This window comes from Schistocerca piceifrons, chromosome 5 (assembly GCF_021461385.2).
Source record: "Schistocerca piceifrons isolate TAMUIC-IGC-003096 chromosome 5, iqSchPice1.1, whole genome shotgun sequence".
Lineage (NCBI taxonomy): Eukaryota > Metazoa > Arthropoda > Insecta > Orthoptera > Acrididae > Schistocerca > Schistocerca piceifrons.
Window position 1 is genome coordinate 93,723,450 of NC_060142.1, and position 72,089 is coordinate 93,795,538.

Consider the following 72,089-nt stretch of genomic DNA (forward strand, 5'->3'; position numbering starts at 1 on the left):
TTCAGGTCAATAATCCGTTTTTGTATTTTTTCCAGGAGAAGTTTTTCATGATACTTACTAAACCTGTTACTTATTATACCTGTTCTAGTACTTGCATTTTTATATTTTTACCCATTTGTGTCTATCGTTTATAAATGTGATCACATGTACTGCCTTGTTACATAATCTTGCTACAGCTGACTCATGACGAATGACGTTACCTATCCTCATTTGCTGCAATAGGTCAAAAGCAAATAGTGTTATGTTTCAGCAATTAATTATCGATCCCAACGCAATGCATTGCTACCAAAAAAAAAAAATGTATTACCAGTCCCACATAATGTCACTAGTTTATGATAATTCTGAATAATACTGATCAACTCTGAATAGCATGTCACTTGAGTAATGACCTCTTAATGAGACTATATTCAAAATAATGCTTTGTCACTAGCTAATAACTGCCACTGTCTATTATAATGATACTACGTATAATGCCTGTGATTATTAATGATTTGCCTGTAATTAACTGATTTTAATAATGACTTTGTAATGGTCTGAATACTACTGAAGGAGGAACACTGTTTATTGTAATGTTACCACTTATAATGCTTGTGATTACTAATGATTTGACTGTAATTAACTGATTTTAATAATGCCTTTGTAATGATCTGAATACTACTGAATGAGGAACACTGTTTATTGTAATGAGTACTTGTAATGCCCATGATTATTAATGCTATGACTGTAATTAACTGATTTTTAATAATGACTTCGTAATAATCTGAATAATACTGAATGATGATTTTATTCAATACTTGCTGGCCACTGAGTGCCAATAATTAATGTCACTCCACGAATTGTTATTAATTATGCCATTGATTAGCTCTTGTTTCCAATGTTGATACTTTGTTGTTGGAAATGAATGTGACTGTTTCATAATGCTTTGTAATTAGGAAAAGACTAATGATTCTTAATAGATTGGAATGACACATAATTAATTAACTATGGTACTGTTTAATAATGCTTTGTAATTAATTAAGGCTAATAATTCTTACTATATTGAAATGACAAATGATTAATTAATTAACTGTAATTAGACAAATGATTAATTAACGACAAATGATTAATTAACTGTAATTAGACAAATGATTAATTAACGACAAATGATTAATTAACTGTAATTATACAAATGATTAATTAACTGTAATTAGACAAATGATTAATTAATGACAGATGATTAATTAACTGTAATTAGGAAAAGGCTAATGATTCTTAATTATACTCTGTAACTGGAAAAGAATGCGATTATTTAATAATGCTTTGTAACTAGGAAAAGAAGATTACTGATTCTATGTAAAACAATTAATGAACATTTTTCTGTAATACTACATACATGGTACAGAAATGTTCAATAACTGGGCTATGAATGCCGCACACTACTACTGTAATTGACAATATTATGTGACTTAATGTCCTTCACCTTATGAGCTAACTACCCTGAATTACTGCAATGTCCATTTGTCCTGTTTATCCTAGTGATCATGGAGCACTATCTTTGGTTTTGCACTAATTCTACGTTGGTGTGCCTTGTAAGAGTGTGGTGTTGACACGACATGCTGTCCACCACCGTGAGCAATGAAGACGTTATTATGGTCCCACTGTTTGGTGTACCTAATGTACTGCCAAAATGAAAACATGGAACATTACTACGACAGTTCAGTGTCTTTGCTACACTGATAAATTCTGATGGGAAAAGATCTTCAAGTTGTGTCACTTGGTGTTGTACTTCTGTGGAAAGATATGGACTTTCAGAGCAGCTGTGTGCAATCTAAAGTGCTACAACCATGATGCAATCCTTCCCTTTCCTATCCTGATTCTTGTCACATAAAGAAAAATTTTTTTGGTAACATCATTTATGTTCATAGGTTATACATTTTTCGATTCGCTGAACTCCAATGCGAGTACACTTATGTCACTTGTCAACATAATATTTTTTGCCAGTCTGTTTATTTGTTCTGAATATGCTAAAGAATTTTTTTCAGTGCCTGTGCACTTTATTATCTGTCAAATAATTTGTATATACTTTTCTGATTTGCTACTATGTTTTGTACTCACATTTTGTCTTTGTCTGATATATTTTGTACTTAGTGCGTGTGCACAACATATACTTTATGTACTACATCTAATTATTCTTGCCAGTCTGTTTATTTGTTCTGAATATGCTAAAGAATTTTTTCAGTGCCTGTGCACTTTATCTGTCAAATAATTTGTATATACTTTTCTGATTTGCTACTATGTTTTGTACTCACATTTTGTCTTTGTCTGATATATTTTGTACTTAGTGCGTGTGCACAACATTTAAATACTCTGTAAGTTGTAGAATTTTGTTAATTAAAGAAAAATTTTGCCGCGCTTGGCAAGTCCAAATGACTCACCATCGCTGCCAAATTTTTGCCCCCCCAGTGGAGGGTTATGAAACACGTATGTAACATAGCAGCGATGGCGAGGCATTGTAGCATCTGTGACCAGAGAGTATGCGCTTGACCGCGCGAGTGTTGCGAGCGGTTCTCAGCAGTAGCAGTCAGTCAGTCTGTCGTTGCGAGTCTGTCAGTAGCAGTCGTTGCGAGTCTGTAGCTCTGTCTAGTTGAGAGCAGTACTCAGTCTGTAGTCGTCATGCAGAGCGGTCGGTCAGTAGTAGCAGCCCAGTGCGGTTGTGTGATGTAGGCGGTCGGCAACACTGGTCAAGATGAGGAATAAGGTATACTATTAATTAATATAATCATTAGATAATGAAAAATTTTATTTATTGTAATTATTCTCCAACAAGTCTCTCAATAATAATTTTTTTATTTCAAAAGCATTTTCTCAAAAATTTAATTTTTTATTGAACTCAAGATTTCGTTGCACTTCCCATTTCATTCCACTTCTTTTGAAGAAAAATTCCACTAAAATCACAAAAAAAGAGAATAGTATTATTTGCAATGCAGTTCCTCCAAGCGGTGCGCTACAACAAGAGCAGATATGTGACATCCATTTATTCTGAGGTAAGACTTTAATTCTGATTGTTTTACACAGGGCCAAAGACCAATATTTCGGTCTAGTTGAATTTTCTTGTCACTGAATGGACTTTAATTTTTTGAAGGATTTATATTTGAGTCAGATTGCGTATTTCACATTTTTGTTGCCATTGTCAGTACATTTCATTGTGGGCAGGTTACGCATCGAGCCATGTCCATCAGCATTTCTAATTAGTATCGTCTTTTCTTTAAAAATTTTGTGGGGAGGTTATACTTGGCTCCCATTTGTATTAAGTTTTGTCCTTTTTTTTCTTTTCCTTTTTAAATTACGGTGGGGAGGTTACAACCTTCTGGCGTGCATTCAACTTCCGCGCCTCCCGACACCCGAAACCTGTGCGTAGGGGCGGTAACGCTCCGGACGGTGTCATGGCGGGCGGAAGTCGGGAATAGAGGGAGATCCTGTGTCGTAGATAGCCAGCGGTGGGTTGGGAGGGCAGTAGCTAAGTGGAATTCATCAAAACGTCACTGGAGGGCAGGCATCCCACGGCGCTTCCGATTGTCGTGGTTGCAGAAAGGTGTATCAGCGTACCTGCGGGACGCCCAGAGGCGGTAGGCAGTGGGACCGATTCGAGGGCCTCGTGCACCCCAGAAGGAGGAGGGGGGTTGGAGGGCGTGAGGTGCCACGAAGGGGTACGGGGCCGGAGTTGGTTATGGTGGCGGCGCGCGAGCCCCTTCTGTGTCTAAATAGACGTCACAAGCCGACCTTGGGTCGCAACTACTGTGGCGGAAGTCCAAGCAGCCTTGCCCCCATACGAGCGGGCCCACACGGCCGTGCCCGGGGTGTAGTGCTGAGAAAGTCGGAAGCGACGGCGTGAGCAGATGGAGCAGGGTCCGTGGTTGCCACCCACGGAGGAGTTCGGCCGGACTATGACCAACAATCGGCGTGGTGCGATAAGTGCTCAGGAATAAAGGTGAGGACCGACGTGGTGACAGAGGATTCGACCGGTTTCGCCAGCTATTGTTTAAACGTCCTGGCCAGTTGTTCTACTGGGCCACTGGAGGACGGATGGAACAGAGGGGTGCACATGTCTCTGATACCAATGGCCTCACAGAATGCGTGGAAGGAGGTTACAGTGAATTGAGGACCATTATCATAGACCATGGTATGAGGCAGGCCTTCGATGGCGAGAACCTGAGCTAAGGCCGTGAGTTGGCATCAGTGGTGGTGGACGCCATGCGCACTCACTGTACACTCCACAATGAGTAACCACATCAATCCCAGGAACAGGCACGCAAAATCGAGATGGATGCGGTGCCAGGGCTGGCAAGGCATGGCCAGGGTGGAAATGATTGCCTGGCCTGGTGACGCGCACACGCCTAGCACCCACGGACCAATCATTCAATGTTGCCATCAATGCCGGGCCAATACACATGCCGGCGAGCCAATGCCTTCATACCAGACATCCCTCAGCTCAATATCCTCACTGTAGCAAGCATAGGATGCGGGGGGGGGGGGGGGAGGGGGTAAATCGGATGGGAGGATCACCCGGTAGGCGTCAGTCTCAGCGGCCAACAGAAGGACACCCGCCACAACCGAGAGCCTGTGTGAAAGGTTGTAATGTTGTCGCATTAATTTGAGGTGTAAGCGGTGCTGATATTCAAGACCATAAAAGTGGGTTGAAAGCTGTGAGCTATCTGAGGAAGTTAACCTTGCATTACTGCACAACTGTTTCACCAGGTATCCAGTCTAGCTTACCAAATTCCCAACCAGACTAACATTAATTATAATCTTTTAGTACTCATCTTACAATAACCGGTGATATATATACATAAAAAGACAATTTAAATAAAAAGAAATAAATCAGTTTATATTTGGACATTTATTTTAACATTGATCATTGTTCCGTTAAAATTTCAGCATATCAAACTTGATTCATAACTAAACTGGTGCCTTATTTAGGATTGTGTAAATGTGGGTTTGTAATCTTACGGAACACATCAAATATGGAGCCAAGATTGGGAGACTGCATACAACACTGCATTCCTAGAATAACACACGAAGAGCGTTGAAACATATGCAAGAGGAAATTAATCACAACCAACCGATTCAATTTTCACCCAAAGAAGTTACGTTCGTAGCGCAATCGTGTCCGTCATGTAATTACCACACACTGGTATACTAAATTCATACTAACTCTCTGTGAAATCTTCCCGAAAAGAATAGCTGAGGGCTACTTTGATGATTACACCACATGCTTCACGTCGTCAACTTGATTTACACAAAGAGTGTAACTCCACAATAATTTTGATAATTAAAATAAATTAGATCGAAAAGCAATTTACAAAAGAAAAACCTTGAACTGGTTACTATCATCTTACTATTAACCTGATGGGTCAAACAATTGTATAAGCACATGGTACTGGTCTCACAAAGGACACCCCACGTGGGTTGAACATAAAGAAAAGTTGCTATATTGAAAAATATTGTCAAGACGAGACGTTATAATCTCACGCTCATTCGCATTTAAGATTGATGATCTTAGTTACAGTTACTGATCAACACGTAGTTCCACTTTACTCACAAAGTAGTGACAAAGTAACTACTGGAAGATATTCTGAACTTCACACTCGAAATACACTGCATTGCAATTTAAGATAACATTAGATATTTTAGATCCAAACCTGAAATAAAGGTGATTAAATTTTCAGTTGCGCTGAACTTAAGAAATCCGTTGTCCTACGGACTTAGCAGACACCCGCTTAGCCGGAGATCTTACCACTTCAGACGCTCGCCGCGGACAGACTGACCTGGGCTCCTACCGAGTGTGCTTAACAGATACAAACGGAAGTGACCAGAGAGGCAGCTTCCTATACCAACATGACAAGGGACGGACAGGACCATACTAAGAATAGAAACCTCTCTGCTTTTAGAAAGCGTAGCTACCAGTTCCTACGTTGGTCCTACTGTTCTCTAGCAGACAGGCTTCTCTGCTACCATCCAGCATGCAACTACAAATATATTTGCTCATTCATCCTCTCACACAGAAGGGAAGGGGGATGACAGTATCTTATCATATACAGTATATAAAAGAAAGCGGATGTAGGCTTCGTATGAGACTGTCTGACATGATTACATATAAACTGTGTTTTAAAGTGTAGTAGTGTGACACATCGTTCTTGTTTATGTGTAAAAGTAACACGTTCCACTGCTCAGTCTCCTCCCAGATAGTTAGAAACACCACAGTAAATTTAGAAGAGGAATTTATGCCGTAAATGACAACACATTTAAGAAATTAACATGAAAGGAATCCAACAGAGATCTTTCAAGGTGCCGCCAGAGGCTGAATTCTGTTTTCAACCGCCGAGTCAGATAGATGGGCCAACTATGCGTCACGTAGCGGAGAACCTGCCACAGAGTGGGGACCTGACGTGTGGCAGAGGCGACCTGTGGAGCCGTGACGGGAAAGCAGTGCGGTGTATGTTGGAGGGCCGTATCTATGTAAAAGCAGAGGGCATCCTACTGGTCGATCTCGGGATCACGGCCCGAGGGGAGACGTGACAAGGCATCTGCATTGGACGATTGAGAGGTGGGCTTATATCGGATAACGCTTGGGGCGATTAGGGTAACCAAAGGCTTGTGATCAGTGAGGAGAGTGAACTTCGCCACAAGCACATAGATGTGAAACTTTTGAATGGGAAACACAATTGCCAGAGCGTCGGTCTCAATCTAAGAATAGTTCCTCTGTGCCGGGGATAGCGTCTTGGGTGCATACGCAATGGGCTGTTCTGAGTCATACTCATTCCTGTGAGCCAGAACTGCCCCAATACCACAGGCCAAAGCATCGGCCGCCACAACCGCGGGGCGGTCCGGAGAGAAGGGAGTCAGGCAAGGGGCGGACTTGAGCATAGTTTTCAAGCGGAGAAATGCTTGATCACAGGCAGGAGTCCAGTTGAAAGGCACCCCTTTTCGACACAAGCGATTGAGGGGCTGTGCAACATCAGCAGCATGGGGTAAAAACTTTAAGTAGCAGGTAACATTGCCCAAATCTTTGGGGCGGGGAAGAGAGTTGATGGCCGCGACGTTGCGATCCGACCTAATTCCGTCTTTACTGAGCTAGTGCCCCAGGTATTCGATTTCCATTTCCATCCGACAGCTTAAGCCTGCCGCCTGCAGGACGTAAAATAAAGCACCGAGGTTCTGCAAATGCTCGTGGCGTGTACGGCCTGACCAAGACGTCATCTAGATAAATGACACAAGCCGGGGTGAGCTGTGTGACCTGCTCCAGGTACTGAACAAAACAGTCACCTGTACATGACAATTATCAACGTACAGATTAAAGAGTGCCAAGAACAAAATTATTTTTGTTAATAATAGATTTCAGTTATCAGTCGTCTTTTTGAAATTGTGTTGGCGGATCTAGATTTCAGCTAGAAACTAGTCATTCTCAATGCACTATCGTTTTTGATCAATTCATGTAATGCCTGTTGGTCGGGCTTCATCCACAGTTCATTGAAATTTCAATGAACTGTAGACAGGCATTACCTGCATTGATCAAAAACGATAGTGCATTGAGAATGGCTAGTTTCTAGCTGAAATCTAGATCTGCCAGTCAATATAACAGTCGCTGGGTGCAACAGCCTTCTGAATGGAAGGTAACCAGACAAAATTATTTATTCAGAAGCAAACTAGAAAGCGATATTAATTGAACAGTTCGTATACTTATTGGTTTTGCTGTAGTACCGATGTTTAAAACCTAACAATCATAGTTTACATCGTGCGCGATACCTAGAAGCTAGCGAAACGGTTAAGGACAAAAAATATTTTCCAACCAATATTGTACTAGTTAACGGTTATCCATATTATAGTTTTAGTTAGCAGAAACTATCAAATTTTGTAAAGTATACAAGAGTCCAATATTGTGTACATGAATTATGTGAATTACATTTGCGTTTTGAATGCTATTTTGACATCGAAGTACAGTTCAACAATGAGAGAAAATTATTCAGCGAGTAAAGTAAGAAGAATGCATGGACTTAACAGGATATTTTACAGCACGAGCAGATGAAAAGAGTCTAAATGTTACTTTAACATCGCAATGAGCATTAGTTGTACTGACCACTGCGGAGTGCATGAGTGAAGCCGCAATCAGATGAGGCTAAACTGGCAACGCAACCCTCGCAGTCCAACTCACTGTCTACTGTTGATTAAGTTCTGAAACGGAATCGTCACTCTGATATGACATCACAACATCAGTGCACACGGCCAACGAAATTCATATGAAATGATGACCAAACACTAGATAGAATTACTCAGTTTCACTTCTTGTGGTTTACAGAAGATTTACAAAAGTGCCGTCGGCCGCTGGGGTCGAGCAGTTCTCGGCGCTTCAGTCCGGAACCACGCGGCTGCTACGGTCGCAGATTCGAATCCTGTGTCGGGCATGGATGTGTGTGTTGTCCTTAGGTTACTTAGGTTTAAGTAGTTCTAAGTCTAGGGAACTGATGACCTCAGATGTTAAGCCCCATAATGCTTAGAGCCATTTGAACCACCTTTTTACAAAATTGCCTCGCCTAAGAATCCACATACCACGACGTTGCACACATTGATGAAAACAGTTTTTAAAGGTGTTCGAAGTTACATCAAATAGCGATATTTTTTGTCCACGTGTTCAGTATCTCGAAAACCGTTCCCTTTTACGTCCTGTATCATTCTAGGGAATAGGAAAAACTGATCGGTGATCAAGTCCGATGAGTACAGTGGATGCAAAAGTATGTCACTTTGTTTTTAGGCACACTGTGTGACTGAGAATGTTGTCATGGAGGCCGACGTGTAATACCATGTGGAAGTCACAGAAAAGCGGACAACGGCACCACAAACGAGCAGCCACTTCACTACGTAATCCACATACGACTGTTTCAAAATTAAAATATGAGTAAAGCCAAAAGTAGCTTCGATTACAACTTCACTATTAAAAAAGTCAGGTGTTAGTAATTCACCAAATCACTACCGCCTTACTACCAGGTCATATGTTTTTCTGAAGAAATTCAGTTTTTCTTACATGTTTTCATTTATCAGCCAAAAGAAGTTCATGTATAATTCAAAGTATTACGGCCAGCATTGCACACCGCTGAGTAGTATATTTTATTCTTCTTCATGAGAGAGCAGAATATAATGCGATCCAGCGTTGCTGCTTTAGAGGTAAGGCAAATTCATTTCTTTGCTATGTTGACAGGGACCAGAGGTATCAGTTATGAACAGGGCCAGGACCAGAGGATTCAGTAACTAATGGGCGGAATGTATTTTGCAGTGACTGTATTTCTTTATTGGTATTGGGAGATGCATTGCCCAGTCAGTTCGTATAGAGTTTTGCTAACAATAACACTCTGTAAGCACACCACTTGCAGTTGAAACACGCTGCACAATAGCTCCGGTTTTGTATGCATTCCCAGTTCAGGCATTCATTTAAGTAATTCAATGAATATAAAGAAGGTTACATTGCAACGTTATAAAAACTGATTAAGTAGAATCGAATTAAGGGGATGAAGGTAAAAGAACTGTTTGCGACAGCGAAATAATCAGTCCCTATCATAATAAGAGGAAAGGCCACAACATTTTACAACTTTGGGAAGAGGACGCCCTTCTCCCCTTGCAGTTTGCTGGCCGTATCGGCACAAATATTGACGTAGGCCTGGAACAGGTACCAAAGGCGGCGGCGTGGCTGCAGGTCAGGTATTTCCGGGGCGGCGTGGGTCGCGCACAGGATCCGTCCGGTCTGATGTTTTGGATACGCCAGCGATGAGGAAAAAACGCAGTCTTTCGGAGCCGACTAGAATTCTCCCTGCAAACAAGAGGATCTCCTGACGAATTCTCCCCGAACTGTCACTGAAAACAGTTTTTTACGAAAAGCGTCTTGTCGGTAAGTTAAGAGTAATTGACTATTTTACTTCATTTATCGTACGGAAGTTGGTAAGTAAATAATATTTGTGGGAAGCACCATTTCTCTTAATTAAGCAAAGGTCTTGCATTATTAACAATTCCAATTTTATTTCTGTGTTCCCTTAGTTGCCTGCAGTCCGCAGCTCGTGGTCGTGCGGTAGCGTTCTCGCTTCCCGCGCCCGGGTTCCGGGGTTCGATTCCCGGCGGGGTCAGGGATTTTCTCTGCCTCGTGATGACTGGGTGTTGTGTGATGTCCTTAGGTTAGTTAGGTTTAAGTAGTTCTAAGTACTAGGGGACTGAATACCATAGATGTTAAGTCCCATAGTGCTCAGAGCCATTTGAACCATTTTTTTTAGTTGCCTGCATGTTTCTTTAGTCTTCGTGATGGTGCAAAAACATTTACTTAGCACACGTTCTGCAAGACTTCCCGTTTTGTACAACAGAACTCTTCCAAGATTCTAGTATGATTTACTATCATGTTACTAATTATTGTCTTCTTGGAGATTTTAGTTGTCTCGACTCACAACGAACAAATCTTCCAGCCGATACCGTTAGTTATCGCCATAACATCAACGTTAGTGTGGTAGACAGGCGGCAGTTGTCAGCATTAAATTTATTCGTAATATTTCCCTTTATTCTTTATCTTCACGCTCCATGTCTCCGATTAGAGTCAGCCTTGTTGATATTAATATGGGAAAGAAAAGAAGCATTGCTCGGTACTTTATGGCCGGACCACACTGACGGTTTCCTTCCTCATCGCAGTGAATCACAGTGTCTTACGTACACTGCTGGCCATTCAAATTGCAACACCAGGAAGGACAAAAACCAAAAAATCAAAAATGTTAATCTTGTGCGAATGCACTACTGGCCATTAAAATTGTTACACCAAGAAGAAATGCAGATGATAAAAGGGTATTGATTGGAGAAATATATTCCACTAGAACTGACATGTGATTACATTTTCACGCAATTTCGGTGCATAGATCCTGAGAAATCAATACCCAGAACAACCACCTCTGGCCGTAATAACAGCCTTGATACGCCTCGGCATTGAGTCAAACAGAGCTTGGATAGCGTGGACAGGTACAGCTGCCCATGCAGCTTCAACACGATACCACAGTTCATCAAGAGTAGTGACTGGCGTATTGTGACGAGCCAGATGCTCGGCCACCACTGACCAGACGTTTTCAATTGGTGAGAGATCTGGAGAATGTGCTGGCCAGGGCAGCATTCGAACTTTTTCTGCATCCAGAAAGGCCCGTACAGGACCTGCAACATGCGGTCGTGTATTATCCTGCTGAAATGCAGGGATTCGCAGGGATCGAATGAAGAGTAGAGCCACGGGTCGTAACACATCTGAAATGTAACGTCTTCTGTTCAAAGTGTCGTCAATGCGAACGAGAGGTGACCGAGACGTGTAACCAATGGCACCCCATACCATCACTCCGGGTGATACACCAGTATGGCGATGACGAATACACGCTTCCAACGTGCGTTCATCGCAATGTCGCCAGACACGCGTGCTACCATCATGATGCTGTAAACAGAACCTGGATTCATCCGAAAAAATGAGGTTTTGCCATTCGTGCATCCAGGTTCGTTGTTGAGTACACCATCGCAGGCGCTCCTGTCTGTGATGCAGCGTCAAAGGTAACCGCAGCCATGGTCTCCGAGCTAATAGTCCATGCTGCTGCAAACGTCGTCGAACTGTTCGTGCAGATGGTTGTTGTCTTGCAAACTTCCCCATCTGTGGACTCAGGGATCGAGACGTGGCTGCACGATCCGTTACAGCCATGCGGATAAGATGCGTGTCATCTCGACTGCTAGTGATACACGGCCATTTAGATCCAGCACGGCGTTCCGTATTACCCTCCTGAACCCACCGATTCCATATTCTGCTAACAGTCATTGGATCTCGACCAAAGCGAGCAGCAATGTTGCGATGCGATAAACCGCAATCGCGACAGGCTACAATCCGACCTTTATCAAAGTCGGAAACGTGATGGTACGCATTCCTCCTCCTTACACGAGGCATCACAACAACGTTTCACCAGGCAACGCCGGTCAACTGCTGTTTGTGTATGAGAAATCGGTTGGAAACTTTCGTCATGTCAGCACGTTGTAGGTGTCGCCACCGGCGCCAACCTTGTGTGAATGCTCTGAAAAGCAAATCATTTGCCTATAACAGCATCTTCTTCCTGTCGGTTAAATTTTGCGTCTGTAGCACATCATCTTCGCGGTGTAGAAATTTCAATGTCCAGTAGTGTACATTATAGCAGGAAGAATACATGATTAAATGTATACGTAATTTTGGAGAGACAGCATGGGAAATGTATTACTTTTGTATGTAATTAAGCAACTACAGCAAGACGTTGATAACTGGTTTTGGAACACTAATGAGTTTAACTCTGCTTAGCACGTCAAAACAAAGTGGGGACCCCTATTAAGATTATTTTATAAATATAGCAGTATATTTGATCTTGTCCTGACAGTAAATGATGACGGCAGAAGTTGGAAGGTGCCAGCATATCGACCACTACCAACAGCTTTAATTATCACCACTAAAAGGGAAGTTATGTAATTCATTTTTTGTTTGTTAACAGGAACATGTTAGCAGCTCTGGAACACATTGAAATCTCTGCGTCGCAGCACTGCGCCTCACCGGTAGAGGAGGCAAAACGGAATCTCACAGCCCGCTGACAAAGCACGGTAATTCGTGTTACGAGGGAGTACGACGCTGCAGCAGTTCGTACTGAGTTGATGGCGGTGCACAGCAGTGCGCCATCATAAGGCGCAGTGGGTAGGTGGGGCTCATGCTTCCAGTGTGGGCGAGCAAATACGAACGACGACGAACGAAGTGGCACGTTATCTCTCTGTGAACAACCGCAAACCGCTAGAGAAGAGAATACCTTGCTGGTGCAACAAAGGCGATCACAATCGAGGCGATAGTGGAAAAGGTGAGAATCAGTTACTGATCAGTTTTAAGAATCTTGCACGGCGTATTAAACACGAAAGTGGTCGTCGCCTACTGGGATTTTGCGACTGTTCACATCGACTGAAAAATCTCACGGAACCGGGGTTTGGGTAGCTGTGTCCTACAACGCTCCAACTCCTTCTGCATAGGACGCAATGCAGAGTACACGTGCGGCTTCTTTGAGCTATAAAATTTTATCTGAGCGACTATATTCTCAGATATGGCACCCAGTAACTTTTTCCTATTTCTTCGGAAGAAAAAACTGTTATGTTATTGTGTCACAGGCATTTCCATAAGATGATTTCCTTGCAGAGCGTTTCCTGTATAAGGCGGTCACGTCATTTTGGTTTTTTTATGTTGTCCATGTACACGTCTGAGAGCGAGAGAGAGAGAGAGAGAGAGAGCAAATTACGTTACTGTAAACAATATTTGGCCTCGTCGTGCCACAGTCTTTGAATCTTGGCAGTCTGATACATTCTTAGTTGTAGGTGATGGACGTATTCTGTAGCACTGTGTTGACTTATGATTGTATCTGTTAGTTGAAGAAAGATTTTTTGTAAAGGACAGCAAGGAAGAATAAGACATATACTTTGGGAAGGGAACGGATTATAAATTTTGAACAATTTTTTTTTTCTAGGAGAAGTTTGAGATAAGACTGCAACACTGTGAAGCTAGAAATGATAATTGTCAGCTAGTTTACTTGCTCAGAGTCACATCAGTGAGTCATGCATTAACATATTAATTGATTAAGCATTGTCATTTTCATAGAAATTCTCTGTTAACATTGTAACATCTTTAACTCTTTGTTCACTTTTTTAAGCATCGTATTGTTCAGAGGCATGTTATGTGTGAAGATCTGTCTTTTTGAGTATATACTTCATTCTAAAATCATTGTCTTGGAATACCATTTCATAGGAATAGTCACTCTCCCCACTCCACAGTTTATCATTACGCACTACCACAGGTGGTGTGCAACAGCTGGGAATTTTATTTAGAGAAAAAAAATTTAGCTTAGCCACGGCCTGCTTGCTGTTTTCGAGCTTTCGAGAAACCTGCCACAATATTATCAAGACGCGAGTTAGGTGGCAATTTTGATTACGGCCAGCTAATTGTTTTACTTCCGTTGCTCATTCAATATAAAGACAAGTTGCATTCAGAACAGTTATAGTTCAGTTCAAATTACGTTCTGTTTAGTCAGCGGTTAGGATAACGGTTTAAATTGGATAACAGTTTGTCGATATATAGTTCTGGTAATACGTAGAATTTGCATAGTGGGACTTAAAGTTGGGCTTGATTCCATATGGAAACAATACGTAGTATGGAGGTTACATCTGCATCTACGTGGATACCCTGCAAATCACATTTAAGTGCCTGGCAGAGGGTTCATCGAACCACCTTCACAATAATTCTCTATTATTCCAATCTCGTACAGCGCGCGGAATAAACGAATCTTTCCGTGTGAGCTCTGATTTTCCTTATTTTCTTATCATGATCGTTTCTCCCTATGTAGGTCGGCGTCAACAAAATATTTTCGCATTCGGAGGAGAAAGTAGGTGATTGGAATTTCGTGAGAAGAATCCGCCAAACGAAAAGCACCTTCGTTTCAATCGTGTCCGCCCCAAATCCAGTATCATATCAGTGACACTCTCTCCCCTATTTCGCCATAATACAAAACGTGCTGCCCTCTTTGAACTTTCTCGATGTTCTCCGTCAATCCTATCTGGTAAAGATCCCACACCGTGCAGCATTATTCTAAAAGAGGACGGACAAGCGTTGTGTACGCAGCCTCTTTAGTAGGTCTGTTAATTTTCCAAGTGTCCTGCCAATAAAACGCAGTCTTTGGTTAGCCATCCCGATAACATTTTCTATGTGTTCCTTCAATTTAAGTTGTTCGTAATTATAATTCCTAGGTATTTAGTTGAATTTTCGGTCTTTAGGTTTGACTGATGTACCGTGTAACCGAAGTTCAACGCATTCCTTTAGGCACTCATGTGGATGACCTCACACTTTTCATTACTTGGGAAATGCCAATTTTCGCACCATATAGGCATGTTATCTAAATCTTTTTACAATTGGTTTTTTTCTTCTGATGACATTACTAGACGATAAACGACAGCATCGTCTGCAAACAACTAGGACGGCTGCTCAAACTGTCTGCTAATTCCTTTAAATCAAATGGCTCTGAGCACTATGGGACTTAACATCTGAGGTCATCAGTCCCCTGGAACTTAGAACTACTTAAACCTAACTAACCTAAAGACATCGAACACATCCATGCCCGAGGTAGTATTCGTATCTGCGACCGCAGCGGTAGCGCGGTTCCAGACTGTAGCGCCCAGAACTGCTCGGCCACCCCGGCCGGCTGCTAATTCCTTTATATAGGTAAGGAACAGCAGAGGATCTATAACATTACCCTGGAGATCGCCAGAAACCACTTCTGTTTTACTCAAAGACTTTCCGTCAATTACTACGAACTGTGGCCTCTTTGACAGGAAATCACGAATCCCGTCACATAGCTGAGACGACATTCCATAAGCACGCAGTTTCACCACCAGCCGCTTGTGTGGTACAGTGTCAAAATTGTGGTACAGCCCATTTAACGCCTTTTTACAGCCACAGTCTCCTCCGAGTCATCCAACATTGGGGAATATGTGTCGCATTGTAGGGTGAGTATGCAGGGAAGAACTAACAGCATCACCAACTTTCACCATTGCAACTAGGCTTTTTCGTGGCGACAATTAAAACTTTGAGACTAACCCCCTCTTATGTCGAAGGTGTTACGTGTGAGGCAGTCCTCCCCACTTGTTCACCCTGACGCCACTGAGATCCACGTTCTCCTCGCCTCTAATAAAAGCTGTGACGTTGCGAGCGAGACTGCGCGTCACAGTTCGGAGAACGATTGCGATCGGAAATGGCCGGCGAGAGCGCGGACTGCGGAGGGGGGCGGACGTGTGGTACGCACGCCGTGTGATCCGTCGTCGGCAGAGGCAGGCGGGCGCGCGCGCACTGCGCTCCACGTCCGCGATCTCGCGCTAGCAGCCTCTAATTATGGACGCCATTAAGGTAGGCGTGCGTGGGCACGCTTCCACAATAATTACACAGACGGCAGGTCGGGCAGGGATACGCGGTGAGGCGAGGCGAGGCCAGGCGTCTGCTTTCTGCCAGCGCACGGGCGTCGCGTCGCTGGCCAACCCGTGCCGGCGTGCGTGCTATCTGCCGACGCCTCTGACCTCACCACCACCGCTGCTTTTTGCTCGTTCGTTTCAATTAGGTTCCTCCTCTCCGGCTTCCTCGCCCTGAGACACAGTCACAACACCTGTCGACGGTCAGGAACAACATTTGCGGCCACTGAGTAATGGCTCAAATGGCTCTAAGGACTCTTGAACTTAACATCTGAGGTCATCAGTCCCCTAGACTTGTTGTTGTTATTGTTGCGGTCTTCAGTCCTGAGACTGGTTTGATGCAGCTCTCCATGCTACTCTATTCTGTGCCAACTTCTTCATCTCCCAGTATCTACTGCAAGCTACATCCTTCTGAATCTGCTTAGTGTATTCATCTCTTGGTCTCCCTCTACGGTTTTTACCCTCCACGCTGCCCTCCAATACTAAATTGGTGACCCCTTGATGCCTCAGAACATGTCGTGCCAACCGATCCCTTCTTCTAGTCAAGTTGTGCCACAAACTTCTCTTCTCCTCAATTCTATTAAATACTTCCTCATTAGTTACGTGATCTACACATCTAGTCTTCAGCACTCTTCTGTAGCACCACATTTCAAAAGCTTCTATTCTCTTTCTGTCCAAACTATTTATCGTCCACGTTTCACTTCCATACATGGCTACACTCCATACAAATACTTTCAGAAACGACTTCCTGACACTTAAATCTATATTCGATGTTAACAAATTTCTCTTCTTCAGAAACGCTTTCCTTGCCATTGCCAGTCTACATTTTATATCCTCTCTAGTTCGACCATCATCAGTTATTTTGCTCCCCAAATAGGAAAACTCCTTTACTACTTTAACTGTCTCATTTCCTAATCTAATTCCCTCAGTATCACCCGACTTAATTCGACTGCATTCCATTATCCTCGTTTTGCTTTTGTTGATGTTCATCTTATATCCTCTTTTTAAGAGACTGTCCATTCCGTTCAGTTGCTGTTCCAGGTCCTTTGCTGTCTCTGACAGAATTACAATGCCATCGGCGAACCTCAAAGTTATTATTTCTTCTCCATGAATTTTAATTCCTACTCCGAATTTTTCTTTTGTTTCCTTTACTGCTTGCATACAGATTGAATATCGGAGATAGGCTACAACCCTGTCTCATTCCCTTCGCAACCACTGCTTCCCTTTCATGCCCCTCGACTCTTATAACTGCTATCTGTTTTCTGTACAAATTGTAAATAGCCTTTCACTCCCTGTACTTTACCCCTGCCCGCTTCAGAATTTGAAAGAGAGTATTCCAGTCAACCCCTAGACTTAACACTACCTAAACCTGACTAACAAGAACATCACACACATCCATGCCCGAGGCAGGATTAGAACCTGCGACCGCAGCAGCAGAGCGGTTCCGGACAGAAGGGCCTAAAACCGCTCTGCCACAGCGGCCGGCTGCGGCCATTGAGAGAGCCCTACGTTTTCTTAATCACAACTCCCTCGACAGCATTTTAATTTGTAGTGTCTCAATGAGCAGTTGCCCTAACATAACGGAGCGGCTAAGAATGGAACACATCGATCACGGCTGAGGTATGGTTTATTTCATTACTGGACCTTATCCTACGCCAAAGTCTATAGCCCTTTTTACGCAATAAACGAAACAGTTCAAGAAAGATTATAGTCTACCGAAGCGCTCCAAGCGTACTAGGCCCGAACTATAACTCATACAAGTTCTGATCGCAGCGTGTTTAAATGATAAACGTAAACACAGGGTACCGCTACTACCATAACAGTGCCAAAATCGTTATTTCACGTTAACGTATCGTTAATTATGAAATTTCCCCTTTGAAAATTAAGAGTGACAGTGCTGGAAAAACTCTTACGTTATTTGATTTTCAAAGAGCTGAGCAAAACTAAACGTACTGTTTTCTCTTTACTTATTCCGATCATTTCTAAACAGACACACAATATTTTAGCGCAACGCAATCTAACTTTCAATAATCCCTGCAAGACAATAGCTCTGACTAACATTAACCTATGCCCTTCATGAATCACTTACCTCACAAAAATCTTCGTTACTCGAACTACTGCAATACAGCGAGCGCCAATACTGCCAGCCAAATAAAACATTCTAACTACTGAAGGCACTAACTACTGACAGGCATGTAGTTAGCAAATGAAAGATTTTGATAGAGAACAAACACTGCATTTACCTTAATAGTGTTCAAAAGTCGTAATGTATATATCAGTTCATGACATCCAGTCTTACAAATTTCCTTTTTCTGACGGACACACGTCCAGATCGTCCGCTCATAGTAATCTCTCAAAACTCTGGCATCTCTCTCCCCACATCCACCACTGCTGGCGGCTCACCTCCTACTGCCCAACGCTACACGCTGTTCACATCCAACTGTCCAACACTACACAAACGAATATTCCAACAATGAGTCCAACCAGCCACAGACCTGCACACAGTGCAGTCAGCGATTTTCGTACAGAGTACTATTTGGCGTTACCAACATAAAAACCTAAACAGACTATTTAGAATTGTTATTATTATTGTGTGCGATTACACCCTGTTGGATCAGACAGAGCTTCTTGAAACTTTTTCCTTTCCTCCCACACTGCTCTCATTTTTTCTGCATGAGCTCTCTTCCTTGCCTCTGTCCATTTCGTTCCTGCTTTATTCCCTGACTTCCCATCTGTCAACTTCCTGCTTAAATACCTTTCTGCCCAAAATATATGAATAATTTATCTGAGCTTTTTGTAGGTCCTTTTTGACCTCTTCTATCCATGGTATAGTTTTAAGGCCTTCTGTGTATTTAAAAACTTTGTGCGTAAGTCTTGTTTTGGGAGGTCTAGAGATGTGCCCATAAAATTTTAATCGCATTTTTCTAATGTATGCTACAAGGTTGGACAATTCCTCTGTTGTTCCTCGAGATTGTAGTCTATATCCCTCTTCTGTTTTCTTTGGCCCTAGTGTCTTTCTGATGATTTTACGTTCTTCCTTTAATAAGTTTTCTAGGTCACCTTGTATGTGGACTGTGTTTTACTGGCACACAGGACTTCAGGTTTTAATACTGTATTATAGTGCCTAATTTTAGTATTTTTGGACAATTGATTTTTGTTGTAGATCTTGTAGGTTCTTCCATTGGCTCTCTTTAGTTTTCGGAGGCGAATGTTTTGTGCTATTTTCTCTCACCCCAAAGGCTCAAGGACTTCACCTAAGTATTTAAAATAAATTATTTATGATATTTACAAAGATTTAAAAACTTCCGTGAAAATATTTACGAAAAGTGCAATTGCTCGGAAATTTCCTTGTGATAACGAAACGACTATAAACAGAAACAAAACTCAACATATGGTAAGTGCACCAGAAAGCAATATCGCAAACCCTGCACTTAGCAAAGATGTGACCAAAGCTAGAATCTCGCGCAAGCGGAGTGAGGCCACTAGTACCGTAATTAGAACTAGCCCTATTCCTTTATCTTTAGAACTATCGCGCGTCGCTACTAACGCCATCGTAATATTGAGCCCGTTCACACGATGCACGGCCGCCATTCACGCAATTGGTTGTCAATCGATTACAAGTTCGTTCATCGTGTAAAACGGGTATAAGACGTGTGGAACACAATCCCCAGAACACACAGTGTTTTTTCTGCCGAGAATATAGAAACATCAGAGACACATTACGGCAAGACTCCAGCAACACAGACCACATATATACACAATAATTAGAAATGAAGAGGAATGGACCGAACGTAACACACACCAGACATTTCCAAAGCTGCATATGAAAACCACATACGAACACGAGGCCACGGACGACAAGCCTATATCCGACATGACGACGGATTCCATTGGGGAGATGCAGAAAGAGAAGAACAAAGCGACGATTGACCTACAGTAAAATAGCTTTGGACGATTGTCGTAACCATACCATAATCTAAGTTAGTACAGGCGAATTGCGACAATTCTGTACTCTAAACCTGTATATAAGTTAAAGCACAAGAAACTGCATGCGCATTGTAGCAAAAATGTCCCGTAAACGTGTAGATACATCTCGAATAACATTGACAAAAGATAATTAGGCTGTCATAACAGACTAATCCAGTATAATGCTGCAGTATCAGCCACACAGCCATTGCACAGTACGTCTTCTATTAGTAACAGAATCCTAATAATTGTGATTGGCGGCCAACGGCTCGAAGCAACAAGTCCGAGTTATTCTTTGTTTTTTTTACTTGTTGTATATTGAAACAAATTTATACTTCAGTTTCCTAGTTTTATGTACCATTAATGCCCTCCTCTCTGTGGTGGGACTTCAGCAACAGTATTTGCGCTAGTGGGTGCTGGAGTGGGATGTAGTTAAGTCCCTCAGACCGCTCTCAACTGGACGTAGCAGCTAAGTGGCCCATAATATTCAAGACCCACCTGGAGAAATCAGTCAGTGGGTCATTAAAAATAAAGCAGCACGAAAAAGGTCTCCTGCCTATTGATCGATGTTAGTCTCGTCATTCTTAGTCTGGTCTGACCTTAGTCATACTGCCTCTTGGCGGTCTTTCTGTAGCGTCGACGTCATGTGGGTATTCCAGGGAACGATCTGGCTGACCGTTTGGCTAGAGTGGCAGTTACTCACCCAACATTCTCTCTGAGAATCGCAGATACGAATTTGCGCGTAAAAGTAAAACCTCTTCCGACTCGGAGACGGAACAATTTCTAGTGGGCTACACCCCCTGCAATAAACTGGACACTACCTAGAAGACTATTGCAGCATAGCTGTCCTTCTTCCGTTCCTCCTGGAAGGAATCCACCGCCACATATCGTCTCCGCAGTCATACGAGAGTAACCAATTGTATTAATTCACGTAACGAAGCACCCCCACACTACTATTGCGGAGCTTTATAGACAGTTGCTCACATCCTGGTCGAATGCCGCCTCTTTCTGGCTTCCCATACTAAGCATGGCCTTTCGGAGTCTTTGCTCTGATATTGACGGACTACTCACAGACATTTGAACTGGTTCTCCGTCTTTTCGTGAAAGTAGTTTTTATGCTGATATGTAATGTTTCGAACTGTTTTGGTGTGGGAGTGGTGTGGTTGGGGGTTGGAACGCCCCCGGCATACGCTGGGTCTGCCGGACCCTCGAGCGTACCTCCTTTGCCACCTGCCTCAGACATCCATCTTTCACTCAGTTTTAATGACTTTTTAGAAGCGATTAGCCCCTTTTTTGCCGCATCCGATTTTCCATTTTAGAAGAAACTCTCCGATGAGTAGTGGGTGCTGATGCACCCTTTATTACTTAGCGGTTCGAGGGTTCACGGCTTCAGCATGGACGGGCACCGGCGCAAGCAGAGTCCTGGGAGACACTCGCCTGACACCACTTGTAACGTAGCAAATTATTACGATTATTTGCAGCCATAATGGCTATGTTTGTGAACCGTGACTGTGTGGGATAATTATTTATTTCAAGTATCTGCTACCAATCACTAAATTTTTTATTTTATGCCTAATCTAACATAATGCAATGCGTTTCGAACATGTTCTGTTGATCTTCAGGCGTTTATACATACATACATACATACATACATAGAGAAATTCTCTATGTGTGTATAAACGCCTGAAGATGAACAGAACATGTTCGAAACGCGTTGCATTATGTTAGATTAAGCATAAATAAAAAGTGACTGGTAGCAGAAACTTAAAATAAAAATTTATTACGAGTTGTCATCTTGAATTGAAAGCGTAGCTTGCCATGGAGCCTGGAGGAGAGCAGATGTTGGTTCTTACGCTGGAGCAGCTGACGCTGGCTACTGCGCCTGGCGAGCGGTGTACTAGCTTCAGAAATGGTTCAAATAGCTCTAAGCACTATGGGACTTAATATCTGAGGTCATCAGTCCTCTAGACTTGGAACTACTTAAACCTAACTAACCTAAGGACATCACACACATCCATGCCCGAGCCAGGATTCGAACCTGCGACCACAGCATCAGCGCGGTTCCGCTCTGAAGCGCTTCGAACCGCTCGGTTACAGCGGCCGGCGTACTAGCTTCGCTGCGTGCAATACGTTGTTACACTCTATGAATCTGAAGATGTACAATTAAATACTAATCGACCTTTTTCATTCTTAGTGTACCAAATTCTATAGGTAAAAGAACCATACTGCTAAAACTTCAAATAAATTACTTCGATACTTTTGGAGATATAAATTATTAACTAAAATACATAATAACCGTGTTGGTATTGTGAAACTAAGTTATGGACTGTAATGTATTCATCTACAGCATCAATTGAAAGTACAACCAAGAGGATAGGTCCATATAATCTAAGTCTCTGGAATTTTCTTTGGTTTCATTAAGACAGATTCCTGACGTTCATAAAAGTACTTTGGAAAAGTATCATTTCATCGTGTTTTGGTTGTCTGAGTATTTTGGAGAGGCATAGAGTGAATGGACGACATACACAAAGTGATGTATGAATGCAGAGTCTCGAGGCGATAACATTGAATAAAATGTTCTCGGGTTTCCAACCGCGTCAATTGCTTAAAACTACACGAGCTTTCGGCCAAGCACTCCTTGGCCATTGTCATACCACTTGACAATAGCTAAGGAGTGCTTGGCCGAAATCTCGTGTAGTTTTAAGCAATTGACGCGGTTGGAAACCCGAGAACATTTTATTCATACGCAAAGTGAGATTGTTACATGGTAATAAAACTATATGAATGTATGCATGAGAAAGTTGTAATGCAATAGGGGAATTAGCGACGTATGTCCGAGTGAGCTTGATTTTGTAAAAGGCAGCTGGGAGGGGCGTGGAGTATTATATTTATCATTAATTTATTTAGTGGAAAGGAATCGTATTTTGTTTCATCAAATTTTATTTAGTTTCGGCATTACGAGATTTCTAGACTAAATTACTTGTGGTAATCTAATTGGCTGACATTAGAAATACCACGAGTATAGAAGTGCTCGAGATGATCTGATTGGCTGCTTAACGTACTGGCTAATAGGAATTCGGCATTTTCCCACGCGTCTGAGTAGGGCTTTGTGCCTCAGCACTAGGAGACGACACAGTCACTTGGGTGCCGTCTTCTGGTTAACACGTATGTTAAATCGCGCTCATAAATTTGTACCAAAATGGAGAAGTCCACGCGTTTTGTCGGTTTTCGTGTACTTGATGAAAAGCGAGTCAATGGTTGAATATTTTGTGAAAGTTTGAGCAGTGTGAGTCGTTTATTAGGGAGAGTGAACATTTCAAGTCGTACATAAACTCCACGTGGCGTATTTCGTGCACATTACGAGACATTACGGCTAGCATTTCTGTACAAGAACACTCGCAATAGTCGTGCGTCAGTGACTGTCAGTTACTGAGGCAGTCAGTAACATTGCATAATTAATAACGGGATACGAAATGCGGACTTGATAGCCATTTTCCTTGTTTTAGAGACAAAAACTAACTAAAAGGAAATTTTAGACAATTTTTCAAACGAGCCATGCAAGAATCCCGAACACTTGTAACTTTCAACTACTGCCCATGGACTGGAGTTATGTCGCCTTTGCGTGGTAGGTATTTACTCGAATACTTATCAACGCTGCTTTTGCGGCTAAACCAGTGTCTACCATCGCAGAGTGAAGGGACAGACAACCTGAAGCCTTTCCAGGTAGATGAACTGATTGTTTAGAGGATAATGAGAGACCGGCCTGTTCCGTCGCACATTCCACCCACTGACCCGATTATTTCTCTCAACCTATTTTATTATTTCAGCACTTCGGCATTTTTTACTCTGCAATTGTCTCGCCTGTTAATCAGCTGATGGAGGCTCAGATGTAGGGGGGGAGTCTCGCTTCAGACGAGCCCTGGGAGACCCATCGAGTAATGTGGTTTACGTACCGGGCTGGCCCGTATACTTTTACTTATCTTTAAATTATTTCTCAGCTCTGGTATCATTATTACTTTCAACGCCCCGATTTTACCACTCCTACATACTTTCATAACACGGTGAAATTTCTGGATGCCCTCACTAACTTCAGATGAACTATGACTTGACCGAAGGACTGATGACTTCATGGTTCAGTCCCCTAACCTCCAACAATCCAACCAGCCAATCACAGCCACAGCACACATTAAGGAGCCGAGAAAGATAATACAGTAACTGCGAACATGTCCAAAAATTCTGAAATTTGAACTTTGTGCGCAAATGGTTACGTGTACAATGAAATCAAACTAACTAAACACCTCCCGAACAGGCCATGAAGGCCGAAGGATAGCGAGCGGCCGCCGTGTCATCCTCAGCCCGTAGGCGTCACAGGATGCGGATATGGAGGGGCATGTGGTCAGCACACCGCTCTCCCGGCCGTATGTCAGTTTCCAAAACCGGAGCCGCTACTCCTCAATCAAGTAGCTCCTCAGTTTTGCTTCACAAGGGCTGAGTGCACCCCGCTTGCCAACAGCGCTCGGCAGACCGGATGGTCACCCATCCTAGTGCTAGCCCAGCCCGACAGCGCTTAATTTCGGTGATCTGACGGGAATCGGTATTACCACTGCGGCAAGCCCGTTGGCTGTACACTGACATAGCGCTGGGTATCTCCTCTCACATCCATCTTTGTGCGGCGCATTATTGCAAGATGAGTGGTCTGGGCAGTTGTTAGTCTCATATCTCTGTTGTTTTGCGTGAGTTTGCGGTTTTGCGAGGACTGACCTAAAATAGCACCTTGCCCATATACAGATATGGGAAAGCTTCTGCACCGTACTTCGTAGCAAGCTTTGGAAGGCAATGCTTTTTGTTCAGGCTCACACGTTTGAAAAATGGACGAACGTTTACTGATGGTGACGACTTTGCACGTCAGCCGGCAACTGGCAGCAAACCAGAAAATTCTCAATGATGAGATTCTGCAAGATCATAGATACACCGTCCAAGACGTCTGCAACAACATGGGAATAAGTTATGGTGCAGGTGAACGTACTGCTGTCGTAAAAATCAAACGTGAGCAGGGTTGCGCCGAAATTTGTGGTACGAGTACTTCGACCTGGTCAGAAGTAAAATACTGTGGAAATCTGCAGGAAACTTCAGCAAGTACTTCAGTACTCGTATGATCCATACTTTCTTTCAGAAGTTATCATTGGTGTCGAATGTTCGGTTTACAGCTGGCAACCTGAAACTGTGCAGCAATAGTCGCAATGAAAGAGTCTTCCTCTATCTCAGCCAAAGAAACCTTCTCAGGTCGAGAGTATTATTAAATCCTTGTTCATGTGTTCTTACTTTATATTGTCAGGATTGTACATAAAGAGTTCGTCCCTCCTTGTCAGAGATTGATACAAAGTTATATAGCGATGCTCTAAGACGTTTGATGGAGGACATACAGAGAAGACGTCCAACATAAGTGTCCAGCGAACGGTTGACTGCTTCATCAAGAAAACGCACGAGCATATACGGCCTACATTATTCAGGAAGCTCTGACAAAAAAAAAGTTACTGCACTTCCCCACCCACTGTACTTATAACAGTTAACTCCGTGTGACTTGTCCCATGAGATTACGGGCGAACTGCCCATGTCAGTAACTTTCTCCCAAGACATTTCGGCGCAGAGCCTTCTGACCATTTTCGGATGTGTACTGGCGAAAGTACACTGAAATTTTCTCTTTAAAACATCCTCGGTGTATGAATGGTGTACCCAGTAGTCGCTGCGCAATCGAGTACACCATGCTTCCAGCGTCGGGGTTTTAAACAGGGGAGTTCAGTGGACTTTCTCCAGTACATACCCGGAAATGGCCAGAAGACTTGGCAGCAAGTTACTGACATCCGGCAGTTCGTCTGAAATTTCACGGAACAATCTATAAGCCAGGTAAGTTTTAAATTTCATAGCTGTGTGACTTTTTCTTCTCCTCAAGAAGACAAGCAGGTTGAGAGGGCGGAAGAATTAACACAACGAAGGAGATTCAAGCGGAACTGCAGAGGGTACTTAACCCCCTAACAAAGACAGGCTTCCTGCAGAAAAAAATTTAAAGGTTTAATTGACTGTGAAAGAGCAAAAAATTACACCGATCGACAGCCGGCATTGGGTTTCAGTACATCAAGAAACATTTCGTACTATATTTGCAGGCACGCAGCACGCTAAAGAAATTGGTGTTACGAACGGTAATATTTCTGAAGTCGCGTGCGTTTTTCCCCTGTCAGTCCCAACTGAACTGAACAAAGAGTGCGGAGACTTTATATACTGTATTATAGCAAAGTACCTTGGTTAAGTCACAGGGTATGCCTACAATGATTTTTGTTGCTGAATTTATGAAGGAAGACGGAGTACAAGAACAAAACTTAGAATATCAGTAATGAAGTGCAGACCTCGTATTTTAAGTGGACTCGACTGCACGTTGCCCACATTAAGGCAATGTAAAGTGAGAAACATCTTCTTCCTTACTTGATGAGGATGCATTTATAAAGAAAATCACATTGTAAAAGGGACACATTCTGACTAAGTCCGACTGTCTTAGCTCAATACAGTTAAAGGAAACGGGAGGTTTTGGGAATTCATTGTGGTCTTGAAAGAATTCAAAGGGTAGTTTCCTAACTACTTTGAGGGCACTGTCTATGTTACATCAGTTTTAGAGATCGCTTCATTTGAAAGCGGCCCTATGAATGTGTAGATGTAACTGATTGGACTGCAATATTTTGAGCGACATATTTGCTGAGAGACCCTTTCTCGGTTATGAAACTAAATACGAGTCAGTCACGATTATATACAACTTGAGTGCGAAAACCCGTTTCTGTTCTTACGCCTACAGCTTGTACCAGACAAAAATGTCTTGTCTTCAGCCTATCAAAAAGAATTAAATACTATTCAAAATTTATTTTGTTTGAGATACATGTTGTTGAGAAATATGAAATACATGAGGGTCATTCCGAAAGAAATGCCTCCTACTTCTTGTGATGAGTCTGAAAGTCCACGCCAGATGTCGTTGATACAGTGTTAATGCTTGAACCTTCCTCTTTCACTTACAAGTGGTTTAGTTGTCCTGCAATTGTTAGCACCAGCAGAGGAGTGTTCCAAAATGGAGTCTCAAGTGGACGCGGTTATAAAACAGCGACGTGTGATTGAATTCCTCACTGCTGAAGTTGCGCCGATTGAAATTAATTGACGCTTGCTAAAGGTGTATGGAGACGATACAATAGACGTGAGCAATGTGAGGTTTTGGTTACGGCATTTTACAGGTGCTGAAAGGCGTGTGCATGACAAACCACGGTCCGGTCGACTCTGCAAAGCTGTCATCTCTGGCAATGGAGAGCGTCTTGATCAACTCGTTCATGCTGATCGGCGGATAACGATCAGAGAATTGTGCGTAAAGCTGAATGCCGGCTGTAATGTCTTGGAAACGATGTTGGAACATCTTGGTTATCGCAACGTCTGTGCGAGATGTGACACGCGGATGCTTACAGAAGAACAAAAAACTCATCGAACGGATTTTGTCTGGACCTGCTGGATGCATATGAAGCTGACGGTGACAATTTTATCAATACCATCGTCACCGGAGATGTAACGTGTTGTCACCACTACGAACCGGAATTCAAAAGACAGTCCATTGAATGGTAACATGCGAATTCTCCGTCAGAGAATAAATTCAGGACACAGCCGTCTGCAGACAAAGTGCTGTGCACAGTCTTTTGGGATAGCCAGGGTGTGGTTCGTCTGGATGTCCTGGAGCCTAGAGAAACTGTCAATTCAGTACGCTACAAGACGACATTGACTAAGCTGACAGCCCGAATTTCCAGGGTAAGATGATCGACCTGCAACATGATAACGTCAGGCCCCACACCAGTTTTGCGACTTCGAACTCATTGCAAAATTCGGCTTTACTGTCTTACCATATCCACCGTACAGTACCGATTTAGCGTCTTCAGGCTTCCACCTCTTTGGGCCCCTGAAAGGTGGACTACGTGGCAAGCATTTTCAGTAATCGGATGCTGTTGTCAAAGCCGCAGGGAAGTGGTTAGCCTCAGATGGTCCCGATTTTTACAAGCGTGGCATGCAGGCTCTGATTCACTGTTGGCAAAAGTGCATAGCGAATGGTGGTGGTAAGTGAAAAAATTACATTCTGTAGCTAAAATATTGCTCTATTTAGCCGTGCTGTTGTGATTTATGCATCTCCTGTAGTTTCCATGAACAAAAAAAGGAGGCATTACTTTCCGCACGACCCTTGTAAAACCAGATCCTACGCAGTTTGACTGCGTTGCCGTGTAAACGCGACACGTTCACAGTTCCCCCCTTCCCCCTCCCATCCAAGCGCTCATAAATCATGTTCTTGCGGTGGGGGAAACGTGAAATGAAGCTGAACGCTATGACACTCCTGCCAGGGCGCGGTCCACGAGCTGAACTCTTGGCCTGCCTTGCAGTAACGAGTGCCAGCAGTCCTGCGAGGACGGTAGCAGTCATCTTGAAAGACAGGACGAAAGCGCACCATTTGACTACCGAGGATGCTGAAATAAACATACTGCTTCATGTCAACGGTCACGTGAATGAGTGTGCTCAAGTCAGAGCATGAAAAACACCCCGAGAACATCAAAACATCACAGAACCACCTCCTGCCTGAACTACACCCTCCAGATTGGGCCGTCAGTGCAATCGATGAGGAGGCGACATCACAACTCCTCAGACAACACCACAGGCGAAACTTCCTGGCAGATTAAAACTGTGTGCCGGACCGAGACTCGAACTCGCGACCTTTGTCTTTCGCGGGCAAGTGCTCTACCAACTGAGCTACCCAAGCACGACTCACGCCCCGTCCTCACAGCTTTAATTCCGCCAATACCTCGTCTCCTACCTTCCAAACTTCACAGAAGCTCTCCTGCGAACATTTTAAACTGCCAAGAAGTTTCATGTCAGTGCACACTCCGCTGTAGAGCGAAAATTTCATTCTAGAAACAACCCTCAGGCTGTGGCTAAGCCATGTCTCCGCAATATCCTTTCTTCCAGGAGTGCTAGTTTGGCAAGGTTCGCAGGAGAGCTTCTGTGAGGTTTGGAAGGTAGGAGACGAGGTACTGGCGGAATTAAAGCTGTGAGCACGGGGCGTGAGTCGTGCTTGGGTAGCTCAGTTGGTAGAGCACTTGCCCGCGAAAGGCAAAGGTCCCGAGTTCGAGTCTCGGACCGGCACACAGTTTTAATCTGCCAGGAAGTTTCATATCAGCGCACACTCCGCTGTAGAGTGAAATTTACATTGTAGTAACACCACAGGCGTCCAATCAGTAGCTGACCACTTTCTGTGTTGTTTGGCCCACTGAAGGCGTGCAGCTTTGTGTACCGCTGTGAGCTACGTCGAGGTACCAGATTTCAAATGTCTATTGCACGCAGTTCCCTTCGCATTGTTCGGTCGGAAACTGGTTGAGATGGACCTGCGTTCACTCACAGCTGCAAATTCAGCCGAGTTTAAAACCGTTCGTCATCGACAAGGCGAGACACTCTTCGCTAGGCTTTGACGGGTAAACCGTCCTCACGTGGAAGGTGTTTCCTATCGCAAAGCACGTCTGACGTGGTGTCCGTCGTGGTTGTTCCACGCTCATACGACCTGCTACATCTCACGGATCGTACTCCTCGTCGTGATTTTCGACCTCAGCGCTACTCAGCGGCAGTTCCCGACTGCATCTGCAGCGCGAATCACACAGTTTATTTACGAAAATGAACGCACTTAAATTAGCCGCTTTAAATCTGTTAGCAATTGTCGAAGAGCGGTGAAAGAAACTAAGAAGATTTTGTGTTCGTCTCTGGCTTGAACAGCAAATTTCTAGTAGGGCAACACTATATAATGCTGTACAACGGTATGAGACGTATGCTTGTAGAAGTTCGTTAACTCAACATGCCCCACTGCCATACGGCAGTCTATATTAAGACCGGCCTTAACACGGACCAACTCACTGCAGATCTCCAGAGCCATGTGGATGCAACAGTCACCTGGTGTCGCTCAAATAAGATTTCCCTCAATGATGCCACTACTAAGGCTGTCTACTTCAGCAAACGGCGCCAATCCTCCACCACAACGTGACTACTGCAGCGGTCTACGTCCCATGGTTCCAGGATACCAAATGTCTACGTGTCCGACCAGATAAAAAACTGCTCTTCCATCGACATACAGAATACGTCACCCAAAAAGGACAGAAGCTGATGAAAGCATTGTACCCGATATTCAACAACAGGGAACTGAACGAAGACACCAAGTTCCAACTGTACCGGACGTTTGTCCACCCTTCCTTCACCTATGCCTCCTTCACGTGAGCTGCAATTAGTGCCTCCCGCATGCAGACCCTCCAGCGCCTGCAGAATTGGGTGCTTCGGTGGGGGTTGCATGTCCCTCCACTCACGAGAGATGTTACCCTGCACGAGGAGACAAACATGGTCACTCTAAAGGCATCTGTTCGAGAGGGCAATGAGTCTCTATGACAAAGTGGATACCCTGCGCGACACAGTCGTTGGCTTACACCACATTCGCACCATGACTCCTCGGCGCTGGCATTGCCACCCTGTTCCTCTTATCTCCCTCGAGGAATCAGATTCGGACCACCGCTAACGATAGCCCTGTAACGGCCACTAATAATGTGTCAGTCTTGACACGGCCACTCAATATGTGATGTCCTGGATACGACCACCAGTTTCACTACGTTGCTGTGTTCCCTCTTGCCCGCAGTCTTCAACTTCGACTGTCGGAGAGTGGTATGGGACTTCAAGTCGCACACATTCAACGTGCACTCCAATGATGTCATTGTAAGGTAGAAAAATTTTAGCTTTAGGCCTACACCAAGACCTCTGAGACTGCCATCCACCAGCGAGGCTGTACCTCAACCTACCACAAAAAAAGTTAATTAAATTGAATCTTCATCCCATTTTCGGTTTTCAGTTGCACATAGTTAAATCATAGAGCCTAGTTTCCGCATGCATAATGTCAATTTTCTCGGTGCTTCAATGACTACCATCACTCTGACGTGACGTGTTTCATCACATACTGTATATTTCAATATCGTTTTGTAATTTCATTTAAATGGAAGCGGATATTATTTCCAAACGGATCACCATCATTGAAAAAGAAACAAAAATGAGACATTCCATAAAACCAAGGAATAGAAATAATATTATACACAAAGTTACAAAGTAGCAAAAACTTCCAGTGTGCATAACTTGTCTCTACTGGGAAAACCTTCGAGTTGTTGGTCTATGCAACAAGAATTGCAGCAGATACATTATTTATAATAAATAATATCGACTACTGCAGATAATACTTTTATTGAGTTAATAAGAAAACTCGTATTTTTTAAAAAAAAAGGTGTAAAAATTTGGAAGTAGCTAGACACGAACTCGCTACCTTTTACTTTAAAATTCATCACAACCCCGACATGGCAGCCACCTCTCCGTAAGCGATATGCACTGTGTAAAGACGGTACCTATACATGTTATTATCTGGTATTTTGTTGTGACAAATTGTACTAGAGCTTTTGATATATCATAGCTGAGACGAAGTAATGAAATGATATACTTTCATAGCACCCAAGTTATAACACTAAGAACGCCAAATACAGGAAGTCTCTAACTACCTATCACTTTGTTATATCGAAACGTACTTAAACGACTCTTTTTCGAGAGATCCCTCAATCTGCCGATGCTTTGAAGCAGCTTATATTCATGTCACATACTCCATAATAAAAAATATCAAGTACGAAATTTAACTGCATACAACATGGCGCCTCCTAAATTCTGCTTACACGGTGTCGCATCTCATAGGCCACGTTGCTCTCCACGAGGAAAAAATTGTCGTCCCAGATTATTCATTTCACGATTACTATTGCAGAGGAACGTGTGATTCCATACCGTTACGTCACCAACTCCTCGTTCACGAACGATTTCACGTCCTGTGAGAGGAAGGCTTTAGGATCTTTTCATTACTACTGCTCTACTCCAGCGCCGCATGAAACTGCTGCGAGTGATACAACGCTCATTGTACACGGTTTGGCCAGTCCGCGTTGATGCACCAACCAATCAGGCAATTTCATTCATGGTGTGGTCATGGGCACATCACTCTACTCCCATTACATACGTCAGCGGTGGCTGTCAGATGGCCGTCTGTTACATTCGATACCATCAACAACGCTCCAAGCAACCAGTGTGCTTTTTTCATGGGGTGATTAACGTTTGGTCTGATGAGCTTATAGGAACTTGTACTCGTACACCGAACAGGTCCGACAGTGATAGGACGTACAGTTCGTGCCAAGTGAAGTTGGAGCTGTAAACAATGAATCAATGAATAATGTTGTTTACAGCGCAGAGAGGTGAGCATTCCTACTGCTCTTTCCTCCTGTCTGATGTACGGTCAAAGGAACAATACATAAAGTCCCCTTTGCATTTCTCGATTTCATAAAATTCAGTCCATTATCAGTTATTGACATACACTGCAAGAAATGAAAATATCCAACATGTCAAGGACTGTCTTCAGTGGCTCCAGGGCATAACATGTGCTTACTTTGGGTTTATAATGTAAATAACTCATTTGTTACTGTCATCAGCATTAAAATGGTGCTGAGGAGACTTGTTTGTGTGCGATTTGTTTTGACCGTGCTGGCGGTAACTGTGCTGAGTTTAGAGGGGAACAGTGATTGTAACATTCATTCTAGGGTACAACCATACCCCCCCCCCCCCCGACTCCAACCGAACAGCTTTATCCATCTGAATGAGGTCGCGTTGTGGTCCTCCGGCAAACTGGGTGGCTGAACTCATTGGGCACAGTCTATCGGTGTGCATCGTTGCTTTCAACAGTGGCCTCTGAATCAGTCCTACTCAGGTTCTGGACGTCCACGTAGTACAGATGCACGTCAATATCGACGCATTGTGAGAGCGGTGGTGGCCGACTGACAGTCATTTAGGGACGAAATCTGGACGCGTCTTGGACCTGCTGTGTCACCAGGCACCATTCGAAACCGTATGCTTGCAGCAGAATGACGATCAAGTGTGCCTCTGACCAGGATACCTTTGACACCACGACACCTCGAAGCATGGATACTCTGGTTTCGTGAAAGAATCGATTCGAGAGTGGAATGGCGCTCTGCTGTCTGGTAGCGTGATGGACGTACGCTTGCATGAGGTAGTCCTGGTGAGTGGTCTAGTCCAAAGTGCATTCGCCTACGACACACACGTCCCAGCCCAGGCTTCTGCAGGGTAAAATAATCAGTACCCACTACATTGCACAGGCTGTTATCCAGTACTATTGTCACTTCTTTAACGGGAAGGTGATATGCTTTTCCAGCAGTACAGTGCATGTTCACATACGGCTGCTGTAGCGCGACGTGAGTTTTGTGGTGTACAACTGATCTGGCCTTCTGGTTCACTATATGTGTCGCCAACTGACCACGTGTTCATGTTGCAGTGGGAACTCATGCGCTTCCATAGAGTGCCGAATTGAAACAAAAGCGGAAAGATGCTCTGGACACTACTGCAGGATGCCGTTCGGCACCTTTATGAGTGTTTGCATCCGAGAATACCACCAGTGGGGTTCGGGGTGGGTGATGAGAGTGGATGGGTGGCATTGGGAGTGGGGGGAGTGCACTGTGTATTGATGGCACTGTTCCGGCACGCTTTACTGTGACATGTGCGTTTAATAAAGTCTGAATTTGTTATCATACACTCCCACAATGATCGACTACCTGTCACCTCATTATCAATAAGAGAAACGCACGAGAAAGTTAAATGTAATCAAATACATTGCAAAATCAATAATTACCCGTTAAAATATGTCATGAACATTTACGAGATGCTCTCCAAAAATATAGTAAAGACAGTTTAGGTCAGAATGTGATAAACGAAACAAAAAACCAAAAATTCATCACTTTACCATTTTATGGTCCTATTAGCAATAAAATAACTGGAGTGTTCAAGAAGAAGAATATTAAAGTAGGTTTCTCAACTGCAAACAGACTAGGCGGGATTTTAATGAATAACATTCATAAACGCAATTACTTGCAAGATTCAGGTGTTCACATGCTTACGCGTGCCGTGTGCCATGTAGGTTACATAGGGCAAATCGGAAGAAAATTAGAAACGAGATTCCGTGAACACGTAGCACTTAAGAGCTGCGGAAAAATCGAATTTCGCGGCCCATCTGATAGCTACTGGACACACAACCCCAGATTTGACATCTCAATCTAAGTTGTTGCATACGGGCGAAAAGGGACACTTTCTGGACCTTATGGAAGAGATGGAGATTTTTTGCCATCAAAAATCTCCTGATATCGCGTTACTTAACAAACAAACTATTTCGAGATGCATGCACTTTTGGGAATGCTTCCCTGCTTTCCTGTGTAAAAAAGCTGTCAACTAATGGCCAGTCATCACAATCGTAAATCACTTATATACAACACTTCAGTCGTAGTCGTTACGAGAACACTTCGTTAGCTTCTATTTTAGCTATTTCAGTGCCTAGACACATATGTTCTGGTTTGTACTAATAAAGTTTATTAGTTTTTTAAAAAGTATTCTCCCTTTTGTTCGTCCAATTTTGGAGGTTGAGGAAGCCTATTGAAACATAGTTTTCACTGTAGTCGACATCTCTTAGGCGCTGACACGAAGTGAATAGGAACTATTTTCACTTATATGTAATTATTTTTCATGTAACTTAGCAATTCCTTTGCCATTTGAATGAGTTTTCATTAATGTGTTGTAATAAGGGTTCTGACACAACCCGTGTGTACGTATCTCATAACTGCATTACAATATTTTTATTATGTTAATATTGTTCTCACCTGCTAGGTAATACGTGTGAATCAAATGGCTGAACCGCATTACCCACACATTTCACTAGCCAACAAATTTTAATTTACAGAAATTTTTTGAGGTTCTTTATAAAGACTGTTAATTGACTGGTACTTTTAGCACCGATTTTGTAATTAGATCTGTCAACTGGTGGTAAGGTTGCATAACTGACAGTCATAACAGGCCTTTAACAAAATTCATGCACACTACACATTAAGCGTTTGGTTATGAAAATTTACCTGTTTTCCCAATACCAACACATTTAAATCCTCATCACTTTCGTGTGATTATTTCATGTTTCTGGCTTGACACTACATTTTAATTGCTTTATTAAGTAATTGCGGAAAATGTGTATAATCTGGTTCTAATTTGTCTACAGTACGATGTATATTTTGGGAATAATTTGTACTGTTACCTTTCCTGTGTTAAGACGTTTCTTCTGGCTGTACGATGTATATTACTACTTATCCACACGTTGCATTTTAGATTAATTTTTATGGCCTACTTTGGATATATGGGTCTTTTCAAAATCAAATTTTATGTTATAAGGGGTCCCACTGCTGCTATAAGACATGTAATAAAATTATCTCCTTCATATGAGTAATCATAAACCGTTTGCTTGACAGTTTCATTTCTGTTTTATCAACTGTAAATGTGTGTATGATGGGTTCTGACCCATTGCTTGTGCCAAGGTGTATAACCAGATTGCGATGTATTTTTTGGGACAAAGCTTGTATACTTTAAAGAGAACACTGTTACATTATACCCAAGTTCTGTTTCTATCATATGAGGAAATTTTTTTTCTATAAACAATAGATGCGGTAGTGGAGGTTTCTACTAGGCTAACGTATTTCGTACTATTACTGATGAGTGCGCTAAACGATCTCTGCATCCCCAATGTGTTTTTATATCATTCTGCTTTTCATAATTATGATGATTTTTTGTAATCAAGCCTCAGAAACAGTTATAATGTGTTAACATGTCCAAACGGGACGAATGAGATGTTTGTGACACATGACGTTAAATACGATAAAAAATTGTTAGTCTGCACCCTACAAATTTTTTTATAAAGAATATTGTGTTTATGACCTTTTGATCTGTTAAATCGTGGCATATATTGTACAATCACCACTATTTATGTATTTGACTTCTTGGTTTCAACGTAATATTTTACGTAAATTAAGAACTTTGCACCTCTGACTTCCAACGCCAGATGGCGGTTACCGTGTTATTATAAATTCTGTAGAATTGGATTTCATATTATTCTATAGTTTTCTTTTTTACTAGTCCTGTAATCTGACACCTTATAATTTACCTGGTGATTTTTATTCTTGCATGTTTCTTTTTTAAGTTGTTTTGAAAATAACACGCCAGTGTATGTTGGCAAGATGTGCATTTCCCCCTTCCTTTTTGCTATGAGTTTTTAATGTACAATTTTATATTTGGGATATTCAATTAATAATTTGCAAGTGCACATTTGGTATTTGTGGTAATCTCTTGCCAAATAAAGTAATGTTCAGTCTTCTCGTGACACATGTTGCATAGAGTGCGTTCCAAGCTCCTGCCACACCGAAGTCATAGGTGAATGTAAACAGCGGTTTCAGTTATTGTAATCGTTTCATAGCTTCTGTTATTGCTAATAACTAGACACCAGTGCCTAAGAGTTTTAATTTGTACGCTAAAGGTATGTTCTTGCCAACAGTTGGTTTATACTCAGGTGTATTTGTGATCTTTTGTTTCTTATTCACTGATCGCTATGTGAAATGTTTAACTTCCAGTACTGAAGAATTTGCTGTTAATAAATCATAAAAACTGCAGCCAATGCTGACCTTCCTTCTAATTTTATTTATTATATGGTCGTTGTGCACACAGCACTGTATGGGGTCGCCAGTCAATAAAATGAACTTGTCCTTGAGGATGAGGCAATTTTTTCCGGCAGTGTAGAAACAGGGGAAGAACATTTTTGTTGCTCGTTGTGTAAAACTGTACACGAAATATTTATGATTCACCTTTTTAGGTACATCAACGGTTTTGCTTCAAATGACCATTCCTTGAACAGTGATCTTAATCTGTGGGACACCTTGCAGACATTATGTTGATAAGTACCACGAGCTGACGTCTTCTTATATCCTGTGGAAAATCTAGTTGCCTTGAGTACATGTGACATTAAAAAAAAAATCACGTAAAGGGAGGCCATTATTCTTCTTAACGCTGAGTTTCTCCCGCGCTATGGCTAAGGTCTGTCGCATATTGCTGTAGGTTAATGAGGGGCCAGTGGGTACCAATGACAAACTGCCCACGTTTCTAGAAGTATTATGAATGTTTTTATAATTTATGTTTAACATTTCAAGCGGATCATACATAAACCGCTGTGATACGCAGTGCCTAAGGGATTTTAAATGCTTTCTTCAAGGTAATTTGCACCTTCCTGACGTTTCACACGCCATTCATCACCGCCGGCGCGCCACTACATGGGCGAAACAGATTAGTCACGAAGAGCCAGTCACGATTTGCGTTGCCATTTCCACACGCTTACGTTTAACGATTAATCTAATCTGGCGGTAGTACAACACGCCACAGCGACCTACAATAATACTTACTAACAGCGTTTCCTGAAGATTCTAACCACTGAATATATTAATTTCTGTTGTATTCTTTAATACAATCACTGATCACATTATCACACTCATGTTTGGTGGCAGTTCTGTTATATAACATTTCAAGCCGTCCTTTTGGACATGATTTATGGCGGCATACTTTTCATGATTGCGCAGCAGGAAAATATTGTGAATGCCTGTTACATTCGAACCTTGCCTTTCTTGTAGGCCGACCTTTACATAACATTTGAGGCATGAAGTTCCACTGAACGAATGGAAAAGAAACAATTTTCTCTAGCTGAAGGCTAGCGAGGTATTTGTTAATTCAGAATCTTACTGGTGAACTACGAGAACTGTATTTTCATCATGTTATGGCTAGATGTAGCAAATTGTTGTTCTGGAATTCCCCTTAATGCATATTTTCCAGGTGAAGTCCAGTCGGTAATCATCATCATCATCATCATCATCAACATTTAAGACTGATATGCCTTTCAGCGTTCAGTCTGGAGCATAGCGCCCTTATAAAATTCCTCCACGATCCCCTATTCAGTGCTAGCATTGGTGCCTCTTCTGATGTTAAACCTATTACTTCAAAATAATTCTTAACCGAATCCAGGTACCTTCTCCTTGGTCTGCTCCGACTCCTCCTACCCTCTACTGCTGAACCCATGAGTCTCTTGGGTACCCTTGCTTCTCCCATGCGTGTAACATGACCACACCATCTAAGCCTGTTCGCCCTGACTGCTACATCTACAGAGTTCATTCCCAGTTTTTCTTTGAATTCCGCATTGTGGACACCCTCCTACCATTGTTCCCATCTACTAGTACCTGAAATCATCCTAGCTGCTTTCATATCCGTAACCTCAACCTTGTTGATAAGGTAACCTGAATCCACCCAGCTTTCGCTCCCATACAACAAAGTTGGTCGAAAGATTGAACGGTGCACAGATAACTTAGTCTTGGTACTGACTTCCTTCTTGCAGAAGAGAGTAGATCGTAGCTGAGCGCTCACTGCATTAGCTTTGCTACACCTCGCTTCCTGTTCTTTCACTATGCTGCCATCCTGTGAGAATATGCATCCTAAGTACTTGAAACCATCCACCTGTTATAACTTTGTTCCTCCTATTTGGCACTCAATCTGTTTATATTTCTTTCCCACTGACATTACTTTCGTTTTGGAGATGCTAATCTTCATACCATAGTCCTTACATTTTTGATCTAGCTCTGAAATATTACATTGCAAACTTTCAATCGAATCTGCCATCACAACTAAGTCATCCGCATATGCAAGACTACTTAATTTGTGTTCACATATCTTAATCTCACCCAGCCAGTCTATTGTTTTCAACATATGATCCATAAATAATATGAACAACAGTGGAGACAGGTTGCAACCTTGTCTTACTCCTGAAACCACTCTGAACCTTGAACTCAATTTACCGTCAACTCTAACTGCTGCCTGACTATCCATGTAAAGACCTTTAATTGCTTGCAAAAGTTTGCCTCCTATTCCATAATCTCGTAGAAAAGACAATAACTTCCTCCTAGGAACCCGGTCATATGCCTTTTCTAGATCTATAAAGCATAGATACAATTCCCTGTTCCACTCATAACACTTCTCCATTATTTGCCGTAAGGTAAAGATCTGGTCCTGACAACCTCTACGAGGCCTAAACCCACACTGATTTTCATCCAATTGGTCCTCAACTAATACTGGCTCTTTTCTTTCAAAAATACCTGAGAAGATTTTACCCACAACGCTGATTAAAGAGATACCTCTGTAGTTGTTACAATATTTTCTGTTTCCATCCCAGTGCATTACGTAAAACATAGACAGTAGTAGTGCACTTTCAAAATCCGACGACAATACTACGGGTCTGCAAGCGACATAAAACTACAAGAATGTCTGCACATAACAGGTAGCAAGAATTATTCCTATGCGGTGGCTCACTAAGAAAGTTCGACGGACTGCCTTAATTATCGTAAAACTCGGGTGGGAAAGTGTGGCCAGTATTAGCTCACGCCCCTTACACCACCATCTAGGGACTCACCGGCGAATCTGAGACATCTCTGGTGGTTTACTGCTAGTGGGGGACGGAGAGAGTTCCTGCCTGGTCCAGACGGGCCAGCTAGAACCGACCAGCCATTGTCGTCACTTGCGTGCTATCGTCCACAGATGGCAGTGCCACAATAAAGTCGACAGCGCGAATCGATACCACAGACATTAGCGGGGGCGTTCTGCAATACGCAACGGCATATGGGAGGCGCTACAGAAGACCAAGTCGCCAACACAGCCACTGCAGTGCCCTCGCACTGAGATCAATTTGTTTTTGACCTCGGAAGAGCTCAGCTCCAGTTCGAGACCTCAGCTACAGCAGTCAACATCATCACCTACAACCAACTAATACACTACTGGCCATTAAAATTGCTACACTAAGAAGAAATGCAGGCGATAAACTGGTATTCATTGGACAAATATATTATACTACAACTGACATGTGATTGCATTTTCACGCAATTTGGATGCATAGATCCTGAGGAATCACTACCCACAACAACCACATTTGGCCGTAATAATGAGTCTTGTCCCTTCAATCCCACAAACCAAACCAACGGTAATAACGGCCTTGATACGCCTGGGCATTGAGTCAAACAGAGCTTGGATGGCGTATACAGGTACAGCTGCCCATGCAGCTTCAACACGATACCACAGTTCATGAAGATTAGTGACTGGCGTATTGTGACGAGCCAGCTGCTCGGCCACCTTTGACCAGACGTTTTCAATTGGTGAATCTGGAGAATGTGCTGGCCAGGGCAGCATTCGAACATTTTCTGTCTCCAGAAAGGCCCGTACAGAACGTGCAACATGCGGTCGTGCATTATCCTGCTGAAATGTAGGGTTTCGCAGGGATCGAATGAAGGGTAGAGCCACGGATCGTAACACACTGTTCAAAGTGCCGTCAATGCAAACAAGAGGTGATCGAGACGTGTAACCAATGTCACCCCATACCATCACGCCGGGTGATACACCAGTATGGCGATGACGAATGTGAGTTCACCGCGATGTCGCCAAACACGGATGCGACCATCATGATGCTATAAACAGAACCTGGATTCATCCGAAAAAATGACGTTTTGCCACTCGTGCACCCAGGTTCGTCGTTGAGTACACCATCGCAGGCGCTCCTGTCTGTGATGCAGCGTCAGGGATAACCGCAGCCATGGTCTCCGAGCTGATAGTCCGTGCTGCTGCAAACGTCGTCGAACTGTCGTTCAGATGGTTGTTGTGTTGCAAACGTCCCCATTGTTGACTCAGGGATCGAGACGTGGCTGCACGATCCGTTACAGTCATGCGGATAAGATTCCTGTCATCTCGACTGCTAGTGATACGAGGCCGTTGGGATCCAGCACGGCGTTCCATATTACCCTCCTGAACCCACCGATTCCATATTCTGCTAAGAGTCATTGGATCTCTACCAACACGAGCAGCAATGTCGCGATACGATAAACCGCAATCGCGATAGGCTACAATCCGACCTTTATCAAAGTCGGAAACGTGATGTATGACAAATCGGTTGGAAACTTTGCTCATGTCAGCACGTTGTAGGTGTCGCCACCGGCGCCGACCTTGTGTGAATGCTCTGAAAAGCTAATCATTTGCATATCACAGCATCTTCTTGCCGTCGGTTAAATTTCGCGTCTGTAGCTCGTCATCTTCGTGGTGTAGCAATTTTAATGGCCAGTAGTATAGTTAAACTTTCAGATGATCTTGTAGTGTTGTTAATTCTGAACATTGTATGTCAAGAGAACAATTTATGAATTACTGCCTCAAGTCACGCTTTGCTAGTATATGTCAGTCGTAAATTACGCAGAATTCCTGTGGCAAAGAAGTGTGTCAAAGTTAAATAAATCTTTTATTTATTTACGTTATAAAGTGAACTGATATTTCACGTGCCCTAATATGACGAACTTTCTCTCAGAGCAATCAAAAAACCCACAGCTGTGGCCGGACGACAGTAGTTTCGCATGGTTCCAACAACAACGATGCCGTATGGAGGGGGATGGGGTCGTTCCACCGCTCTCTCCGCTTTATTAACGTTGGAGCCTCTATTTGTTATTCCGGTATCTCCTCAACTGGCCTCACGAGGCTATGCGCACACCGTTCCAGTTCTCCAATCAAGAAACATCTCTGGCCGTACCAGGAATCGAAACTGGACCCTCCACGTAGCAGCCAGAACCGCGAACGACTGAGCTACGAAGGTGTACACAGTAACTTAGGTTTCTCTGTATCTTCTATGATAAGTCAGTATAGTCTCGGGTGTTCCAACATTCCTCCGGAAGCCGAACCGATCTTCTCTCAGATTAGCTTCTACCACTTTTTCGATTATTCGCTAGATTATTCGTCTAAATATTTTCCCGCCACGACTAGTTCGGTGCTATTCACAGCAGTCAGCACGTGCCTTCTTTTGCAATTACCGTGATTACATCATTAAAGACGAATGACATTGAGCAGGTCGCAGTATTCGGTTAATAGGTAGTCCACAGTTACAGTGTTAGTGTGACAGCTTCGTTAAACAGCAGCCGTGCCTCGGCAGGAGGCGGCAGCAGCAGCAGCAGACACGGGGATCCCAGCTCGGCCCTCGGCGCGCCCCGTACAAATGCGCCTGTCCGCCGGGGTCCCCGCGGCAGTCCGTTGTCTGCCGGCCACTGCCGCTTAGCATGGCGCGCGCCACGCACCGACCATCCATCCGGCTGCCTGACAAATCTGTGGGTCCAGCGTGCCACACCAGCCCGCCCTGCTGGCCCTCGTCTGCAGACTGCTGCGAGGCCCACACTAGAGGAACACGGCCGACCGTTACGCTTACTAGAGCGCGCCGTGGTCGCGTGCGTTTTCTTCAAAACTTCAGTGTTCCGCCCTAGCCTGAAGAAGATACATTACTGGCCATTAAAATTGCAACACCACGAAGATGACGTGCCACAGACGCGAAATTTAACCGACAGGAAGAAGATGCTGTGATGTGCAAATGATTAGCTTTTCAGAGCATTTACACAAGGTTGGCGCCGGTGGCCACAACTACAACATGCTGACACGAGCAAAGTTTCCAGCCCATTTCTCATACACAGCAGTTGACCGACGTTGCCTGGTGAAACGTTGTTGTGATGCCTCGTGTAAGCAGGAGAAATGCGTACCATCACGTTTCCAACTTTGATATAGGACGGAGTGTAGCCTATCGCGATTGCGGTTTATCGTATCGCGACATTGTTGCTCACGTTGGTCGAGATCCAATGACTGTTGGCAGAAAATGGAATCGGTTGGTTCAGGAGGGTAATACGGAACGCCATGCTGGATCCCAACGGCGTCGTATCACTAGCAGTCGACATGTCAGGCAACTTATCCGCGTGGCTGTAATGGATCGTACAGCCTCGTCTCGATGCCTGAGTCAACAGATGGGGACGTCTGCGAGACAACAACCATCTGCACGAACGGTTGGTGACGACGTTTGCAGCAGCATGGACTATCAGCTCGGAGACCGTGGCTGCGGTTACCCTTGACGCTGCATCACAGAGAAGAGCGCCTGCGATGGTGTACTCAACGACGAACCTGGGTGCACGAATGGCAAAATGTCATTTTTTTGGATGAATCCAGGTTCTGTTTACAGGATCATGATGGTCACACCCGTGTTTCGAGACATCGCGGTGAACGCACATTAGAAGCGTGTATTCGTCTTCGCCATACTGGCGTATCACCCGGCGTGATGGTATGGGGTGCCATTGGTTACACGTCTCGGTCACCTCTTGTTCGCATTGACGGCACTTTGAACAGTGGACATTACATTTCAGATGTGTTACGACCCGTGGCTCTACCCTTCATTCGATCCCTGCGGAACCCTACACTTCAGCAGGATAATGCACGACCGCATGTTGCACGTCCTGTACGGGCCTTTCTGGAGACAGAAAATGTTCGAATGCTGCCCTGGCCAGCACATTCTCCAGATCTCTCATCAATTGAAAACGTCTGATCAATGGTGGCCGAACAACTGGCTCATCTCAATACGCCAGTCACTACTCTTGATGAGCTGTGCTATAGTGTCCAAGCTGCATGGGCAGCTGTACCTCTACACACCATCCAAGCTCTGTTTCACTCAATGCCCAGGTGTATCAAGACCGTTATTACAACCAGAGGTGGTTGTTCTGGGTACTGATTTCTCAGGATCTATGCACCCAAATTGCGTGAAAATCTAATCGCATGTCATGTATGACACAGGCGAAATTCCCTCAGACTTCAAGAAGAATATAATAATTCCAATCCCAAAGAAAACAGGTGTTGACAGATATGAAAATTACCGAACTATCAGTTTAATAAGTCACAGCTGCAAAATACTTTCGCGAATTCTTTACAGACGAATGGAAAAACTGGTAGAAACAGACCTCGGGAAAGATCAGTTTGGATTCCGTAGAAATATTGGAACACGTGACGTAATACTGACCTTACGACTTATCTTAGAAGAAATATTAAGGAAAGGCAAACCTACGTTCCAACATTTGTAGACTTAGAGAAAGCTTTTGACAATGTTGACTGGAATATTCTCTTTCAAATTCTGAAGGTGACAGGAGTAAAATACAGGGAGCGAAAGGCTATTTACAATTTGTACAGAAACCAGATAGCAGTTATACGGGTCGAAGGACATGAAAGGGAAGCAGCGGTTGGGAAGGGAGTGAGACAGGGTTGTAGACTTCTCCCGATGCTATTCAATCTGTATATTGAGCAAGCAGTAATGGAAACAAAAGAAAAATTTGGAGTAGGTATTAAAATCCAGGGAGAAGAAATAAAAACTTTGAGGTTCGCCGATGACATTGCAATTCTGTCAGAGACAGCAAAGGACTTGGAAGAGCAGTTGAACGGAATGGACAGTGTCTTGAAAGGAGGATATAAGATGAACATCAACAAAAGCAAAACGAGGATAATGGAATGTAGTCGAATTCAGTCGGGTGATGCATAGGGAATTAGATTAGGAAATGAGACACTTAAAGTAGTAAAGGAGTTCTGCTGTTTGGGGAGCAAAATAACTGATGATGGTCAAAGTAGAGAGGATATAAGATGTAGACGGGCAATGGCAAGATAAGCGTTTCTGAAGAAGAGAAATTTGTTAACATCGAGTATAGATTTAAGTGTCAGGAAGTCGTTCCTGAAAGTATTTGTATGGAGTGTAGCCCTGTATGGAAGTGAAACATGGACGATAAGTAGTTTAGACAAGAAGGGAATAGAAGGTTTCGAAATGTGGTGCGACAGAAGAATGCTGAAGATCAGATGGGTAGATCACATAACTAATGAGGAGGTATTGAGTAGAATTGGGGAGAAGAGGAGTTTGTGTCACAACTTGACTAGAAGAAGCGATCGGTTGGTAGGACATGTTCTGAGGCATCAGGGGATCACTAATTTAGTAGTGGAGGGCACCGTGGAGGGTAAAAATCGTAGAGGGAGACCAAGAGATGAAAACACTAAGCAGATTCAGAAGAATGTAGGCTGCAGTAGGTACTGGGAGATGAAGAAGGAGGATAGAGTAGCATGGGGAGTTGCACCAAACGAGTCTCTGCACTGAAGACCACCACCACAACAACAACAACAACATGTTAGTTCTGGTATAATATATTTGTCCAATGAATACCCGTTTATCATCAGCATTTCTTCTTGGTGTATCAGTTTTAATGGCCAGTAGTGTACTTTCAGTGCCAGTGGGGTGGGGATGGGGGGAGGGTTGGGGGGGGGGGGGGTTGCAGGGCCTCAGTTCACGGCGTACGGACTCAGTGAGTCGATACTTATTGAAATGAACTGTTCAGCTCACACAAATCTCAAGCACTCCAAGGTATACAAAACCGGAATCGAGATGTAAAGGGCGATCAAAAAGTTTCCGTTCGAAGGCCACGTACTCCAGAATCGGTATGCCAATCAGGCAAAATCGCCGTGTGCATTGAGGCAATCAACTCACCAACGCACCAAGTTGAAAATACCGGTTTGGTAAAACACTATGTCATGCAGCGCGAAGAAGTCACTGCCTGCCGCACACCCTCGTCCCATAGGTATCTTCGACCCGTCAGGGCCTTTTTGTAAGAGACCGAAGGCTTGATAATCACATGGGGAGAGATTAAGACTATAGGGCGGGTGCTCGAGGCTCTCCTTCTCGTGTTGACGTAACTTCTGCCTTACGACATCTGCGATAACGGGACGTGCAGTATCATGAAGCAACAGCAACCATGTCACAGTTTACCTGGACGTTCCGCCTTAATTGCACGCCGTAATTTCTGCAACATTGAGCAGTACCGTTCCCATTGGAGCAGAAACCAGATGTCTTGAATCGGTGAGTAGTGGGCCCCGGTAATCAACGATCAGGGTGAGCATCACCTCTATAGCAAATTTCCGGCTCTTGAACTGTTTGAGACGAGGGGACGATGGATGACACCATTGATCGTAGAAACGTTCTTTTCCCAGTGGAGTCACCAGCAACATCGCGCTCAAGAAAAGTGTTGCCTTCAACGCTCAAACGCATTAGGTGATTCAGGCAAACAGCTATCCAGTTTGCTTTTTATTCGGCATTTAACTCCTGGAGTATCCATGAGCTGCAGACCTTACAGCAGCCTAACTCGAAGTGGTTGTGTTGCACGCTACCGAAGCTGATGTTCCTAGCGCACGAATGGTTATGCGCCGATGCGTGTTAATCTCTTCACAACAGCCCACTTGTTGTTGTCCATAATGGATGAGGGTGGCCTTCCAGTTCGACCGGCATCTCGTTTCGAATCGCGCCCAGCACAGAACCTGGCGCAACATTCCACAACAGTGGTTTTCAAAGGATATACACATTCTTCGTTCTCTACAAGTGTTTGTCCTTCGGGAGCCAGGAAAGGAATGACAACACGTTGGTCCTCTTTGGACACATTCGGTAATACCGTCGCCATATTTCACATTTCCACATTTACTGCTCACACATCGGAAATTCACAAATGCCGCACTAAACCCTTGTCTACATGTCGGTGCGCATATACCTGTGTCGGAATCACGCTGGGTTGCATGTACACTGCAGCAACGCCCTCAAACGATAACTTTTTGATCGCCCCTATACATGCTAATTTTCAGAGGCGCGCTGTATCACATGTCACATGAAAGATCTTTAATAGCTGTACGATTCATTGTAGTACATGAGAAAGGAGGCAGTGCGTTCACAACGTACAAACACTTTCTACAAGTTAATTTAGCGAAGTGTAGAGTTGAAACACATCCTTGCTTCTCTCATAGTCGATTTCTGTAAAGCTGCGATGTCTTTGGGACCGGAGTAGAGACACATGACCCACTTTTCTTTTTTCCTTAAGGCGATGTAATGTAACTGGGAGTACTATATACTACTGGAAAACATAATACAGCCACCTAGAATAGAAACCAAAAGACATAAGTACTTCGAAGTCGTAATTTCTCTTTTGATCTTTAAATTGTCATTTAGTTTTTGTAATGATATTCCTCAGTTTGGATCCTTCTCTCCAATTTTTTTTCATTTGTGCTCTCTACTCGATAAATTGATAAACTAATAATGTCAATCAACAATAACAATTAACAAGCAATTCATTGTTAACGTCACTTAACTCATAATTTTTCTAAAAAGGTATCAATTTTGTAAAAGTCGTATTTACAGAAAATGTTAAGGAACTTATTAACGTTAGAATCTGATGCGTCCAGCCGGCCGAGGTGACCGAGCGGTTCTAGGCGCTACAGTCTGGAACCGCGGGACCGCTACGGTCGCAGGTTTGAATCCTGCCTCGGGCATCGATGTGTGTGATGTCCTTAGGTTAGTTAGGTTTAAGTAGTTCTAAGTTCTGGGGGACTGATGACCTCAGATGTTCAGTCCCATAGTGCTCAGAGCCATTTGATAACAACTTCCGGTTAAACTGAAAAAATAAGTTTCTCACTTCAAGTTTAGAACCAAAGTAAAAATTCAAGCTTCAGTCAGGAACAATGAACACTTAACAACTCTTACGGTGTACTTGGCTGAAAACTCACTCAGAGCCAACAGTAATGAAATACTTAAATCAGACAAGGATAGAAAATTCCAGTTTGACACTATCTTGTTCGCTAGTAGAACAACAGCAGGTCTACACACATACCAAGCCTCAATGAGCACACTGGTGATCAGTTAGAGAAGGCTGCGTGCTCTCCAGAAGTCAAGGGTCCAGTCTTTGTCATGGTGTAGTGGAGATCTTCATGTTGCTGGCCGCGATGGAACTGCTGTGCAGAGCTCGTGCGCCAGCCTAAATAGCCACTTCCCACACTGATATGTGCGGGCCTATTTGTGGCACATGAGATGGAAGATGCATGAAGAAGCGCCGCTTACCAACGACCTCTACTGTCGCCATGTGCGCCACCTGGTGACCTGGCCGGAGAGCTGCTGACGCCCTCTGCTGGTCTGGGATTGCAAAGTTCCATATAATCTATAGTGTAGGGGCTCAGCTTGCCGCAGCCTGCACAATCAGTAAGTTGCGTGTGGTGCTGTCACCGACTGATGTCTACGGTGCCACAACAAAACCTGTGTGGGTCAATGTTACAGCTATCAGTATTAAACTGAGAGAACAGAGACAGAAGTGTGGGAGTTTTTGCAACTGCCTCACCAACGGGAAAGGGTAGCAAAAAAATGTACTTGCAATTATGTTAGTTTAAAATGTCAAATACTTTATAATATGAATCCCATAGAGAAATTAATTGTATTTGAAAAATGTTATTTTTATGTCATAAGTTGTAACAAAGAAAAGGATTTCACATCATTGTCAAAAAATTATAAAGGAAAATTCAGGTATGATCATGTGAGGCTAGTTCAGAGCACTGTTTGGTTGGCAGTGCTGTTGACTGTTGTACTGTGTTAAAATGATGCAGACTGAACTGGAATTTATGTGTCAATCAGAAATGGTGAATAACAAAGTTGTGTAATAAATGAATGGCTGTGAGAATTCTGAGTCAGGTTATTTGTGTGGTGTCACCGCCAGACACCACACTTGCTAGGTGGTAGCATTTAAATCGGCCGCGGTCCATTAGTATACGTCGGACCCGCGTGTCGCCACTGTCAGTAATTGCAGACCGAGCGCCACCACACGGCAGGTCTAGAGAGACGTCCTGGCACTCGCCCCAGTTGTACAGCCGACGTTCACTGACAAATACGCTCTCATTTGCCGACACGATAGTTAGCATAGCCTTCAGCTACGTCATTTGCTACGACCTAGCAAGACACCATTACCAGTTTATATGGCTATTATACTTCTGTATCATCAAGAGCGATGTTCTCCAATTATGGATTAACGTTAAGTATTCCAAGATATTCGTACTTTATTGCAATTCTCAAGATATTGTCCTGTTCCAGACCTCACGCCAGTCTGCGTGTAAATAAACGCGTGCATTTCGGCCTCCTCTAGCAACACGGTGTTGGCTCTTCTGCCAACATAGCAATTTGTATGCGTTAATGATCCTCGATCTGTTTATTCAGCATGCAAGTCACGTCTGTAATTTATTATTGTTCCAATGCTATGAATTTCATCACTAGCATGTGGTGATACGTTTTGGGTTTTCATGCCAATAAAATAGCACCCCGAATTAAATTTATCACAGTAGTTTCGTAAAAATATCATCGGGCCACACCAAAGATGGCGATGCACATTGATGTCTCGCTGTAATCCATAACGATGAAAGGGAGAGGCTAAAGGAGAGCCGGTCGGTGTGGCCGAGCGGTTCTAGGCGGCTCAGTCTGGACGCGACCGCTACAGTCGCAGGTTCGAATCCTGCCTCGGGCATGGATGTGTGTGATGTCCTTAGGTTAGTTAGGTTTAAGTAGTTCTAAGTTCTAGGGGACTGATGACCTCAGCTATTAAATCCCATAGTGCTCAGAGCCATTTGCTAAAGGAGATCCGTCCTCTCTCTCAGCACAGCAGCGCCCTCACACAGAGGCCAATATAGAGGCGAGCTCAGCTGAAGCAGTCAACATCATCGCGTAGGACTGAAGAGTCATTTAAGTTTCAGATGGAAATGTTCTTTTGTAACTATTGAACGTTTTATTTCAAGAGAACAGTTTATTAACTGGCGTATCAAGTGCTGCTTTGGTAGTCAGTAACAGTTGTAAATTATCAAGCACTCCGGTGATGATGTTTGTTTTGTGGGGCACTCAACTGCACACTCATCAGCGCCCATACAATGTCCCATTTTTTACACAGCCCAATTTTTACTCAGTCCAATCTATCGACTGTCACGAATGATGATGATGATGAAATGATGACAACACAAACACCTAGTCCCCAGGCAGGAAAAATCCCCAACCCGACTGGAAATCGAACCTGGAACCCCGTGATCCACAGTACTCCTGTGGCAAAGGATTGAAGTAAATCATTTTATCATTCATGTAATAAAGTACGTAAGGTTTTCACATGTTTCTCCGATTGTAAATAATTCACCTTTACCGTACTGTGACAAATATGAATGAGTGCACAGCACGAATAGTGAATAAGATCCTTGACCTTGTAATTAAGTTTATCTGTGATTTATTTGCTTGCCTATTAGTTGTGCAGCACTGGAGCATTCTTATTTGAAGCATACCAGCAAGCAGTTGCTTTGTAGAGAAGAAAATTTGATATTTGCGAATCTGAGAGAAATTATCTGGAACACTTTATATGGAGATGAAAACTTATTTGTAAACATACGTTATTGATACAGTTGATGAAGCAGATATTTTGAGTATTTTTTCAAGGTGTGAACAAGAATGAAATGTTTATCCAGACCTATTAATTGAAGAATATCTTTGTCACTCAGGTAAGTAATAATATTCATGTTCAGCGTTAATTTGAGCTCTTTGTTTTCATTATGCCACAAGTAACGGAACATGTTGAAATGACTGTAATTTTTTGTACTCAGAGAAGTTCATAATTCTTAGGGTCTTCATATGTTTCTCAGAGAAGTTCATAATTGTTAGGGTCTTCATATGTTGTACAGTCTCTTTTATCAATAATCAGTTTAAATTTTTCAAGAACGGCTTTCCTTAGAGTAAAGCCCACCTCCATCATTCTTAGGAAAGTTCTGAATATTTTTGCACCTTACTCTGCACGAAGCAACAGATTGTTCCTGACAAGCATAAACAAATTTTGTAGTGAGTACTTTATTTTTTCTTTAGCTCTTGCACCTGCTGATTTATATTTGCTTTCGAGAGCCTCAGTACACCAGACACAAAACGGCGTTCTGAGTATGAGGTAAGGTACTTTTATTTCAGGGCAAATCTCTCTTTGCGTTCTTATGAGGAAATAGTACAAAGTCAGAATTTTCAAATGTTGTTCTAAACAGTCAGATAAATTTACTATGAAGGCTGCAGATAATCTCAAACAGTAATTTTCTTCTGAGCAGAGCAGTATTTTATGTTTATGTACATTCAAGTCAGAAATTGTACATCATGTTACGCTACTTTCATGATGTATTTAGTTTTAGTTAAATAGTTTTCAGTTAGTTTCTTTTGGCATTTAATTAGATTTATTTTCAATAACCCAAGTTCAGTGCTTCATTAAGGCTGAAGTTTGGTTTCATGACACTGTTCACGTGCGCACCGTAAGACCAACCAACGGTCGGTATTGCTCAGCAGCTGAACTCGATATCTAAACTACACGTTACACTGAGAGAACGTTTTTGAAAAAAGAATATTAAATATTGTAAGATTATCCGCAAGAGTCTTCAATGGTGATTGTGCACCCGCACAGTCACAACAGATGGCTGTTGGCCATCTTTACAAGGACTACAGTGGGTCTGCATCTTTGATGACCCACCAATACCATTATTTCTACAAGGACTACAGTGGGTCTACACCTTTGCTGACTCACCAGTACCATTATTTCTACAAGGACCGCAGTGGGTCTGCACCTCTGGTGGCCCACCAATACCATAATCTCTACCAGGACTACAGTGGGTCTGCTCTGTGATGACCTACCTACCAGTATTCTTCAAAACTTCGAATGACTCTGCTGTGGGTTTCCTCTGTTGTGGCCCATTACCTGTCTGCATGTCAAAAGTCAGCACTGTCTTTCCGTTGGAAGTACAACACTACTTCTTCATGACTGCATGGAAATCCACTACTTCCGTGTGCATTTTCTTTTACTACTCAGACTTTGAGAAAAACACTGCAATTTTACTGTGATGAATGAGCAGGACTGTCTTTATGGACTGTGAGAAAATCTTAGCTTTTGACCGACATTGTATCAATAAGTGTGTGCATTTGATTTCTTTGTTATTGTAATTATGAAAAATTTTTTCAAATCTGTATTGGCCACTGCCCAAAACAATTTGTAAAATTTTTTGTGGGGAGCATGGGGGCTATGTAAGTGGGCTGTTTAGGTTCTTATATTGGTAACGCCACCGCCACCTAGCGCTCTGTATAAAAATCGCTGGCTGTGCTGTGTGCAGTCTGTGGCTGGGTGGCATTGTTGGAACTTGCTATTGTAGTGTTGGGCAGTTGGCTGTTAACAGTGCGTAGAGTTGCGCAGTTGGAGGTGAGCCGCCAGCAGTTGTGGATGTGGGGAGAGAGATGGCGGAATTTTGATAGCGGATGATCTGGACGTGTGTCCATCAGAGACAGTACATTTGTAAGACTGGATGTCGGAGGTGAGTCGCCAGCAGTGGTGGATGTGGGGAGAGAGATGGCGGAATTTTGAGAGCGGATGGTCTCGATGTGTGTCCATCAGAGACAGTACATTTGTAAGACTGGATGTCATGAACTGCTATATACGAGGTGCGGCTAGAAAAAAACCGGACTGATGCTGGAAAAAACATTTATTTACAATTATTTACAATTTCATGTTATCTCCTTCAATGTACTCTCCTCCTCGGTCTCTACACCGCTCCATACGAATTTTCCAGTGTTCATAGCAATGCTGCAGATCATTTTCGGTAAGTCCATACATTACTTCCGTCGCTTTTTCTTTTACTGCTTCAACAGTCTCAAATCTAGTTCCTTTCAAAGCTGACTTGACTTTAGGGAAAAGAAAAAAGTAACAGGGGGCCAAATCAGGTGAGTAGGGTGGATGATCTAAGATGGGAATGTTGCGTTTTGCCAAAAACGTCTTCACTGACAACGCACTGTGAGCTGGGGCATTCTCTTGGTGAATGATCCATGAATTTTTTCTCCACTAATCGTTCCGTTTTCTCCGTACTCGCTCACGTAGGGTTGCCAGGACGCTAATGTAGTAATGCTGATTCACTGTTTGTCCCTCTGGTACCCAATCAATGTGCACAATCCCTTTGATGTCAAAAAAAAAAAAAAAAAAAAAAAAAAAAAAAAAAAAAAAAAAAAAAAAAAACAATCATCATTGCCTTGAATTTCGATTTTGACATACGTGCTTTTTTTTGTCGTGGAGAACCAGGAGTTTTCCAATGCATCGATTGGCGTTTAGTTTCGGGATCGTAAGTAAAAACCACGATTCATCGCAAGTAATAACATTTTGTAAGAAGGTGGGATCACTTTCAATGTTTTCCAGGATGTCAGAACAATTCATTCTTCGGCGTTCCTTCTGTTCAATTGTGAGACACTTTGGAACCATTTTTGAACACACTTTGTTCATGTTGAAACTTTCATGAAGAATCTGCCTAACACTTTCCTTGTCAACTCCTGTTAACTCAGACACTGCTCTGATTGTTAAACGGCGATCTTGTCGAACAAGTTTACCGATTTTTTCAATGTTTGCATCAGTTTTTGCTGACAATGGTCTGCCAGTGCGAGTGTCATCACTGGTGTCTTCGCGGCCATCTTTAAATCGTTTAAACCACTCAAACGCTTGTGTTCGCGATAAACAATCATCGCCGTACACTTGTTGTAACATTACAAACGTTTCACTTGCAGATTTTCCTAGTTTGAAACAAAATTTGATGTTAACGCGCTGTTCTTTCTGTACACTCAACATTTTCCGACGCACAGACAAAACGTCAACTACTTAAAACAGACGCCACGGGCAGACTGAGTGCAGGAGGCAGATGAAACTGGAGCAGTAGGCGGAGCGAGAGTCACGTGACAGGCCAAGCGACTTTCAGCCTTATTGCATTCGTTTTATTGTTTCACCAGTACTAGTCCGGTTTTTTTCTAGCCACACCTCGTATACTATGACTTTTGAACACTATTAAGGTAAATACATTGTTTGTTCTCTATCAAAATCTTTCATTTGCTAACTATGCCTATCAGTAGTTAGTGCCTTCAGTAGTTTGAAACTTTTATTTAGCTGGCAGTAGTGGCGCTCGCTTATTGCAGTAGTTCGAGTATCGAAGACTTTTGTGAGATAAGTGATTTGTGAAAGGTATAGGTTAATGTTAGTCAGGGCCATTCTTTTGTAGGGATTTTTGAAAGTCAGATTGCGTTGCGCTAAAAATATTGTGTGTCAGTTTAAGCAAAGTCATGTATAATTGTTCAAAGGGAACGTTTCAATATTTTCTTATACAGATAAAATTTTTATAGCAAACTTACAAGCGAAATGATATTTCATAAGTTGTAGTTCCAGTGATGCATCTCCCAGAACGACTAGAGCACACACACAGTTATAGCCGGACGACTAGTTTCTTCCGGTCATAACAGTCACGGTATTTATACTTACGATATGGCCGTGCCTGTGTTATTCTGAATTACGATGCAGAGTTCCTTTGGACACGCATGCATTTCCAGAGGAACAGGTACTGCGGCGGCGGCAGCCGTTATGAAACACATTAAATGTATTCTCAATTGCGAATTTGGACAGCCATCAGCTGTAGATGACATATGCAGGTTTGGGCGTAAGTGGTAAGGCGACCGCTGGCTATAACCGGGAAATTCGGGATCGATTCCCGGCCCGGCACAAATTTTCACTGTCGTCATTCAGTTCTACAGCGGATAGTTGTCCATATTCGCAATTATGAATAAATTTCAGTTCAGTAATGAGGAGATGATACACTGGATTTGCATTAGATCGAGAATATGTCGTCAGCTTCGGCTGGACGTTCTGCAGGTAAAAAGCTTTGTGTGGAGAAGTTCTCTAGTGGTACGAAATGTGGAGAACGGAGCTGTGAAGGATCCTACGCACTGCCAACGGCGGACTTGGCAACGAAAAGTTTTGTCAGCATTACTTGTAATTCCGGACGCCTTCAGGGTACTTCTCATATAACCGCTATAGTTTTCATTGTCTTCACGTCTTGGCGACCACAGTATTGGCTAGCGTCTGGTAACTCAACTAAAGAGATTTGCGTCTGAACACGCATGTGGGGTAGACCTCTGTATCAGACTTTGGGGGAGATCAGCAATAGCTGACGCCAGCGGTTTATCGACCAAGTTAAGCCCGCAGCTCGTGGTCTCGCGGTCACGTTCTCGCTTCCCGAGCACGGGGTCCCGGGTTCGATTCCCGGCGGGGTCAGGGATTTTCATCTGCCTCGAGATGACTGGGTGTTTGCGTTGTCCTCATCATTTCATCGTCGTTCATGAAAGTGGCGACTTTGGACTGAGCAAAGGTTGGGAATTTGTACGTCCCACAAACCAAACATCATCACATTATCGATCAAGTTAACGGGCAGGAAGACTTTGGCGGGCGCATACATAGTTGCTACGGGGACGCCGACCGAGCGAAGTGGCGCAGTGGTTAGCACACTGGCCTCGCATTCTGGAGGACGACGGTTCACATCCGTGTCCGGTTATCCTGATTTAGGTTTTCCGTGATTTCCCTAAATCGCTTCAGGCAACCGCGGGATGGTTCCTTTGACTTCCTTCCCGACCCTTCCCTAACCTAATGGGATCAATGACTTTGCTGTTTTGCCCGCTTCCCCAAATCAACCAACCTACCGGGACGCCGCTTGTACACTGGCTGCATCCGCTGTGTAGACTGGCTCTGCGTGTTGAATGTGATGGAGTGCATATGGACGCTTTTACGCCGACTGCGATCTCTGACATTCTGTGTCATATTTATGACAGAATAATAATGTTGCCACTTATTCATTTGATATAAGATTCATGATTGGAAAGTCGTTTTTTTTATAGGCGTTTCACGCTAGTCACATGGACTTAGCATTAAGGTGGATAAGTTCATTTGGGCGTGCAACTCGATTTCATACGAAAACTTATCATTATAGTTATTAAATGGAGTAAGACATTCATTCCAAGGACTCTGCCGTCTCCGGCCTATTATTCCCTGTGAATGTACTTGAAAAAAGGACTTAATATTTTTCTGTAATGTGTGAAAAACACGGACATTATTCAGGTGAACTGCGTCGAGTGAAAAGGACAAAGACAAAATGGTTCAAATGGCTCTGAGCACTATGGGACTTAATATCTGAGGATATCAGTCCCCTAGAACATAGAACTACTTAAACCTATCTAACCTACGGACATGACACACATCCATGCCCGACGCAGGATTCAAACCTGCTACCTTAGCAGTCGCGCGGTTCCGGACAAGCGCCTAGAACCGCTCGGTCACCACGGCCGGCGACAAAGACAATATGCACGATTTATTATCTGTATAGACAATGATTGAAGAAGACAATATATACTCTGTCAAATTTTATTTCTGTGATAAAAGAGAAGACATCGAGTAGTGCAGCTGACCTATCAAGACTTACTCTTCCTAGGCTCCCTATTAAGAGGTCTGTAATAAGTGTAACAATTGTTAATTTATCTACATTGTTTTCAGAATACAAAGTATTTGTTACTGTTTAAACCATCTTTCATTTATAGAAGAATTGCGTCCCTTCCCGCAGTTATTAAAAGTTTTATTAGTTACGATCTTACCCCATTGTCGTCCGCCGTTACGGTCGGTACATCTGTTTTTGGCAATTATGGCTCTTCTAATCGAAATATTAATGAGATAATTAATTTAGATTATGCATTTACGAAAAATATTAAAGTGCGTCCGTCCTTATTTTCATTTTCTGATGCAACCCTTGTCGTACTGGACCACAAATATCGATTGCGTTATTCTTAACGTAGGCGCCATTACAGAGAAAGCCATAACTACATATGCTTTACGCAGTTAAAGTTAACAAACCAGCGAGCTGCTAGTGAAACTACATACATTGTTATTGTTGTTGTTGTCTTCAGTCCTGAGACTGGTTTGATGCAGCTCTCCATGCTACTCTAGCCTGCGCAACCTCCTTCATCTCCCAGTACCTACTGCAACCTACATCCTTCTGAATCTGCTTAGTGTATTCATCTCTTGGTCTCCTTTTACGATTTTTACCCTCCACGCTGCCCTCCAATGCTAAATTTGTGATCCCTTGATGCCTCAGGACATGTCCTATCAACCGATCCCTTCTTCTAGTCAACTTGTGCCACAAATATCTCTTCTCCCCAGTCCTATTCAATACCTCCTCATTAGTTACGTGATCTACCCACCTAATCTTCAACATTCTTCTGTAGCACCACATTTCGAGAGCTTCTATTTCCTTCTTGTCCAAACTATTTATTGTCCATGTTTCACTTTCATACATGGCTACACTCAATACAAATACTTCCAGAAACGACTTCCTGACACTTAAATCTATACTCGATGTTATCAAATTTCTCTTCTTCAGAAACGCTTTCCTTGCCATTCCCAGTCTACATTTTATATCCTTTCTACTTCGACCATCATCAGTTATTTTGCTCCAAAAATAGGAAAACTCCTTTACTGCTTTAAGTGTCTCATTTCCTAATCTAATTCCCTCAGCATCACCCGACTTAATTCGACTACATTCCATTATCCTCGTTTTGCTTTTGTTGATGTTCATCTTATATCCTCCTTTCAAGACACTGTCCATTCCGTTCAACTGCTCTTCCAAGTCCTTTGCTGTCTCTGACAGAATTACAATGTCATTGTCGAACCTCAAAGTTTCTATTTCTTCTCCCTGGATTTTAATACCTACTCCAAATTTTTCTTTTGTTTCCTTTACTGCTTGCTCAATATACAAATTTAATAACATCGGGGAGAGGCTACAACCCTGTCTCACTCCCTTCCCAACCACTGCTTCCCTTTCGTGCCCCTCGACTCTTATGACTGCCATCTGCTTTCTGTACAAATTGTAAATAGCCTTTCGCTCCCTATATTTTACCCCTGCCACCTTTAGAATTTGAAAGAGATTATTCCAGTCAACATTGTCAAAAGCTTTCTCTAAGTCTACAAATGCTACAAACGTTGGTTTGCCTTTCCTTAATCTTTCTTCTAAGATAAGTCGTAAGGTCAGTATTGCCTCATGTGTTCCAACATTTCTACGGAATCCAAACTGATCATCCCCGAGGTCGGCTTCTACCAGTTTTTCCATTCGTCTGTAAATAATTCGCGTTAGTATTTTGCAGCTGTGACTTATTAAACTGATAATTTGGTAATTTTCACATCTGTCAACACCTGCTTTCTTTGGGATTGGAATTATTCTATTCTTCTTGAAGTCCGAGGGTATTTCGCCTGTCTCGTAAATCTTGCTCACCAGATGGTAGAGTTTTGTCAGGACTGGTTCTCCCAAGGCCGTCAGTAGTTCTAATGGAATGTTGTCTACTCCCGGGGCCTTGTTTCGACTCAGGTCTTTCAGTGCTCTGTCAAACTCTTCACGCAGTATCGTATTTCCCATTTCATCTTCATCTACATCCTCTTCCATTTCCATAATATTGTCCTCAAGTACATCGCCCTTGTTTAGACCCTCTATATACTCCTTCCATCTTTCTGCTTTCCCTTCCTTGCTTAGAACTGGGTTTCCATCTGAGCTCTTGACATTCATACAAGTGGCTCTTTTTTCTCCAAAAGTCTCTTTAATTTTCCTGTAGGCAGTATCTATCTTACCCTTAGTGAGATAAGACTCTAAATCCTTACATTTGTCCTCTAGCCATCCCTGCTTAGCCATTTTGCACTTCCTGTCGATCTCATTTTTGAGACATTTGTATTCCTTTTTGCCTGCTTCATTTACTGCATTTTTATTATTTTCTCCTATCATCAATTAAATTCAATATTTCTTCTGTTACCCAAGGATTTCTACTAGCCCTATGTATCTACATACATACGAACCCTAAATTTTCAGCCCCTGAGACCAAAAGAGATCATGTTCAAATGTTGGTGTGCAAAAACGTATCTGCACAATAACGTAATTTTAATAAAAGGAAATAATTATAAACAGTTATTTAGCACACCGAAGTGTTAGTTGTAATAACTCTGTGTTTACATTTAGACAATTTAATAGGTCGTAAGAAGATCTGTGATAAAAATAATTGTCCGTTATCTGTTTAAAAAACAATTTCATACACACATTATTCAATCGCATTTACACACACACACACACACACACACACACACAGACACTGTTCGCTAAGTAAATAAAGTTCATTTAAAGAAGCACATATTGAAACGCGACTGGTGGTGCCCATAGGAGATACGTGGTGCTGTGAGAAAGTAAAGTTTCATTCTTTTTGTCTGATAAAATAGGAGTAATGTAAACTAAAGGAACAAAAAATTGGTCTGGCAAAGATTTAGCGGTAAACTTTTGGGGAAAATGCACGTGCATATGTTGTATACTGTTTGGTTGTGCGTGTGATTTCAAATATAGTTAAAGCGATCTTTCATGTTTGCTAGTTTTGTGTTCTTTGTCTTCTCTTTTCGTGGCACACCAGCATTGTGTAGAACACGTCCTGTTTTGGGAGAAATTCTGGAGAATGTCTTTTGTTTCACTGATCAGAAAAAATAAATGTTTCAGACTGAATGCAGTAAAAGATTTTGAAGTCAGGGACACAAATGAGCTCAGACGAGACAATGGTCGATATGACTTCGACAATGAGGACTCAGGAAGTAGGAATATCGGATGATGGTTCAAGCGAACATAGTGAGAGCAGACGTATTAATACTTGAACACAGGACAACACAAATATCTAAAAGTAGGCGAAACGATGTTACAGTGGTCTGCTGTGTTAAAGGAAGACACAGGCCATAGAGAGGCCCAGTCAAATAAAAGGTGTGAGCACTTTTTCAGAGGTGCGAAAAGAGCTTGCAAACAATTTGAAAGGCACCCAGTAAGACCGTTTGATAACTGGAACAGATCAGCTGCGTATGAAGTGACAGATGATGCCTAATTTCACTTATGTACGAAGTACCTGTAGTAAAGGTAAGCTAGGAAAAAAAAGTGAGCTTGTCTCAGCAATCAAAAAGAAATTAGAATATAATGAGAGAAGAGTAAGATACAGTGGCAATCCGAGTCAAGTCGCTGAGGTCGGTACACAAATTGATAATAGTTGTGATGCAGGGGAAATTTCGAATGAATTTAACAGCTATCTAGCTAGTGTGTGCACGAATACTGGCCTCCCGCCAATTAAGGCGTTCCATGCCTGATATGGGGAGGTGTCATGTCTTGTTCTGGCATACTTCGACAAAACAGAAAAAAAACGCATCCTTTCCAACCTTGAGATAGGTAGATGACATGGAGGACAGATGGTGAAAGGTAACGTAATTATAAACTCAAAAAGGATGTAAGATGCGCAAATGTGCCTATCTCAGAAACCTGAGTAGTCAGTCTGAAACAGTACAGGTCAAGAGAGGTGGAATATGCGGACGTACAGAGGATCGGCTCGTCCTAAAATATGAAGTCAGACGTAGAAAGAGTCAACAATGGGACAACAAGGTGTCTCTGGATCTGAGCAAAGGCGGAAGAAATTATTGTAACAATTTTATGGATAATAGACTACAGTGTCAGAAACGTGTGTTTTCTTAGTTATACAAAGTACTAATAAATGACAAATTCAAGGAATATGATGGTAAAGATATAGCATGACGCCAGGATGTGTTTGTGGGAAAGCTGTAGAAACAACTACTGATGCAATTGAAGGTCGGTGGCAGGTACAAACTGGGTGTCTCTCCTGAGGGTCGTGAGGGTGCATTTTCGGTGGTTGTTCGGTAGAGTAACTTTTTGTAACGTTTAGACGGAGTCAGACTTAATCATCTAGTGTTGCATCCTGTGATGAGAAAATCGTCGGTTTGGTTCTCCTAAAAAAAGATTTAACCGGAATTACTCGTTATTGTTAGACACAGCAGTCCGATATCAGTCTAGCGTAGCACGCGGTTAGCCGATATGTCTACCAGTACTTGCAAATCGGAAAAAAATATCTCTTGCCAAACTTGTCCCCTTCTCGTCTGTGTGCACCTCGCTGTCTGCTACGATGAGTGGTTCGAAAGGTTGCACTCGAACTGGAGTTGACAGAGGAGTCAAAATGCAATTACTTTGGAATGGGAATTTACGGTCTTCGAGGTAATCCTGAGCCAGCGAAAGTTTTCGAATATTGGGAACAGCTAGGACCATCAATGCGTCTTAAGTTCAATAACGATAATGTGTTGTTTACTCAACAACCTTGTACGTTACAGAAGGTATTGAAGACGGTGATCAGCACATCTTATATAGAGATCGTAAGTGGTAAGCTTCTATGTGACCAAACTGCTGAGGTCAACGGTCCCTAGGCCTACACACTACTTAATCGAACTTAATCTAACTTACGCTGTAGACAACACACACACCCATGCCCGATGGAGGACTCGAACCTCCGACGGGGCGGAGCCTCGCGAGCCGTGGCAAGGCGCCTCAGACTGCGCGGCTACCCCAAGCGGCCATCTTATACAGACATAACATCTTTGTAGAAAATTCTGGCGCACTCTACCAAGTACACCAAGCATCGCACGAACCTCATCAGACACTGCAAGTATCTTGGCGGGAACTAGTTTTTCGTAGCCAACTGGAGTCACGTACACCAGACTTTCGATACACCCCACAAAATGAGGTGACAGGTAAACAGTCTGGTTCCGCGCGCCGCGGAATTTGAATCCGCGCTAGACGTCATGGACGTCGAAGACCCATAGAGGTCTCTGCACCGTAAGCTGTGGCGGCGCGCGCCTCCTGGCCCGCTTTTAGTGTGAGGGCGCCACCGTGGAACACGTGGTCCCAGCGGGCAATAGCGGCGCCCCCCATAGCGTACTTAAGCGCCTGCCACTCGCTCAGCGAGTGAAAGGATACGGATCCTGTACACCTCCTGCAAACTCGATCCTCCTCACCCGCTTGTCTCACCCATCCTCTCCCACCCCCGCCGGCTGCCGCGCCTGTATTCCCACGTCCCACCCGGTCTCCATCTCTCCACCCTCCTTACCCTCTCCCAAGGTGGCTTCCGCCAGCTCCCTCTCCCTGATGATGTCCTCCTCCCCTCCATCTACCCCTCCTATCAACTTTGATCCTCCCCCCCCCACTTCCTGTGTCCTTTCCTTTAGGCACCCTCCCTCCCTTCTCTTTCCTTTTCCCCCATCCCCTTCCTCCACCCCTCTTTCCCCAGGCTTCCCCTCCCCCTTCCTCCCTTCCCCCTATCTCTCCTGCCCATGACATCTGCTCTCCCCTCTCCCTCTCCCACCCCCCTCCTCCTCTCTTGGCAGGTCCCCGGACTCGTACACGGTTAGTGAACTTTCGCGCGCCAGAGATCAACGTCTCGTGTTTCTGCGTGTGCCGTCGTTTTTTGCAGTGGTTCAGTGTTATTCGTTTTGTGCACCTACGTTCACGTGTGACACACTTCGTCTATGTATGTCTCCAGGTGTCTGACCAAATTTTATCTTGGACTCTACGCCCGTGAACGGCTCCATGTCTTTTAAAAAGTGTTTGTCTCCGTTTCTATGACCACCATGTTTTTTTCTCTAAATGTATTCATTTGTATCTTTTGTGTTTCTCTGAGGCCAAAGAGCGGCGTAGTATGCTGCTGCTGGCCCGCCTGTGAACAGGTTTAAAAATAACAATAAAGAAAAAAAAGAGAAAGCTCAGCCAGTCAGTCTAATCTCGCTTACGTCAGTTGATACCTCGCTTCGCGCTTAGACAGCTTACTTCGTTGTTCTGTGTACGAGTGGACGTGTTTATTTCCTTGTGACTCCGTTGTTCGATCTTGTTGTATTCGTTCTGTCCTTCGTTGGTCGTGTCCGTCCTCTCCCGTTGTGTTGTTGTTCTTGGGTCTCTCCGCGGGTCCCGCCGCGCTTTCCGTCATTGCTACCCCGCGACCGTCCTGGTCGCAGTTACAACAGTGAGCGAGTTGACCATGTGATTGGACCTCCCCTTCCGATACAACGCCTGGGATATGTGGCATCGAGCACGTCACATACTTGCACAGAGTGCAGTCTAGTTTTATCCACATCTGACGACGCATGTTAGGTAGAATACGCAGTACATTATGTTTGCTGAACGTAGGGTGCGTGTGCATTTACTATCCTTTTCATTACATTTCAAAGCATTCATTGGCTGAGGATTACTTCCAATCCCATAAGTTCCTCTTACAATGTTGTATCTGTCGTGTCCTCTATCAGCTGTTCCAGTCCGTGCACAAACTTTGGAATCACCCTGTATATACCGTCATGCAGCAGCAGTACTCAGTCGCTGCCTGAGATCCGGTTATTCTCCGTATTTTTTCTTCCGGTTAACAAACATCGTTAAACTAAATACCGCACTAGGTTAGTTGGAGACCGAACGCAAACATAAAATTCTTCTTCAAAAATATTTTGATTTTAATAAGAAACGAATCGATGTTTTCCCATGACATAAGGTGGTCTGTGTAACAAGTGTTGTTTACGTTAATTGGCTGTTCAGTTTTTTCATGGTAAAATTTTATACATTATGAATGAGAAACACTGGGAACTTGGTAATATTCTATAATATTTATTATTTGACTAGCTGCTGTTAGGGCAGGAAAGTAACTGATGAAAGTTAACGTTGAGCAGATATAAAATGTAGATTGACAACGGAAAGAAAAGCATTTCAGAAGAATAGAAATTTGTTAACATCGAATAAACACTGAGGTGACAAAAGCCATGGCCGGCCGGTGTGGCCGAGCGGTTCTAGGAGCTTCAGTCTGGAACCGCGCGACCGCTACTGTCGCAGGTTTGAATCCTGCCTCGGGCGTGGATGTGTGTGATGTTCTTAGGTTAGTTAGGTTTCAGTAGTTCTAAGTTCTAGGGGACTGATGACCTCGATTGTTAAGTCCCATAGTGCTCAGAGCCATTTGAACCATTTTTGAACAAAAGTCATGGGATGCCTCCTAATATCGTGTCGGACTTCCTTTTCTCCGTTGTAGAGCAACAACTCGACGTGGCATGGACTCAAGTCGTTGGAAGTCCGCTATAGAAATATTGTGCCATGCTGCCTCAATAGCCGGTGCAGAATTTTGTGCAAGAAACTGACTTCCCGATTATGTCCCATGAATGATGGATGGGATTCACATCGTGTGATATGGGTGGCCAAATCATTCACACAAATTCTCCAGAACATTCTTCAAACCAGTCGCGAACAATTGTGCCCCAGTGACATGGCGCAATGCTATCCATAAGAATTCCATCGTTGCTTGGGGAGATGAAGGCCATGGATGGTCTACAACCCTTTCCAGTCAATGACCAGTTCAAGATGGATCGGAGGACCGTGTGTATTCCATGTAAACACAGCCTACACAACTATGGAGCCACCACAAACTCGCACAGAGTCTAGTTGACACCCCTTGACCGTGCCTGTGAAGGAACCGCGCCACACTCACACTCTACTATCAGTTCCAACGAATTGAAATCGGGACTAATCGCACCAGGCCACGGTTTTTCAGTCGTCTAGGGGCCAACCGATATGGTCATGGTCCCAGGAGACACGTTGCAGGCGATGTCGCGGTGATAGCAAAGGCACTCGCATGGGTCGTTTGCTGCAATAGTCCATTAACGCCAAATTTCGCCGCTCTGTCCTAACGGACTGTACATTCCATATTAATTTGTACGCTTATTTCATGCAGTGTTGCTTGTCTGTTAGCACTGCTCTCGGTCGTTAAGTGAAAGCCTTCGGACACCGCGTTGTCCGTGCTGAGAGGTAACGCCTGAAATTTGGTGCTCTCGGCACGCTCTCTGTGGATCTCGGAATACTGAATTCCCTAATGATTTCCGAAATTCAATGTCCCATGCGTGTAGCTCCAACTACCATTCCGTGTTCTAAGCCTGTTAATTCCCGTCGTGCGGCCATAATCACGTCGGAAACCTTTTCACATGAATCACTTATATACAAATGACAGCTCCGCCAATGAAATGCCCTTTTATACTTTGTGTAAGCGACACTACCTTCATCCATATATACAGTGTTGCTAGTCTGTTAGCACTGCTCTCGGTCGTTAAGTGAAAGCCTTCGGACACCGCGTTGTCCGTGCTGAGAGGTAACGCCTGAAATTTGGTGCTCTCGGCACGCTCTCTGTGGATCTCGGAATATTGAATCCCCTAATGATTTCCGAAATTCAATGTCCCATGCATGTAGCTCCAACTACCATTCCGTGTTCTAAGCCTGTTAATTCCCGTCGTGCGGCCATAATCACGTCGGAAACCTTTTCACATGAATCACTTATATACAAATGACAGCTCCACCAATGAAATGCCCTTTTATACTTTGTGTAAGCGACACTACCTTCATCCATATATGTGCATATCGCTATCCCATGACTTCGTCACCTCCTTGTAGATATATGTATTAGGAATCCTTCGTGAAGGTATACGTGTGGAGTGTAGCCATGTATGAAACTGAAACATGTCGATAAAGAGTACAGAAAAGAAGGAAATAGTAGCTTTTGAATTGTGGTGTTACAGAAGAATGCTGAACATTACATAAAGAGATGACCTAATTAGTGAGGAGGTACTAGTAGAATTCGGGACAAAAAAAGAAGAGATCGTTTGATACGACACATTCTGAGACGTCAAGGGATCCCCATGTAGTAATGGAGGAAAGTGTGTGTGGTAAAAATCTTAGAGGGAGACCAAAAATGAATACAGTAAGCAGATTCAGACGGCTGTAGGTTGCAGTAGTTATTCAGAGATGAAGAGGCTTGCACAGGATGGAGTAGCTTTGAGAGCTCCATCAAATCTGTCTTCGGAATGAAGACCAAAACATAAACAACTGCTGTTAGGCCATAATCAGGTCCTGTCCTGCTAGACTGATCCAGAATCACAGACTGGTTCGGACACAGCTGCTACGTCAGAGAATCCAGCCCGGCGCATGTTACCCTATCGCTACTCACTTGCATTACCTGGTCGCTACCGCTATCTATCACTAGCCCCCTGCGTGACATAGTTGATGCCTCAATTAGGCTTAGGTTTTAATACTTACTCTGATTCTTGCTTCAAATGGCTTTTGCTTTATGTACAGGGTGTCCGTCTCTGTAACTGAGTGATCATCACAGCTGACTGTCTGGCGGAGGACCCGATTTCGGTTAGTGCCCAGTTCTTTTTCCCAGGTGGGAGGTGTCGTACGGGGTGTATTCAGCTTCCTGAGGCCAGTTGAAGCCTACTCGGCCGATTAGTAGTGGTTCCAAGATCAAGAAACTCGACAGCGACCAGGAAAGCAGTGTGCTGACCACATCTCCCTACATATCACATCTGATGGCACTTTTGGCATACGCTCCTGGGAGACATAAGCACCATTAGCGCCGCTCGGGAGGGCTTGCATGCTTCAATGACGCAGAGCGCTATACCGGTGGTTGTATAGCAACTGGCAAGATCATCCAGACCGGGCAAGCCTTAGCAGAGAGGCAAGATGAAGAGTGTCCTACAATTTAGGTAAGGGAGCGCTGTGTTCTTCTCAGCGGGCTCTGCTAGCATGATTTGGGTACGGATAGAGCGACCATGAGTTTCCCGAGCTGGTGACTAGTTAGTTTCATCAGACCTCTTTTGCTATAAACTCTGGGCATACGTCAGGGAACATTGTTTGGGGCGGCAGTGGAACATTGTGTTTTGGTGAACGGGGTCCTTGGCTTCAGCACTTGGACAACAAGGAAGCCTGTAGAAAAAACCCTCAACCTCAAAGTGCGCTATGTGCTGATGAGGTGAATGGCAGTTAAGATAAAACAGCTTCTAGCGGGCAATCTCTGTGTTACCTGTTGCTCTCCAGTTGCTTGCTCAGCCATGTGGGGATCTGTCTGAGTTGACGTTTGTTTCCCTAATGGATCTTAGGACCCCTATGGAGACTCCTAAATTCACATTTTCTCCTGATGGGACTGAGTTTCGTCAGAGAGTACCTACAACGACCCAACAAAGAGAGCTGAATTGGTCGGGCCCACACGAGAAGCAGTCTCAGAATCATAGTAAAATGGCACTAGTGTGCCACAACACTTTCATCGCAATCAAGAGAGCATAGGGAACCTGAGACCTGTTAGTCAGGCAGCATTCGGTTACGATTGTGGACGGGGCCGTAATCAGTTACTATTGGTTCCCTTTTGCAATTACACACATTTATTTTTAAAACAGTAATTCCAGACTTAACAGTAAATAATCACACGTTATGAATGAAGGAATAAACAACTGTATAATTAATAGTGCTTTCAGTACGTTACAGTTTGCGAAATGAGCATGAAATACAAACACAACAAATAATGTGTTAAAAACAAGCCAATGTGATCCCAATTAGAATTTTAAGGCAAGTAACCACAGTCACAGCTGAAGGCATTGAACGCCAAGAACGGCAATTATAAAAAATTTAACAAACATACTGTAAAACAGCAATGCAATAGCAAGGTTAATTTAAAAATACTGGCAACTGATCACCAAACGGGTGAGACAAAATGATGGTAAACTTGGTAGCACAATCATTTAAACCTGCTGTAACGCCAAGAATGGCAATTATATAAAAAATTTAGAAACATACAATAAAACAGCAAATACAATAATAAAACGCAAGGGCCAGTCACAGACGGTGCACCAGGAATCGACCTCTGAGCAAGTCCAGCAAAAAAACAGTTTCGCGAGCCGTGAGGTAGGTAGCCAAGAGTTACATTCACTTCATAAGATGGTAACTCAGACTACTGGCAGTCTAACGAATGACTAATGATAATTTTGGTCAGGCTACCTGACGTCCAAGAACCCAAATGCAAAGATGTAAAAATACGCCAAAGCCGGAACCAGCGCTCTGTATTCCGCCCGCAGAATACTGTGCTTAGAGCGCCAGGAAGGAGAAAGGAATCACTGCCACCAGAGTAGAAGAACCGCCAACCAATCTACAAACAAGAAAGCTATCAAAACTACACGCCTCACCGGACAGCAGCGGCAAGGACAGGAAACGTACACTGCCGTTACATACACTGACCCCCAGGGCAGATAACTGGGGCAGGAAAGATACTGATGGTTGAGCTTAACAAATAGTAATAAACTGAACGCAATAAATAGTAATTAGAAGTCCAGGAAAGCTGATTAGATCCGCCTTCCCCAAGCACTCCACTCACTGCTCTTTGCCTCGGAAACACTACGAGCAGCAGCACGAACCCAAGTCACTGGAGAATCGCAAGACCTCACAATGTTGGAGGTCTCTCTACTTGAATCCAGATGCACTCATCTTAAAACTTGCAGTATCCGGTGTACGACGAGGTCGTGCACCCTCGTGACCGCAGGCCATCGACCCGGCAGTCCATGCGCGCCACCAACCAAACTGCACACTGACACGACCCAGAAGAAGCACGATGTCGCCGCAAAGATAGGGCCAAAGTTACTACCTATCGACAACCGCCGCTGCTGCCACTAGCGGACAGGTAACGCTTGTGAAACCAAGTGGCGTCAGTCAACACAAGAAGAAGAGAAGCAACCGCAACCATGTCAGCTAAACGATACGGTCTGGCCTCCAACAGAGGACAGAAAGCTATAAACAGCACCAACACGAGCCGCAGCACGGCTCAGAACCTTTGAGAAAGTCTCACCTTTCTTTATTCAAAAGGCACTGAACGGAACAGCGGGGTCCTTAAAGAGTGTTAAACGACTTCTTTACAGAACACTTCTAGTTGTAAGTGATACGTCAAACCAAGTATCTAAGCTTCTGGGCTACGAGGTCTTAGGTGACTAGTCTGTAGTGACTGAGTTGCATAACATACTTAACTTCTGTAAAGGGATAGTTACACAGTTACCCGCTCAGGTATAATGGAGATGGACCCTGAAAAGTTGCGTTAAAAATGGAAAATTATGGGTGTCACGGAAGTGCAGAACTATTTGAAGAGTGTCAACGGCACCTTGGAAATAACTTCTATATTTATTCTAACGTTCATCACTTGGGAATTACTTGAACATATTTTTGAGGTTCGAGCGTTCGTTCCCAGCCCACTGGGTTGGTACAAATGTAAAAGATTTGATCATACTATTATAACTTTTAATTGGAGGTCTACGTGTGGAAATTGTCTAGGCTCACCTTACGAATCAGGCGATTCTTGCACATTTACATCGAAATGTATAAACTGCTCCAGAGACCATCCTGTGTGGAGCAGGAAGTGTGGGGTTTATAACGAGGAAAGGTAAATTCAGGAGTTGAAAGTTACAAGACGTTTATCCTATGCTGGAGCTAAAAACCTTTCAGAGCTGTGCAACCTGCAGTGTTCCTTTTGCATTGCCCCTTAAGAAGCCTGTCGCCAAGTGTGGTGCCTCCGCACAGAGCTTGGGAGGGCGGGATGGGCTTTCATGCTTCAATGACGCTGAGCACGCTGGGGAAAAGCTAAGTTGCATCCGAAGTCATTCGGAAGCTATCGAGGACGGAGTTGGAACCTCCACCACATACCGCTGCACACTATAAGAAGGCCACTAAGCTGTCCTCTCGAACAAAGCAAGCATCTCGTCCTGTAAATAAGGAAAAACGTCACACGAAGAGTCGTTCAAAATTAAAGAAAGTTCCAGATAAACCTTCGGACTGACCAGCACTCTTTCTTATTTTACTGTCGAGGATATTGATATGGAGAAACCGGAGAGCCGGGCACCGTCCAGACTTCTCTTTGATTTCTCGGGCAAATCACCGCCGCCGAGGGAGGAACACAAGGGCAACGATCGCTTATAAACTGTCTGCCGCAGTGGATCTTACATGATTACTGATCACATTTGGAAGATAAAACTTTTGCCGCTCCTTCAGGCTGGCTGGTAAAGCAACCGTATAAACATTATTTTGAAGAGAAGCGGTCTTGGTAGCGAGAATTATTGTTTAATGACGCGTTTCGCCTTTTTTAGGACGTAACCAGAAGAAGGAAAGCAAAATATATGTAGCGGGAGATATGGGTCTATGAGGCACAGATCGAAATAAAAATATCAAAGAAGCGTTTACGAACCATTAGAAAGAAAACTTACGCTTGCTATTATGCTGTGAAATAAGCATACGTGAGGGCGTGTACCTATACAATAAATATGAAATAATAAGAAAACGGGAATGAAGTATTATAGCAAAGGCAAAATTGAAAAATGCAAACATTACCTTCGATACACACATAACGGCACGCGCGGCGGTGCAGCAATAGGACTACACATGCAGATTTGCAGACAAATGGCTTCATTTAAAAAGCATAGTGAAATTGTCCAACAGAGCTGAAAACGCCAAGCATGTAAACAGTTAAGCGTTCGACTAGGCATATCGTCGGATTTACTGGTGGAAACTCAAACAGATGACCTGCATGAGTAACTCTGAAATGGAAATTTTAATTAAAAGCGTATAATAGGAATTAAAAACTAGGCTACTGAACAAAACAGTCTAAATCGTAAGTATTAAGATACACCTTTCTAAATAAAAAAGACCCAGCGAGAAGGAAACATCCGAATGAGACGGAAACTGGTGCATGTGTACATGTACGGATTAACAAATAATTACAATTTCTGAAAAAATGGATGATTTATTCAACAGAGAAACCTCCACAACGTGACCAAGTCAATAACGCGTTGGTCCACCTCTGGCCCTTGTGCAACCAGTCATTCGGCTTGGCATTCATTGATAGAGTTGATGGATGTCTTATTGGGGTATCGCGCATTGACGCGTTACATCGTCAGAATCCGAGCTGGTTTGAGGACGTTGCCCATAATGCTCCAAACGTTCTCGGCTTTAGAGAGATCTGGCGATCTTGTTGGCCAAGGTAGACACGAAGACAAGCAGTAGAAACTCTCGCCGTTCGCAGACGCGCATTTCTTGCTGGCTTGCAAGCTGAGGCTGGCTTCCAATTAAGAGCAGTAAAACGGCGTAGAATATCGTCCACGCACCGGTGTGCTGTAATGGTCACGCTGTTGACAACCAAAGGGGTGCTGATATGAAATGATAGGGTACCCCAGACCATCAATCCTGGTTGTCAGGTAGTATGGTGGGCGACAGTCAGGCTGGTATCCTACCACTGACCAGGGCGTGTCCAGAAGCGTCTTTGCTGTTCATCAGGGCTCAGGTCAAAGCAGGACTCCTAACTGAACAAAATTCTACTCAGTGAGACACGAAGACATGTGTGGAGACGCCCAGGACAGTGATGGGGTTACCACCTCGACTCTCGCCAGCCATACGGCCAAACAGCCAGGAGTGATGGTCCAGGGTGCCATTTCGTTTCATAGCAGGACCCCATTGGTTGTCATCCGCGGCGCCCTTACAGGACAGCGGTACGTTGACGATATTGCATGTTCCGGTTTGCTGCCCTTCATTTCAAGCAACTCTTGAGTTTTATTTCAGCAAGATTACTCCCGTCCGCATTCGACGACAGTTTCAACTGCTTGTCTTCGTACCTTTAAGGGGCTCCGGAACGCCCTATACTTGCAATGTTAAAATAACGATTATAAATTACATCTTTCCTCACAAAGTATTTGAGTTAGGAAGTTGAACTTTTTACAGATTATTTATTGGAATATGGGCTACAACGTAACACAGGGATTTTACAAAATTTTAGTTCAGTTATTAAAGATGATTTTTTTTCAATTGTAATGAAAATTCACAACATTTTTTTGCAATTTTTTATTTATGTATTCAAAAATATACAGTTTTTTGGAAAAAAGCTGTGTTAAATTATGCAGAAGGTACTGTGTAACATTTACTGAAAGTTTGAAACAAATATGTTTGGAAGATCCTTAGAAAACATGTAATTAGTATGAGAAAATAAAAGTTTTGGGAATCGAGCGACAAAGATTGGATTAACTTTTTAGTGCATTCCAGGTCCATATGATGGATTATCTTCATCCTCTGCAAACTCCTCCTCCAGCTTCCTCTTGTTCCTCCTCCTGTTTACTCTTGCTTGTATTTCTAGACTCTTTACAGCCATGTCTGCAGCCCGAAGGCGTTCCTTGTCTAAAGCAAGCATCGCTCGTACCATGTTAGAACCTATCTTCATTCCCATATTTCTAAATACCTTGCACCTTACAATGTTGCCATCATTGAAAGTCGCAACAGCATCACACACAACAAAGTGAAGTGTTTCTATTCCAACAAATACAGTCTTGGGGATTCTCGACCATATAACACTATTTACACTTTCATTGGCGTTTTGAGTTTTTCCGTGAATACACTTTTTCAACAGTTCAGGTGCTGCTAAGTCTCTGAAAATAGGTTTTATCACCTCCATTATTGCATGAGGCAGACTATGCTTATGAGTGTACACTTCACCAGTTAGCAATCCTTTGTTATATTTACACCAACTGTCTTCTTCTTTGGGACACTCACTTGGTTATCGTCTTTATTGTTTACAGTAATAACACATACCTTTGGCCTTCCAACATTTCTCCTTTTCTTAAAAGCCTTCAGAGGATTTCTAATAACTTTACTTTTACTCATTATTATACTTCAACAAAACAGAGACTCAAGAAACAGAATTAATTACGAATATTTTCGAGATAACGACAGAGTAAATAAACATGAAACAATCGACAATCACA

The 72,089-nt window shown here is 43.3% G+C and overlaps 1 pseudogene; it reads right to left on the reverse strand.

The window, feature by feature from the left end:
* Nucleotides 1–24,499: 24,499 nt before the first annotated feature.
* On the reverse strand, nt 24,500–24,617 carry LOC124799789 (annotated as a pseudogene).
* Nucleotides 24,618–72,089: the final 47,472 nt, after the last annotated feature.